General features: G+C 50.5%; 1 protein-coding gene across 13 annotated transcripts; it reads right to left on the reverse strand.

Annotated features, from left to right (window-relative positions):
• Positions 1 to 3,205: 3,205 nt before the first annotated feature.
• On the reverse strand, positions 3,206 to 60,180 carry CTNND1 (catenin delta 1). 13 transcript variants are annotated; one of them, XM_042852604.2, is made up of 22 exons: positions 60,037 to 60,177; positions 59,644 to 59,702; positions 33,207 to 33,325; positions 30,990 to 31,298; positions 29,009 to 29,080; positions 28,017 to 28,175; positions 27,195 to 27,727; positions 20,691 to 21,154; positions 20,423 to 20,606; positions 19,899 to 20,016; positions 19,099 to 19,252; positions 18,733 to 18,750; positions 18,395 to 18,463; positions 16,533 to 16,660; positions 9,316 to 9,466; positions 8,674 to 8,866; positions 8,410 to 8,524; positions 6,718 to 6,805; positions 6,223 to 6,270; positions 5,883 to 5,983; positions 5,483 to 5,545; positions 3,206 to 5,236 (listed from the first exon to the last, which is right to left on the reverse strand). In XM_042852604.2, the coding sequence occupies exons 4-22, from the start codon at positions 31,182 to 31,184 to the stop codon at positions 5,225 to 5,227; spliced, it is 2,865 nt and encodes a 954-aa protein (XP_042708538.2). In that variant the 5' UTR covers positions 31,185 to 31,298; positions 33,207 to 33,325; positions 59,644 to 59,702; positions 60,037 to 60,177; the 3' UTR covers positions 3,206 to 5,224. The 13 variants fall into 13 exon arrangements, with proteins under 13 accessions (XP_042708538.2, XP_065447363.1, XP_065447366.1 ...); XM_065591292.1 differs by having other exon boundaries at positions 5,088 to 5,233; XM_065591291.1 differs by lacking the exon at positions 33,207 to 33,325.
• Between the last annotated feature and the right edge of the window lie 10,841 nt (positions 60,181 to 71,021).

Consider the following 71,021-nt stretch of genomic DNA (forward strand, 5'->3'; position numbering starts at 1 on the left):
TTTAGAAAATTATCAAAACAATGTTTTGGTTGATTCAAACCAAGTTTGTTTGTTTGAATCCAAAACAGATTGACTCTGTCCCAGTATGGGATGAGAGGAGGAAGTTTTTCACACCCAGCTCTAATTACAAATGAACTGGAAAGTAGTTCATTATCCTCACTTGTGAAGACACTCTCTTTCCAAATACAGACCAGAAACATATAGCAATGCAGAAAAAGTAAATAGTTATTGAACATATTTGCCGTCTCCATCTGGTAAATGGACATTTAAAGGACCTCTGAGATTCCCATTGTTCCCCACCTCCAATATTTTAGACCCCTCCAAATATTAATTGTCTACCCTTTAATTTCTAGCTTGTAGCAATTGGCATCACTTTCCCCCCAGACCCCATGTGTTATGTAGAAATAAAAATTCTAATTGCAGTCTTCAGTTCTCAAAGTGGATGGCCTTTTACCAGGGTTGTTCTCTCACTATTGAGACTTTTTGGGCATCTACTAAATTCTTAACTCCCAATTTTGAGTCACATTTTTCCATCTGAATTTTTGTTCACAAAGCCGATCGCCTTCTGCTTTGGGAAGCTGGCTTTTTAGCAGCACCAAGAATGTTAGCGGTTGGGACTGTCTGCAGTTCATCCATAATGAATGTAATCAGGTCACAATCACTCCGGTCGACAACCACCACCTTCCAGGCCCGTGAGCAAGGCCCGTGTTTGAGAGTGGAGTCTGGACGTGTGCCACCACCTTTTGTGCTCCGTAACACGCTGTCAGACAAGGAGGAACCGTAACTGCTAAGGCCAAAATCTTGAGTTCTGCAGTGTTACCTTCCACACTCAGCATGTCACTGCTCTCCAAGGGATTACAATGCAGGTGCAAAGCTAGACCTGGCTTTTTGCTCCCCCACCCTATCGGTTCAATAGCAGCTTAACCATTGAAGCAGCTCTAAGTTAAATATTTTACCATGGAAGTTGATGATGGAGCCAGCTAAGAGAGACTCAGGGTCTAGCTCCTTGTCAACTCACATCACAGAAGAGGCCAGCACAGTTGCTACAGGGCACCAAGGTCAGGGACCCCCAACTGGATTTAAAATAGTGTCTTCCGTAATGCTGGTTTTCCAACAGAGGCCATTGCAGAAGCCTACTGCATATTAACAGCATTGCGACTGCAAATGACATTTTTGTAATAGCTTTGTTTAAAGAACCCACTGGGGCAGTTGCCTGCTATTCAGAGACTTGGGGGGGATTAAGAGCAACTGAGTTTTCTGTAGGGTGACCAGATGTCCCGATTTTATAGGGACAGTCCTGATTTTTGGGTCTTTTTCTTATGTAGACTCCTATTACCCCCACCCCCTGTCCCGATTTTTCACACTTGCTGTCTGGTCACCCTAGTTTTCTGTTCAGAACTCCAGTTACTATATTGCTCCTGTGCATGGAAGTGTTCGCCCCACCTAGGGGCAACCTGTGGAAATTGAAGAGCAGAAGGGCTGTGGACAGAGAAAGAGGCATAGTGAGCCAAGAATTGGGACTGGCAGTAGAGTCACTCATGGAAAGAGCTGGACCTCACCAGTATGAGAGGGAGGGGACTGTGAGAGCAGCTTTGCTATTAGCTAGTGGTCATGCCCTTAAGAATGAGTCCAAGAGCTGTCTGGTCTAGTAGGTTATGAAGTGCAGTATCTTCTGTGATGTACAGAGCTGGCTGCACCCAGCCCTGTGTGCGTGCGGAGTAAACATTTACTTAACAGCCAGCCAACCAAACTAGCCCAGCTTCCCCACGACTGACCCAGGAGTCAGGGGCGTGATACTGGCCTAAGGAATACATCCCTGGGGAACAGCTCCACCAACCCATGCCTCACTGCCCACAGGGGGAGGATTACAAGGGCCAGCTTGTGGTCAAGACTGCTGTCACCAAAGGCCTCAGATCATGGGCACTGCCACGATTGGCAAGGGACTCGCCCCAGCCATCTAGATTACAGGGTTGAGGGTAAAACAAGGAGCAGTGGAAGGGGGATGTTCTGCTGCTATGAGAATCTGGGATAAAAACAGCCCATGCTACTGAGCTGAGCTGACAAGTGCTTCTTTTGTAGCCAAGAGGGAGTGTTCTTATGGTGCTCAATGTAGTGGCAACACCCTGGCCTATGCTGCCCTAGAGGGCTCATACGCCCTAGAACGCAACATGAATTCTCACACATACACCCCCCCTCCCCACAGAGTAGATCCTAGCTGAGAACTGCTCAATGCCGCATGGAAAGCAAGCTCAGGGGTGACTGAGCAGCAAGTGATCTGTTGTTGGGCAAACTCAACTCTTCTGCTGAGGGGGCACGACTGGAGAGGACACTAGCAATGTAGCCCCTACTACACCCAGGCTGAACAGGGGAATGGTGCAGACCCTAGAGTGAGTCAGATTCTGGTTCTGTGCTCACCTCTAATTAATGCTGCACCTTTGGGCAGGTCTGTTTGCCTCTGGGCCTCAGTTTCTCCATCTGTAACAGGAAGACATTCCTCCACCTCTGTGAAGAGCTTGAGCTCAAATGGATGTGAAATGCTAAATGTTGCTTTTAGCAAGACTCCTGCCTGGCTCACCAGCCATTTTGAACCCAGGACCTCAAGCACCAAAGCCCAGTTTTCTAGCAGCTCTCTCAGAAGTACTGAGTCCATGCTGCTGGGAGCAGTAGCAGAGAGATTTGTGAATTAGGAATGTTCCACACCCACTAGGCCTATAGCCAAAGCAGCGTTGATGTGCGCAGCAGTTCTATGTTGCCACCATTGTTAAGTGACAAGTGGTGGGGATTGGATCTAGGATCTCTGCTATAAAGGTCTCTCTTCCTTGGCATGCATTAATCCAGTAGCAGATACAAGCAAAGGATAGGCCCAGTGTTTAGGGCACTAGCCTAGGACTTGGAGACCCCCCACAGTTCAACTCCCTTACCTGCCACAGCCTCCTCGTGTGATCTTAGGCAAGTCCCTTAGTCCGTGCCTCAGTTCCTCCCACCTGTACAATAGGGATAAACAGCATGGCCCTACCTCACAGGGGTGCGTGAGGATCAAATACTGTAGCATCTGAGCTTCTCAGTCAATTTTAATTGGGAGTCATAGAATACTGGATAAACGCCTTCCGTGGCCCTATTAGAGGACCAGCCCCTCACTGGTTTGTCTTACCCTGGCACTTGCCTCCAGCCAGTTCTGAAGGAGCAACTCCACTTTCCTCAGATACACACTTTAAAAACTTTATTTATATAAAAAAATCATTTTGTTTTAAAAGCATTACAAGAGCGCGCGCAGGAATCAGACAAAGAACAGGTTCCCCGCACCCCACAACAAGGGGTGCAGAAGAGAGCAAAATAGTCAGTTATTGGTTCCCCGCTGCAGGTGCTAAAGCAGTCTGTGGGGGAAAGGAGGAGTTTTTGGTTCATCTGGAATTAAAAAAGGAATTAGTGTTTTACATACATAAGAGTTAGACCCCAGAAAGACAGCTTGGATTTGTACTTCAGTTCTTTCCAAGGGAAAGAGGCTGGAAGCAACAAAGGTGGGGTTAGAGAGGCACAGATCTCCCAGCCCAGACCTTCTCCCTTGTGTAGTGCATGCACAGTGGGGGGAAAATGAGAATCCCATTTGAGCACACTAGACTAGAGCAATCCAAGTCCAGTTTGTGGCCTTAAGGGGAGGCTTACAGTTGCCCTGTATGCAGAAGAGGGGCTAGGAACGTCTTCCATGGGGAGGCAAAGACACACCCCCTTCATCAGAGCACCCATGGTTTCCCCTTCCACCTGGCTGAATGGGGTGGGGAGGCCAAGACCACTTGAAGCTTCCCAGTCTCAGCAGGCAATCCCATTATGTGCAGGCTGACAATGCTCTCCCTTCCCCACCTCACTCCAATGAGGATTTAGGTAGGAAAGAGAAGCCCCTACTTATCCCCACAACCCAAACATTCCTGGGAATCCAGCTACCCCTTGTGTCCAGGGGAGGTATCAACACAGTAAGGCCAGAACCCCAAGTGGGGAGGAGAGCAGAAGCTAGTCTATGCCAGAGATCCCCAACTCCTTGAATCCAAAAACACGTCTCCTCCTCTACCAGGCGAGCGGGCCTATGAGTTGGAAGAAACTGTTTCACAGTGGCAAAGAAAGGCACGTGTCGAGAGATCGACAGACACTGCTACATTTACCCGATGTGTATGGGATGGGGATAGTAGTTCCAAGCCAGTTTTTGCTTCCTATCACCACCCCTCCCAATCCATCACCCCCCTCCTCCCGGCATACCCAAAGCCATGGCACCTCTCAGACTTAGGACAGTTAACGAAACAGTGCATTTCTTAAAAAACCCAACACCCTCTTCCCATCGGAGAGCCAGCCCTGCCCCTGCTACATACCACGATCTTCTCCCTCACATCCCTCGCCACTGTCTCCCAAGCTGGCTCCTCTCTCATACCTGCCCCTGAACAACCCATCCGGATGAACACTCACCCAGGCCCCCCTACAGAGTAGGAAGCAAAGTGATCCAATCCCCACCCTTGCACATCCATTTACACACGTCTCCTCCCCCAGATAAGAGGCAATAGGCCAACCAAACAGAAGTCCACTCAGGACAGACTTCCCCACAACCACCATCTGGCATCCAAATGCAATCAATCATGAGACAGGAGTATTACGATTTCCCCCTCCCCCTCCCAGCAACTGCCAGTCCCTACCCCTCCCATCACCACTGCCTGGAATGTTCCTGTATTCCCAGCATCCTTTGTTGCAAAGTGATCACACACAAAAATATATTCTATAGGCTAAGAGGCAGCGGTGGACTTGGATCCCTGCCTCCAGGAGCAGAGCTGATGTCTCTTAAAGGAAAAGCAATCCCAGTACAACAGGGCTCCACTGAGATCCACCTTGCGCTGTGAGTGCAGCAGGAGATTGTGGTGTTAGAGGAGGAGTTCCTTGAAGAGCCTGCCTTAGTCGCTCCAGTGAGATCCCTCAGAAGTATTTGGTCTGCAGGAGTTGCTCTTGGAAGGAAAGATAAAAAGGCGTCCAAGGATCGAGGGGCAGCCGTCTACAGAAGGGAGTGAGGGGGCCCTGTCCGGATGTCCCCCACCCCCAGGCAGAAGGGGTGTAGAGGGCCAATCATTTGGCTGGGTAGTTGGCACAAAGAGTCCAGCAAAAGTAAGGTAAAAATCAGTCCATTCCACCACAAAGAAAGAGTTGTATATAACATACTATAAACCCAAACTGAGCGGAGGCAGGGAGGAGACTAGATCTTCTGCTGTGGAGAGAGGGAGAGAGAGGAGAAAAGGTTAGCACCAGGGGGGAGGAGTTGTCATCAAGCAGGAGCACAATGCACACCAAGCAAAACAAATCAAGGTAGATTATGGTCACGGATCAGCAAGTGATTGGGATCTGGAATAGAGTATGATTTGACTGGCCAAGCACCACTAGATTGCCCAAGAAGGTTATCCTCCAGCTTCCTGGTGTACATGAACAGGAGACTCAAAGGGAGTCTGGAACATACCATAGGGGGATAAGCCAACAGATCGTCATCCTCCTCATGCAGGGAATCCTGCCTTTCATCCTCCTGCAGACACGCATTGTTAGTGGGGTTTGGGGAAGGATGCAAGACACAGGAAGGGGAAAAGGGACGCTGAGCTTGATGGGTTGAGGGGGAAGACAGGGACTGTCCAGGCAGCAGATAGGGCAGAGGAGTAAAGCAGAGTTATCTGACACAGCCTGGGTTCTCTCCTTGGCTCCTTCCAACACAGAGGCCAACAAGTATCCCTCTTCCAGTTTGCCTGTCCTGACCACCTAGGTCCAGAGCCCTTCCCTCCCCATCTGCCCCAGGTTTCTGGGATTCAGGAGAGCAGAGTAGAAGTAGCAGGGGACTAAGGAGACTCGAGAGGGGTAGCAGGTCTTACCATCAACGGTGCTCCCTTCAGCGGCTCCATGTCGCCCAGGTCTCCAGACCGGTCTAGGGTCCTATTGTGGTCTCTCTCCTCCAGTGTGGTGTAGTTGTTGTCTGGATTAGGAGGACACATGGCAAGTGAGACAGACCCCTCCAACTAGCAGCTGGGAGCTTAGGCTGCATGAAGCTGGTAGTGCCGGTCAAGAGCTATTGACAAGGATTTTCCTGACCCTTTACACATTCCCTCCCTCTCCAGTGTTAGCTCAGATCTAAGCAGCAGGACATGTTCTAGGCAGATCCCCACATTCTCTAGTCTGTGTGTCTGTGCCATAAGCCAGCTGCCAGTTTCTTACCTGGTCCCATGTTGCTCATCTGGATCTCCTCTCGGGAGGATTTCTTATCTAGAGGGAAAGGACGGGAGTTTCAGACACCACCCTCAAGGGTACTCACCCAGCCAGGCAAACTCTCAGGCAGCAGATAAGCTGGTTCATTGTTTGGGCTCACTCAGGCAGGCAAGAATTACCTAAACCTGCAGTGAAGTCAGCTGGTTCACAAACCCAATGCAAGATGCTATAGGGCCTTTACAAACACCAGCTACGTTCTCAGCCTAACCCATGGACTGTAAGTTCGCTCAACACCTCCGACAACGTCTGTGCTCCAAACAGCTCCCAGTGAAACCACCAAGAGTGAGGTGCAGAGTCAGCTCTTGGAACACCGAGCCCACTAACTGCACTGGACAACATGTTGGGTTTTGCAGCAAGAGCAACTGAAGCAATCTGAACATAGGGGGTCAGCAGGTCTGACTGGACTGGTGAGGGCTGCACGGCGGTCTACAGGGCGCGACATACCTGCTTTTTGGTTCCTGTCAATGAGGGGCAAGGTGCTGTCATCGAACGAGTTACCTCCCTGGCTCCGAGAGGCATTGTTTAGATTCACCTGAAACAGGAGAGGGGCCTGTAACATCCATGACCCCACACATCCCAGTTGCCAGATCACACACACACAGGTCCCTTAGCCTGCCACACCAAGATACTAGGCCTCTACAGCTGGAGCTCAGCAATAGCAGAATCTGGACTGATCCAAGTGTGCTGCCCCCTAGCGTCTGAAGGCCTGAAGAGAGGTCAAGCCCATCCCAGGGAAGGCTGGGTGCCATCAGGGGCTCGTTCACCTGCACATCTACCAATGTGATATATGCCATCATGTGCCAGCAATGCCCCTCTGCCATGTACATTGGCCAAACCGGACAGTCTCTACGCAAAAGAATTAATGGACACAAATCTGACATCAGGAATCAAAATACTCAAAAACCAGTGGGAGAACACTTTAACCTGTCTGGTCATTCAGTGACAGACCTGCGGGTGGCTATATTACAACAGAAAAACTTCAAAAACAGACTCCAACGAGAGACTGCTGAGCTAGAATTGATATGCAAACTAGACACAATCAACTCCGGTTTGAATAAGGACTGGGAATGGCTGAGCCATTACAAACATTGACTCTATCTCCCCTTGTAAGTATTCTCACACGTCTTATCAAACTGTCTGTACTCGGCTAGCTTGATTATCACTTCAAAGGTTTTTTTTCTCTTAATTAATTGGCCTCTCAGAGTTGGTAAGACAACTCCCACCTGTTTATGCTCTCTGTATGTGTGTATATATATCTCCTCAATATATGTTCCATTCTATATGCATCCGAAGAAGTGGGCTGTAGTCCACGAAAGCTTATGCTCTAATAAATTTGTTAGTCTCTAAGGTGCCACAAGTACTCCTGTTCTTCTTTTTGCTGACAGGAGAGGTTCAATATGCAGTGGAAGACAGGATTTGGCCTGGTGAATAAGCTTCTTTGCATTTTGACTCTTCTGCAAGGAGCTGTGAGAATAGCCGTCTATCAAGGGGGAAGTTTAGTGCCATCTAGGAACTTGCATGTGTATGTGGGATCCAGTATCTGAGCACCTCAGATACCGATCTCACACGAATCACGAAGCCCCATGGAAAGGCAGGACGTGCCCATCCCCATCTATCAAATGGGAACCTGACAGGGATTAAAGCCAGAATTCTAAGATCCGTTCCTAGAAGAGTAGCCAGATTGTGCGGAGTTCTCAGCACCCAGCAGTAGCTATTGAAAACAAGAACCTTCCCAGCCACACTGAGAATGGGAGCTGCTGGCTTCCAAGTTACTGGCCCCACATGACTTGCCGAAGGTCACACAAGGAGAGCTGGGAACTGAACCCAGATGTCCAGAGTCCCAGGCCAGCGCCTTAGCCACAGGATGGCCTTCCTCTTCAGGATTTTATATAAACACAGCTAGGATTTTGGCCCAGCATGAGGCAGCAGGGCTACTGGGTGCACCAGGAGGGCAGGGCTTGCTTGTGTCCAGAAGGCTGGCCACTGCTCATCAGCAACAGGGAAGGAGTCTAAACATGAAGCATTATTAGGAACATGCTAAAAGGTCCAGTGGAGTTCCAAATACGAACCTTGTCTCTCCCCACCCTCTGAAAGCCAATGACCCCTCACCAACAATCTCCCAGTCACCTCAGGTACCTGGAAATCAGATTTCTTCCATCCTTCCTTCTCCAGTGGCTTCCGCAGTTCCTTATACCCCCAAATCGTTTGCAAGACAAGGGCAGCAGCTCGGACTTCCCTCTCTGATCTGTTCCTGGAAAGAGCAAGACAAGAATGTGAAGATGCAGTACGGGGTAATATCCAGTCCCCTCTGAGTCATGCATGAAAAGACAGACGGTGAGGAGAAAGGGGGCAGGAAGTCTGACAAAATTCCAGCATATCCTTCCCCTGGGACACACCTACCCAGATTTGTTGATCAGCACCAGCTTCTCGATGCCTTGAGTCTCACGCAGTTTTTTGGCGGCCTCCAGATTGTCCACAATGACCTCATTGATGGTGTTCAGGATCGACACCACCGTGTCCTCAGACAGGTTCTTGGCTGGGGTCTGCTGCCCGCCTGGCAGGTTCTTCACTAGGTTGGGAATGGCATGTTTACCTGGAGTGGGGGCAGGTGGGAGAATCAGGTCAGTCACAACTGGATCAGAAGGCATGAGGAACACTAAGCAGCCAGATGAATTGGGAGAGCCACGCAGGACGGAAGATGAGTCAAGAGGATCATCAGGGATGGACAGAAGTGTTTGGTCATTCTTGGTTCTGATGCCTTTCCCCCTCCCTCCACAAAGCCTACTAGAGGCATTCTGGAAGATAGCACAGCACCCCCTGCCTCATGTTAGACGCGATTGGGGTCAGAGGAATGGAACAGAAGTCTGCAGTTTCCAGAGGAACGAGGGGCATCACAGTACCCTTGAGGTGGCAAGAGCAACAAGCAAGAACCATGACAACTCCTGGCTGATGCAGAGACAAGACATGCTCTCTGAGTGGAGTGCAGTGGGGGGTGGGGCAGGGGAGCAGCTACAGAGCAGACATTGCCTCAACAGCTCTTACCTATCAGTTCTTTGTTGCGGGAATCCACTGCCAGGTTACGCAAGGCGCCGGATGCTGCTTTCACCACCCGCTCACTGTCGTGGGTCAGGAGGTCTGCGACAGCAGAGAGCCCCTTTTCCTGGCGCAGCGCCGAACGGATGTACCGGCCGTACTGCGGGGGGGACGAGAGCAGGGTGCCACAGGGTTACAAGAGAAGGCAGATGACCAGTTCCCCATTGACAGCATTATGCCTTCCCCCCCTTCCATCTCTAGGGCTGCCACCCAGCCCCATACATGCTTCCACTGAGTCACTCCCTCCCTCCCCCAACACTAAGTAAGGAGGGTCCTTCCCAGGAGGCCTACAGGAATCATCCCACCCAAGCAGTCTGGTATTGAACAGCCAACACTAGATGCTACCAAGGTGGGCAATGCGCCCCAAAAGCCTAATCAATGCAATACTACAACCGAACAGAAGTGTCCATTATGGCGCTTCTCACACCTTCATCTGACACAGCTAGTCTGACCACATCAGAGACAGGATACACTGCTAGAGAGACCATTGCCGGACATTTGTATTACAGGGAGCATGGCAGAGGGCTCAACCAACTCAGGAGTCCACTGTGCTAGACATGGGGCAAGGGACAGTTCCCGTCCCAGAGAGAGTTTGAGCCAAGAATACAATCCACTATGCAGTTATGGGCAACTCAACCGTGGACTAGAGAAAGTTGCATTTAATGCTGGGTCAACAGTGTGAAAAAGGAAAGCAGAGGCTCCCCAAGAAGCTAGGCCCCATAATAATAAGCTGTTATTCAGACCGCTTGCACAGCACATGCAAGACGCTGCTTCAAAGGCACAGATAACTAGCTTAGCTGGCCTTCGGCATCTGACTCACAGCTGTGGGACTCAAGATTAAAGACACTACGCACCCCTTTGTGGGACACACAAGTAGTTGTGGATGCTCCACGGGTTGGTGCATCCCTGTGCCGCAGATCGGAGATTTTAGGTAGCAGTGCTTGGTTGGGGCATGCGCACGCAGCAGCTGTCTCGCGGTGTCATTGGCGCCTCTTGTAGCGCGCACACAACCCGACCCCCCTCCATTCCTTCACCACCGAAGAGTCAGATACCAAAAACCCCGAAGCAGAGGGGAGGAGGGTGGGCAGTGGAGTATCCACAAGGGGACGCATCTTGAAGAACTACCGTTATTGCACAAGGTGAGTAAACTACTTCTTCGAATAGTAGCCCTGTGGGTGCTCCACAGTGCCCCCCTGTGGATGGTAGGGGCTTCGGAGTTACCATGCTCTCAACCACTACACATGTAAGGCCAACTATGGTGTCTGACATAGCACCATGGGTGCTGGCATAGTGTTTAGCAAAGGTGTGCTCTGATGCCCAGGTGGCAGCTCTATATATCTATTAAGGGGACATTGTTTAGGAAGGCTATTGATGTAGCCATAGCAAGTGTAGAATGAGATCTGATGCCTGAGGGATGCTCTTTATTGTGTAGTTGGTAGCAGATTCAGATACAGGTGGAGATCCATTTAGCTAGTCTCTGGGTCGATATTGCACAACCCTTCGATTGTTCTGTTGTGGATATAAAGAGTCTAGGTGACTTCCAGAAGGGTTTGGTTCTGTCTAAATAGAATGCTACGGCTCACCTGACATCCAGTGCGTGGAGGGCAGCCTCCTGAGAATCCCTGTGTGGTTTAGGGTAGAATGAGGGTAAGTATCATTTGCTTTATGTGGAAGGATGTAGCTACTTTCGGCAATAATTTCAGGTGAGGTCGTAGCATGATTGTGTCTTTGGTGACTACAGCGTAGGGAGGTTCAACCATCAGTGCCCCTATTTTGCTGACTTTTCTGGTTGATGTGATAGCCACCAGAAACACGACCTTCACTGACATATGTAGGAGAGAGCAGGTTGCTAGTGGCTCAAAGGGCGGTCTGGTGAGACATTTGAGTACATGATTCAGGTCCCATGGTGGTGTAGGTTGTCGGACTTCTGGATACATGTTCTGTATACCCACTAGGAAGCATCTCGTAATTGGATGAGCGAAGGCCGACGTCCCCTCGGTCTTATTGTGAAAGGCTGTAACAGCTGCTAGATGTAATTTAATTGAGCTTATGGTCAAGACAGATTCTTTGAATTCTAATATAGTAGATAGAGGCGCCGTGACCAAATCGGTTTGTTTTTGTTGGCACCACATCAAGAATCTCTTCCACTTCTGGAGGCAAGTATTTCTAGTGGTAGATAGAGTGAAACAGAGATTACTAAACAGCAGACTTTCTGAACAGTCTAGTTCTCCATTTTGAAACCACGTAGGAGCAATGCTTGAGCTGGAACTTCTCTGGATTGGGATGGAGTGTTTGGCCCTTTTTCTGTGACAGAAGATCCCCCATAAGGCAAGTGTGTGTGTGGCACACACTGCCAGGCGCAGCAGGTAGGGGAAATCAAGTCTGAGCCAGGTGGGGACAATCAGGATGTGTGCTCGGTTGGTCCGTATCTTGTCAATCAGTCGCGAGATTAAAGGTATCGGCAGGAATGCATACAGGAGTGATGTGTTCCACAATATGAGGAAGGCATCCCCTAACAATTTGGGTGTTAGACCTGCTCTGGAGCAGAAGAGAGGGCACTATTGGTTAGCCCCATTTCTGGAATATCATTGAGGACATTCATGTATTTCCCATTTGTGTTCCTCTCAGAAGTGTCTGCTTAGTGTATCTGCTGTTGTGTTCCAGCACCCCGGTTGGTAAGATTGCCGTGATGTTTACGTTGTTGCGGATACACCAATTCCATAAGTTCAGGGCTTCTGTGCATAGAGAGTGGGAGCAAGCTCCTCCTTGTCAATTGATATAGAGCATGCATGTGATGTTGTCTGTTAGTATGTGAATTGATTTGTTCTGTAGGATTGGCAGGAAGTCACGGCATGCGTTGTGTACTGCTCTGAGCTCTAGGAGGAAGATGTGAAGTTCAGTTTCCATCACCGACCATAGAATATCAGTGTTGGAAGGGACCTCAGGAGGTCATCTAGTCCAACCCCCTGCTCAAAGCAGGGCCAATCCCCAGGCAGATTTTTACCCCAGTTCCCTAAATGGCCCCCTCAAGGATTGCACTCACAACCCTGGGTTTAGCAGGCCAATGCTCAAATCACTGAGCAATCCCTCCCCCCCACTTGCCCTATACGATGTGGTGGTCCAAATGAGCGCCCCAACCTATCAGGGATGCATCTATCGTGATAGTGAGTGATGGAAGGTCCTATTGAAAGGTGATGCCCATACAAACATTTTCTCGTTTCATCCACCAGTGTAAAGATGTGAGGACCTTTGGAGGCAATGTGACTCTTTTGCTTAGGTTGTGTTTGCTGGGCATATACACAGTGCTCAGCCAGCCCTAAAGACAGCGCGTGCCTTATGACAAAAGTTGTGCCCCCCATATGTCCCAGGAGCTGAAGGCAAGTCCTCACAGATTTTTGTGGACTCTGTGATCGTGGAAATGAGTGTTCATTGTCATGAACCTGTGGTTTGGTAGTATTGCCTTGGTTTGTACTGAGTCGAGGTAGGTGCCTATGAACTCCAGGTGTTGTGTCGGGGTTAGAGTAGATTTCTTTGAATTTATCTGCAACCCAGCTTGTGGAACAGCTCTATGGTTATTTGTACCATGTGTGTCGCCTCCTCCCAGGTCATACCTTTCAATAGGCAGTCATCCAAGTACGGGAAGATCAGCACCCCTCTGTGTTGTAAGTGTGCAGCTACGACCGCGAGTGTTTTTGAAAAAAAACTCGAGGGGCAGCGGAGAGGCCGAAGGGTAGGACTCTGTATTGGTAGTGGTTGGATCCTCCTGTGAACCTCAAGAATCGTCTGTGGGCCAGACGTATGGTGATATGAAAATATGCATCTTGAAGGTCAAGGGCTGAAAACCAGTCCCCCTGTGTAGTGCTGGTATGATTGTGGCTAATGTGACCATTTTGAACTGCGGTTGTGGACAAATTTGTTTACCTTCCGGAGATCTAAGATGGGTTTCCATCCACTGCTTTTCTTTTTGGTGAGGAAATAGTTTGTGTAGTAACCCTTCCCTTCGTATTGATGTGGAACTTGTTCCACAGCACCCAGATACAGGAGATACAACAGGAAGTGGACTAGGAGGTGCTCGTGAGAGGGGTCTCTGAAGAGGTACAGGGAAAGGGGGAGAGTGGGTGGTATGGAAAGGAACGGGAGAGCATAACCAGATCTTATGATCTCCAGTACCCATTGGTCCATTGTTATAGCTGTCAAAGTGGTAAAATGGGTGTAAGCAGTGGCGAGAGTGTCCGATAGCGCTTAGTCTGGGGGAGGTCATTCAGACTCTTGACCAAGACTTCAAAATTGAGGTTTGGTAATGGATGATTGAGAAGACTGGGCCTGATGTTGCGGGGCTCTGTCCGAGGATGTTGTTTATTCTGATTATGGTCAAAATGCCACTGTTGTTGGGGGTGAAAAGACGCGTCTTTTTCTTTGATATGGTGTGTATCGGCATAGTTTGTTAGGTAGGGTGTATAGGCCTAAGGTACGTAATGTGGCCTGAGCGTCCTTTATTGTATGTAAACCTCATCTGTTTTTAGAGTAGAAGAGCTTTTCGCTGTCAAAAGGAAGGTCTTCACCTTCAGCTGTAGTTCTTTCAGGATTCCCAATGCCTGCGACAAGGATGCTCTGCGCATCACTACCGCTGTGGCAGTTGTTTGTGAGGCTGTGTCTGCCACATCCATTGAGGCCTGTAGAGCTGTGCGAGCTGTTATTTGTCCCTTGGTCATGATGGCCTTGAGCGGGGGACGTTTGTCTTCAGGAAGATCCTTCAAGAATTCCTGCAGTTTGCCATAATTAGAGAAGTCATAATTTGCCAAGAGGGCAGAATAGTTCACCACCCTGAATTGGAGTGGGGCTGAGGAGTATATTTTACGACCAAAGAGGTCTAATCTTTTATGTTCCTTGTCCTGTGTGGAACAGAACTGGGGTTGCTTGCTGCGGTGATTGACAGCTTCCACCACTAGGGAGTTGGGCTGTGGGCAGGTGGAAGAGAAAGTCCATGCCTTTAGCTAGGACGAAGTACTTTTTGTCAGCCCTTTTACTGGTAGGTGGTGCTGATGCAGGTGCCTGCCATATGGCCTCCGCAGGCTCCATTATGGCTTCATTAATGGGGAGAGCAATCTTGGCTGCAAATCCTCCAACCATCCGCCTCAGCCGTTTGTGCAGTTTCTCTTGTACCTCCTCTAGTGTGATCTCCTGGCTGACTGCCACCCTGTTTCGGGAGGTTGAAGCTCCCGAAGGTTTTGGCAGGCTGAGAATTGCCTTTGTCAGAAGTTTTGCTGGTCTGTGACGGAGTTGTTGGTGTCTCCTGAGTCGGCTGCAGGGACTTTTCCATCATAATCATTTTAATGTGGAGATCTGTCTCGCCATGCCCTCACTTTTAGATTTGTACAGTGATTACATTTCTGGGGGATAGGAGTTTCCGCCAGGCAGCGGACACAAGATGCATGGCCATCAGAGACGGGCATTGCTTTGTGGTAGGAGTCGCATCTCTGAAAACCAGGTCAGCCAGGCATATTGTGTCCGATGATTTTTCCCACAACTGGGATGTGAAATGTGAAGAAAAATTTAGAAATTGGTTAAAATGAAAACTATTTCTACTGCTAATCTAAGAAACTAAATCTGAAGGAAATGAAAAAGAAAAATCTCTCTCCCCACCCCCTGCCGCCCAAATAACTGGCTAACTAAACTCTAAACTATCAAAGCTAAAACTACCATGTAAACTATTTTCTTTTCTAAAGATTTTCAAAGCCGCAGCACTGCCACTGAGGACTGTAGAAAAGGAACTGAGGGGGGTCGGGTTGTGCGCACACTACAAGAGGCGCCAACACCACAGACAGCTGCTGTGCGCGCACGCCCTAACCGAGCACTGCTACCTAAAATCTCCAATTTCCAGCACAGGGGCGCACCAACACCTAAAGCAGGGCACCCACAGGGACACTACTAGAAGAAGAAGAAGAAATAAGAGCTCCTGATTGGTCTTCCCTGCAACATCACCCTCAGTCACATCTGTCTCTCACCTCCTACAGCAGGAACTGCTTAGCATTCCTGCATGATGCTTAACCTCAGAGAGCGCCCACCACCTGCTTGTGCAACCAGTTATAGTGCACACTAATACAGAGTTGATACCAAGAGCACAGATGGCTGAAGACACTGGGCAGAAGGGGAGACGTTGGCATTTATGCTGAAGGAGCGCCCAGGCATGGCTCCGGAGGGAGGGGTATGTGCTAGAATTACCATTAGTCTCTCTGCATGAGATTACTAGTGTCTTTGATGCCGGGTTGGTCCCAGTAACGAGTCTGGGAGTGGGACATGGCTCCTACAGCAGCTTTGATGCCATGGTAATGCTGGAAATCATCAGTTACATCAATGCCCAGGGGCCCCAAGAAACCACCCCATCCCCCACCCCATGCAGTGGAAATCTGCTGCGGAAGGGGAAAACCCAGCAGCAGTGCCACCCCGTCCCCAGAAGTGTCGGGCAGCCCCCAGCACCCCCCCCCCCACACACAAGCCCCTGCACCTCCCGCCCATGCCTCATCGTGGGCAGAAGCCTTGGGATGGCAGGGGAAGCCCCTGCTTTCCCCCCCCCCCCCCCCCCGCACACCTGCTCTCCCTCCCCCCCCCCCCCCCGCACACCTGGTCTCCGGCAGAAGCCCCTGCGCTCCTCACCCCCCGCACCCCTGTCCTGGCAGAAGCCCCTGCACCTGCATCCATACCCTGTCCTAGGCAGAAACCTTGGGGGTGCCAGGGGAAGCCTGATTGACCCCCCCCCTCACACACCCCCTCCCCACAAAAGCGCAGGGGTGACAGGGAAAGCCCCGGCACCTGGACACCCCCCCCCCCCCCCCCCCGCAGCAGCCCTTGAGGAGCTCTCTCACCGCTGCAGCCCTAGGGCCAATGCACAAGGATAGAGCTTCTTGGGGCTGCAGTGGGGCAGTGGACCCTGGGTGGAACAGGAGTTGGCCCCGGGAAGGGGCAAAAGTCCCCCTCCCCCCACTTGCTCTGGCCCAGGACCCCAGGAAACCTTAATCTGCCTCTGGGTGCCTGGCCTCCCTATGCCAGTACTGGATGGATGATCCCTCCTTTCTGATGTGCCCTAGCCCCACCCAGCTCCAAGGCTTCATTCTCTCCTCATTTTTAAGATCAAGTTCCCAGTCTGTCTCTCCTTGGAAGTGACTCACCGTCCAGCGACCAGCACAGAGGTTCTGGATGGCTCCTGCTGAGGCCTCTAGGATGGCAGGGGTCTTGCTCTCCTTCAGCAGTGAGATATATATCCGGACTACTTCTGGTTGGAAGAGGAGCTCATACCCTAGAAAGTGAGACAGGGAGTAACAGGTAAGGCTTATCCGAGAGGCTCATTAAGTAGCCGAGTAAGCAATGGCCTATCCAGTAGGTTAGACAATTGACACAAGGTGTAGGTTTTGCCTCTCCCCTTCTCAAGTGACTAGAAGTATAAGAACTGGATCAAACCAGTTTAGTTTTTAAACCATTGCCCCACAGCACTGGAAACGCAGACAGCACAGCACTGTGGGTGCCACTCCTGCACTAGTCCAGACAGTTACTTCCGTCAATGAAGTGGTGTTCTGCACTTCAAGCAGCAGCGCACTCAGATAGGTGCTAGAATAATTTTTAAAACCTAAGGGGTTACTAATAAAGGGTAAGGTTTAGCCGTTTGATGCGGAGTGCCCCTTTAAGCCAGTGCTCTTACACCAGGCCAGATTTAGGTGAGGTACTGGTCACAGTAGCCAGCCACAGCAGTGTCCGAAAGCTTGGGAAAAGAGGGAGGACTCAAGCCTCATCACCAGTAGATACTCTTGGCGCCTACAGAGCTAGTTCAAGCAACTGTAATGTTTACAAAAGCCTTTCCTGCCTACACATGAGCACGGCAGGGACACTTCTGTGCAGTTGTGACTGAACACTGTTGAACAGGTCTTCAAGCCAGATCAGCTGGAAGTGCTGATGTTGCAGTGACATCCAGGTGACATTAAGCAGAGGGGTTTGGTCTCCCATCCTGCGAAGTGCTTTACTGAAAGACTCTGCACCCTTATCAGTGGGTATACAAGTCTCATGAGAATCTGTTCCTTTGTTTGGAGTAGGGCTGGTGAAGTTTAATTTGAAATTTTCTTTTTTTAAAATGGCCTTTTTGAAAGCCAAAGTTTCTGCAAAAAAGTTGTCTGAATTTTCTCATTTTGTCAAAAATGGAGTTTAAGTTTATTTCTTCTCCACACCTCATTTTCCAGTGGGGAACAGAGAGAGAAAGCCAAAAGTTCACAGATGTTTGAAGAGAGTTTTGAATTTTTCAAAGAGTTTTCATTCCATGGGTTTCAAACCCTCCACCTTTCCCAACCAGTTCTAGTTCTGAATGTCTGCAGCTCCTGGAGTTTAACACTCACTATTTGTTTTACCAAAAGGTGTAATGTGCACACAGAGTCTTCCTGGTTTCAAAAGAATCTGGGACATTTGCCAATACCACTGCTGTACTTGTTTTGCACAGCAGGGAAGTTAAAGTTAACAGTAGCTACTGGACACTTGCTATGACAAAGGTATACCTGTTATCGCCCTTACCTTACCTAAGTCATGTGTAGCTCCAGTCACCCTTGGTGTTTTTCTGCTTCCCCCACACACCCCAAATCACCACAGTATCTGAGCACCTCATACTCTTAATGTATTTATGCCCAACACCGCTGGGGAGGCAGGGTAGTGTTGTTATCCCTGTACAGATTGGGAACGGAGGCCAAGTTACTTTCTCAAGGTCACAGTATGGCATGGCAAGAAATTGACCCCAAGTCCTAGGCTAGTGCCCTGACCACTGCACCATCCTGCCTCTTATAAGACAAGTAGGAGAGGCTCTTCCCAGAACTCATGTGTGTCATGGCTTTATTATGCTAGGCAGCATATATATTCATGTCATTAGTTGTCTGTATCTCCACCTCTCGTAAAACTGGTCTTTATTTAACTGGCTTCTATTTAATGGAGTTTGAGATAAGATCAGCAGGAGCTGGGGGAGGAGAGACGGGTGGAGCAAATGCACCAGGGAGTATACCTTTTGCAGGGCTTGTTCTTTTGGGAAAGTCCACTGTATCGGCACCAGGCTCTTCTAGAGGTTTTTTGCCTTCATATGGAATGAAAGTAGTGAATACAAGGTATTAGCATAGCTTATTCCACCACCTCCCAGCCAGATTACCCATTACACTTGCCCCAATTAGTGAGAGAAACAGAATAACTCTAGAGGTGCTCTTGGGATAGAGTGGGCATCTCCTACAGAGATCATTCCTTAGCCAGAGTTGTGAACATCCACCCCACATGCACCCACTGGGAAGTGGGCAGAGGAGAACACCCAAACTAACATGTAAGAGGGGAAAAAGACAAGAGTGTACTCACCTCTGGAGAACCACTCATCTATTGGTGAAGTGGAGAGAAGGACAGGAGAGAGAGGAAGCAGGAGAGGAGAGATACCAACAGGATCACAGGGTGGTTTGGCAGGAAAGCAAAGGGGGAGGGGGGAGGAAGAGAAGAGAAGAGATGGGAAAGGCTTGAAGTTAGTGGCGATCCTTCTGTCATTTCCCTGACAACACAGCATATCAACCCACCACAGGGCCCTGAACACCAAGGGCTAGAGATACAGGCAGGGCAGTCTCACTGCTGTCACAAGAGGTCTTGAGGAAAGCAGTGATTTAGCCTTCTTGCCAAAGATTGTTAGTGCATGATAAGAAGCCTCATTTTCCTCCTCACTAAGACAGGCTTTACCTTTGCCTTTCTTGGCACCAAAGCAGCTGGCAGCATGGGGCCCAGCGTTGTTGGCGGGGTTAAGAGGCATTTCCTGGTAGCGCTCAGCGTGCGGGATCTCACGGTGGACTTGATACGATAGGTTCCGCAGCAGGCAGACACAATTCTCAACCAGCTGAAGGGGGGAAGAGAGTGTCATTTACAGTGAGAGACAGCTGGCTTACTGGTCACCTGATACTTCAGAGCCATAAGGGATGGTGTGGAGGTTCAGAGGTCACAGGGAGGAAGGGGCAACTGTTACTTGGCTTAGGGCAGTAGCTCTCCAGCACTTCCATGCTTCAGGCTACTGCTTAAGATGATAATTCCATCACCACCTCCCCAGCCTCAGATCCCCCACCCCACTGCTTGATCCTCAGATTGTGCTTTGCTCTGTGGGCACCAAGGGCTCCGTCACCTGCTGGTGATCAACCCATGGACCAGTGTTTGGATACCATTAATTCAGAGCAGCCTCTACATCCAAGCACAGAAAAATCAGTCCAGGCTTCAAACCATTCTGAAACTCAGTCCCCACCCCCACCTTCAAAACATCAGGTGGCTCCAGAATCTCTCCTCCCCTCCCGGCCCTAGAAGGAAGCTGATGCTGAAAAGGAGGAAGGAGAGTCACAGGAAGGAAAGGCAGTGACTGAAGACAGGTCAGTAGTACATCTCTTCCTAAAGGCACGGTCAGAAACAAAAACAGAGCCAGATGCCAGCACAGGCACTGCTTTGGCCCTCACAGCATGCTCCCATCTACTGGGGATGGGACCGTGTTGCTCCATTACCTTACTGTTACAGTCTTTCTGGCCAATCTCCGACTGGACAATGTATATCAAGGCATCCACCAACCCATCGCACTCACGCAGTTTCCGACGAGCCTCGCTCCGCTCAGAGCTCACGTTTCTAGAGGGGAAGAGAGCACTGGAGGGTGAGACGGCCACAGTGGCAGCACCTCAGAAGGACTAGATTGCTCTCGCGTTCCTGCTCCCCACCAAGCTGAACCACCCAAGTCTCTCCCTGACCTAGAGAAGAACTGAGCTAGACAAGTAATAAGAGGCACATCAGGGACTGATCATGCATCGGAGAGGCGATTAATACCTTCTCATCACCAGCACTACCACTGCCATGCAATTCTGCCTTTAGTCATCCAGACACCAAGTCTGGTCATCGCCCCTTCCCCAAAGAGCTATGGTGAAGAAGAAGCCACCAGCCTCCCGAAGGTGGGAGGGAAATTCCAGTTACAGCACAAGCTCAGCCTGAAGTGCCACAGGCTCAGCTGCCCCCTTCCCGTCGCCGCTCCCGCAAATACCTAAGGCAGCCAGCGGTGTTGGTGAGCACCGACCCCCACTCTATGTGGCGTGGCTTGGAGTCCTCGTTGGGCTCTTTCTCCCAACCGGAGCGCGGGATGATGACCTCGTCAGTGAGGGCATGCAGCGCGTGGTCCACAATGGCCATCTTTATAGAGTCATGAGAGGAGAGATTCCACAACGTCCCTGAGACGAAGCACATGCAGCCAGTGAGACCAAGGGACTACACAGGTCCCCTTCCCCAGCAACCACTCCCAGACCACCCATTACCTGTGATGACCTCAGTGAGGTCCATGTCACGGGCCTTGCGCAGCAGCCGCACCAGGGCAGGGACACCATCGCAGTTCTTGATGGCAATCTTGTTGTCCTGGTCTCGGCCAAAGGAGATGTTCTTGAGGGCCCCACAGGCCCCATAGTGTACCTCCTTCTTGGGGTGGTCCAGCAGCCCTACCAGCACCGGAATGCCCTTCAGCTTTCGCACCTCCGTCTTCACCTTGTCGTTGCGGTAGCACAGGTGCTGCAGGTAAGCCGCCGCGTTGGATTTGACCGCGTCCAGACGGAAATTCAGCATGGCAATCACCTCAGGCAGTTCTGGCTGGCGCCAGTTGGCTGGCAGGGGCCCTCCCTTCCGCAGGCTGTCCAGGCTCGCCAGGCTGCCACGCTCATGCTGGGCTAGGGGGGCCCAGTAGTACTGATCAGGGGCCACCTCATCCACCAGCATATCCTCATAACTCCTGCAGAGGAGAGAGGAACGGGGTTAGAAAGGGGAACAGGGAATAAGCTCCATGAAGGGGAGCGGACCTCAGTCTCCAGCCCCTAGCGCTGGGAAACAGCAGAACCAGAGAGAGGTTAACAACAGAAATTCCATTGAGACACTGGGAGTCTGAGAATGCTAGAAACCATATGCCTCTGCACAGTAGTATCAGCATCCCCTCATACAGGCCCCCAGGACCAGAGAGCTCTTTCCCTCAGTCTTCATGGTTCTTAGCTTCTACAATGAACCATTTCCACTGACATGTAGGGTGAAGGAGGCCAAATGTGGGTTTTTGTCTGCTAGGAGCTGGACTGTGGCCAGCCAGGTCCACACCCTCTTCCCTTCAGCCCTTCAACCTAAGCCATGTGATGGGAGCAGCTCCCTTGGCCTGGACAGATAAGTGTACAATAGCATGACATTGCCCAGGGCAACTGCAGCTACGCTTTCCCCTCTACCCTTTGGGGCAGCATCTTACTAGGCTTATGGTGCCTGACTCAACAGAGCCCTAATCTCAGTCAGGGCACCTGGGTGTTACATCAGTACGTCATGATTATCCTCAGAGACCCTAAAACACACAGAAGCAGCAGCTCTACGTCCTTAAGACAGGGAAGGGTCTGCTGAACAGTTCCATCCTCTGGCCACTAGAGGGCAATGTAAATCCAGATAAGTCAGAGACGGAAGCCACCTATTAGGTCATTAAGCCTGCTCTCCCCATACTAGTGAAGGATCGCTCCTATTTAGCATTCTCCAGAACCTTGGCCAGGCTGGTTCTAAATGTTTAATGCAAAGAGGACTACAGAATTACAGAGTCATTAAGGGGTACAGACTCCTGTTAGTAGCTGGGTCAGATTTCAAGGGTACCCATTCCTATGGGACACAATAAATAGTAATAGTGATGCATCAAGACAGTCAATTCCTCCTTTTCCCAGGAGTCAGTGTGTAATGACTTTGAAGCTACCAACGCGCACCGCTTAAGCGCAAAATTGCTTTTGACAAAATACTTTGAGAAGCCGAATGTGGACAGAGATGTTTCCACATAACTAATGTTGAAGTGATCACCCCATCAACTGGTGTGGGGGGGGGGGCGGGGGAGGGGAAGAGAGAGAGAGAGAGAGAGAGAGAGAGAGAGAGAGAGAGAGAGAGAGAAAGGAGAACTTAAAAAGCAAAACAAAAATATTCTCCCTGAACAGAATGTGGCTCTGATCCTGGCCTAGGTGCTAATGCAATACAGACAAAATTACAGCGTTCCTACATGGGGACCAGCAAGGGAAAAGCCTATACCAGGGGTAGGCAACCTATGGCATATGTGCCGAAGGCGGCACGTGAGCTGATTTTCAGTGGCACTCACCTGGCCACCGGTCTGGGGGGGCTCTGCATTTTAATTTAATTTTAAATGAAGCTTCTTAAACATTTTAAAAACTTTACTTTACATACAATAGTTTAGTTAGATATTATAGACTTATAGAAAGAGACCTTCTAAAAACATTAAAATGTATGACTGGCACGCAAAACCTTAAATCAGAGTGAATAAATGAAGACTCGGCACACCACTTCTGAAAGGTTGCCGATCCCTGGCCTATACGCATGTTAGCACTGGAGTGGGACTCTGGAGGAGATGTCACATCAGTTCCCAGTCCTGACACAGACACGGTCAGCCTGACCAAGTCTCTGCACATCTGGGCTACCCTTCTTCTGCAGAGTGGAGAAAACACTTTTCTCCCATACTTTGATTTGGTCTGTTTAATCACACGACAGCCCTACTTTGTTTCAATCCCTACAACGTTGAAATTAAATTGATCATCCCAGGCACAAAAATATACTCCTACTTGCCTGTCCTTTTATTATGAGAACAGGAAAGGTATTTGACAAGGAACACGCATGGACAAAAATGGATTTGCCCATTTACTTGGATTGCAGATCCAAGAAGCCTAGTTTAAAAGTAAATCCAGTTTTAAGAAAGAGGCGCTGCCGTAAGAGGCTGCTTAAAATGCCTTGCACGTGCAGTACCCATACAATACAGTGTTCACACAGGTGTCAACCAGGCCTGAAACATACCAGCACAGTTATGTCAGTATAAGCACTAGTATAGACACACCTATACTGACAAGAACGGTTATACCAGTATCGTTTGTCAGGGAACTAGCGTACGCTATGCCTGTAGAAACCACTTTCTGTCACGCTGTACAAGCTGCACCTACACTAGGAGGGCTTGCCTGCAAAACTGTTCTAGTCTAGACAAGACCCCAGCTAGGTCCTGTACCTTGGATCAGCTTTGCCTAGAGGAGTATTTGACTGATCGTGCACTTGTCTCTTTGCATCTGATCACGCCTAGGACATGCCCACTCTTACAACACAACCATGGATTATCTGAAGGGTTTCTGATTCCACTCACTGGTGAGCATGCTAGATATGTATTAGCCAGAAGGAGTAATGATCTGATCAGTGGTACAGCTTCAGGTCAGACCAGTTACTCCTGTTGGGGTGGCAATTCTGTTTGAGAGTCACCCTCGGAAGCCATTTTGATTGGCAAGTTCTGGTCAATGGAGATTTTGCTGCTTCGCCACGATCAGTGGTTACCCTGCAATCCTGTGCCCCACAGCCACGTGCCATGGTGGACAGATTGCGTGCCACGTCACCCTATGCAGTCTGTGACAAAAGGCTGAAGCTCTAGCGACAACACCTGATCTCAGTGACAAGCCACCCTGTAGACTGTTTGTTCCTATGCCACGGCTGTGGTCAGGACGGAGTACTCCTTAACGGTTACATCTGCTAACCCCAGTTCAGCTAAGTATTAAGCAGCCACCCTCAGTTGGGCTGCATCAGGACACTGGCAGTTCTGAATGCCTCTTGCTACTGTGAAAGGTCAACTTGTTTCTATTGACTCAGGACAATCCAAGTGTTTCCATGGGAAAGCGAAGGAGGAAAGAATTCATCATCTACAGCGCTTTGATCTCATTCAGTTTCGCATGCTGAGGATTTGCGTGCCCTTAACAAGTTGCAACTAGACATGCAAGATGGACCCATGTCGGTCATGGCTGATTATAGCTAGTAGAGACACTTGGGGGGGGGGAAGGAGAGGGGAGAGAAGGGAAGAGAAGAGAAGGGATTGTTAATGGACTTCCTTCAGGAGGGCAATTCGCCAAGCACACTTCAAAGTAAGTAATGTTTAGGACCTTGCTCAAAACAAACATCTTGGGGCTGTTAATCTTGCCAGGTACCATCCCCAAAAGTGGGAGATTTGAGACAAAAAGGTAATTGAGATAGTGGTGATGAGCCAACACCAACAATGCTTGGATTCCATGGATTTCTGTGATCTTTATCAGCCAGTCTGTGGATAAAACAGAGCCTGTTCCACAGCTGGGGAGCTGGAGGACAAGGGCATGGCAGCCATACAGCTTCTGCAGTTTGTGACACCAGTGATGACAGAGTACTGCTAGCTGCCAGGTGCAAGGATACGGACATGAAGCAACCTTTCAGTGAGTTCAGTCCTTCCCAGATGAGAGCCCATGGGGCTGTGCTAGGAGATTGGGGCATACTCTGGGAAGAAGAAGCAGAGTTCATCTAGTGCCCCTTCCTGTTTGGTGTCTGCATGAAGCCAACAGGGAGCTTGAGAGCCCGTTGCAGGTGCTGCAGCAACCCCAGGACACTTGTCTATATCATTCCTTTCACTGAGTATGGATTTTACAGCCTCCCACTCCTCCCAGACAGAGTGGGGGACCTGGATGGAAGAGAGGCTGCTGCTCAACCTAGATAAGGCATCAAGATGCCAGAGGCCAGAATGGCTGCAGACCAGGCTGCTCAGAAGAGGTTTCTCATTCCCAGTCCAGGCTCAGGACTAGCAAGTTGGATCCCTCTACGCCAGTGGTTCCCAAACCCCTGGGGGATCACAAAATGTTACAGGGGGTTCTCGGGAAAAAATTCCCTAATGGCAGACAGAGCTGTCCTTAGGGACCCCAGGCAGCACGGGACCGGCAGCCCGGAGCCCCTGGACTTCCAAGAGCTAAGCAGATCAAAGCAAGCATTGCTATCACACTGAGGAGATTTAAACTTCAAGACTCCTTATAAGAAATGGAAAGGAGATGGATACTTTTTTGCTGTTTTTAAAATTAAATAGGCAGCTAATCTTGTTTTTAAAATTATTATGAAGAACAAGTTTAAGCTTTGTTGTAACGTGTGTTGTTTGCCTGGTCTGCTCAAGACCTGAATGCTTGTGTAGCAAGAACTCTGAGTTGGCTTCTTAAATACCTTCATGCTGTTTCATATCTGATACTCCTTGATGAAACATAGGAGCCTTGTCTTATAACAGGCTTATTCAAAGTGATAAGCTATGAAAGTGAGATCTTGGAAGAATGTTGCCCTTTTCATAATGTAATAAAAATACTGTAATGATATAGTAATTTATAATAAATAGCGTGTAATAAGCATGTCATAAAAACAAATTTTATATTTCCAAGATCACTGCTTTTATAGTTTATACTCAGGTAAAAGAGAAAATCCCTGGAAATATTCATTTTTAAGAGGGGGTTCGCGAGACTTGACATTTTAGTGAAAGGGGTTTACAGGTTGTTAAAGTTTGGGAACCACTGCTCTACGCTGAGTGGCAGGGCTTCTAGCCTTTGGAATTCGTTCCCCTTGGCAGCCCAGAGCCAGAGCTAAGTGACCTTCAGATGCGAGTGGGGTTAACGGGATGCTGAACCAGGCCTTTATAGTTTCATTCTCTGCAATCAGAGACCAGCTCTACAGCAACATGCATGCTAGGAATTTTACTGAGCATTCAGCTTGGGGGCTCAGATCCCCTCAGACACAGCAGCCCCAAGGCAGTGAGTAAACCTAGAGCGTCTCAGCTAAAAGGAGCCAAGACACTTGCACAAAGCCAAAGCCTTTCCACAGGTTTTTTTTTTTTAATATTATATATAAACACACACACACACACACACACACACACACACGAGAGCAGGTTGGAGCATCAAATACTTAGATAATATTTAAGTGCAGGCAACAACTTCCTGTGGGGCTGTTCCTGTCTGGTTCCCTTCCTCACATTGGCTCCTCAGTTTATTCTGTGTAATAGTACATTAGCAGCCCTCCTAGGACAATACAGTGTCACAGAAGCAGCTATGCCTAACTTTTATAGGACCCCAGAGTGCAGTCATCCAGTCAAAGCAACACTTGGCTAATGAGCAAGGGAAGTGACTGATCTGCACAAGGCACAGGGGAACCAACTGCTATTGTCAGATTTGACCGCTTCTCCCCCACAGGGTGTTCCTTCAAGGGGCTGTGCAACCCACGTCAGCCACCAGACCAAGAATCAATCCTCCTCCAGCCTGAAACCTCACATCCTAGGATCCCAGCTCAGTGGTAGCTGCAAGTTTAAGCCTACTCTGCGCTGAGAAGTTCGCATCTACATCGATGCACAGCAACAATGGATTGGTGCTGTTGTGCAGTGGCATGAACCAAAATGCAGCCTTTGCTATCAAACTATTATTTTGTTCAACCCAAGCAGACTCAGGCTTGAGGGCCAGGCTCAGAGGAACAGAACCCCCTGCCAAACTGGCAGGGCGCATCTTGACAAAATGCAAAGGAGGCGGGGGGGGGGGAGAAAGAGAGGAAACCAAGGAGTCGCAGGACTCAGAATCAGTCCCTGTCTTGCTCATTAAACTTTGCCCACCAACATCAAAACCATGGGGCATGCTATCAAGAGACAGTATATCCAGAACAAAACCCTCTGGACAGTGCACAATAGCTCTGTAGAACTCATTGCTGCAGGAGGTTAAATGCTGCAACTGCGTAATTTTAGAGTCAGCTAGATGCCAATTGGGCAATCTATGACAATTAGGCTCTGACACAGGAGTAATAACCACAGCCCCAATACACACACAAGCTATTAGTAGTTGCCTCATGGAGGTACACACCTTTGTTGGAATCACCCACTGCTGGGCACTAACGGAGGGAAGGGAAGGGGCGCATAATACTCAGAGGACAAGTGGTCTGCGACAGTGCGTAAAGCCTGCTGTTCCTACCTGAGTCGCCGCCTGGGGTCTGAGGGAGTCCCCGCCCGCCTGGCAGTGCCATAGTCCGGCATCATCCCATAGTCCATGTCTTCGTAGCCAATGCTGCGCTGGTCGTCTTCCAGCCCATATGGCTCTGGGTGAAAGCGGTTCAGGTCCACGTTGCTCCCCCCTACCCGCACCTGTGGCTGGGGACCGTAGATATCCTGACGGCTCGGGGCCCGGTAGCCATCCATGGCGGGACGGTAACGTTCATCGATACGGGTCACACGGGACAGGCTGCCATAGCTGTGGTCGCTGCCAGGGTAGCCGTCCTCATAGGGGCGACCGTAGCCATCTGGGTAGTGGTAGTTACGGGGGAGTGTGGCGGTGCCAGGCTGGCCCAGGTAGCTGCCAGGCCCCCCGTTGCCATTTTTACGGAAGTTCCTGTCCACTGTCTGGATGTAGTTATTGGAGACAGGAGAACCCTCCACAGGCAACCCATCCGGCCCAACGGGGACCTGCTGTACTGTCCGCGTGGTCACAGTCTTCACCACCTTCTTCACCTGAACAGATGGGGAAAAGGAGATGCTCTCAGATTACAAATGCAAGGGCTGCTGATGTCCCCTAATCATCCCAACTCCCCTGCTATCTCAGGCCTTGACTCCCTGAGCTCTGCTTGTGCCCCACCATCTTGACCAGTAGCCCTCATCCCCAGCCTTAGTTAACAGTGCTACAAAAACATGCAGGATAGAAAGTTTAGTGCATATGCCGTCTCACCAACCCCAGGGGAGGGGGGGGCAAGATCAACACTACTGAAGACAAGACAGTCCCCTTTCTTTTACTGTCCCTCACCGTGGTCTCTGTGCGCCGGGTGGTCCCATCATCAGATGTCTCCACTGAGACAACAGACATGGCGCCCTCTGGGTCCTCCTCCATGGTATACGTCTCCTCCACAATCTGGCCTGGGTCCTGCATCCTGGGGATCGTGCTGTAGAGGAGGTGGCTGCGGTCCTGGGATGAGGGAAGAGCACACCAAGTCAGCCCAGATTGTGACCAGTGCCAGCTCCCACCCACAGGAAACATTTGTGTGACCTTAGCTCTACCTGTACTGTCTAGGCAAGGATGCACTGAGCCATCTCCTGGCTAGAGCGGCATTTCCAAAACAGTGGGTCCCAACCCATCAGTGGGTTGTGGGAAGAATCTAGGTGGGTCACCTGTCATTGCCCCCCATCCTCACAGGCCCCAGAAGCTCCCTCAACCCCATTCTAACTGTTGCTAGGCTGGCACAGTAGGCAGAAGCAATGATGGCCAGACCGGGGGTAGGGGAAAGCCAAGCAGGGTGCTCTCCTCAGCTTGATGCAGGGGGAAGATGGATTGCATGGTCCCCTTGTTGGGAGGGAGATGTGTCAGTTGGGAGGTCGTGCATAAAGGAAATAAGAGGATCTCTGAGCCTGGAGGGCTGTTCTGTGTTTCCTGTTGGATCTGGTCTTCCATTCTCATTTAAAGGAGTGATGACTGAACTACATGGCTGTAGCAGGAGCCCTTAGAGTTCTCGATCCACAACACGGTCAGGGCAGGGAGGGGGGTCCCCCCCCCCTTTAAATGGAAACCACTGGCTACAAGGAGACTGGTCCTGTGCTGCTGCTGCCCCCCACCCCCATGTACGTGATTGACTGGAGAGCCCAGCTCTCCAGCACAGAGAGGGGTGGGGAAGCCTTGCCAGCAACACCTAGAAAGATGGGTCCCTTCCACAAAGAGGAAAGACCAGCCACCGAGCCCCTGAACTCAGGCCTCGCCCCCTCACCCCCAACAAGAGGTCCCAGCTCTTCCCAGAAGTCCTTTACCGGTGGTCCGTTGAGTTTCAGATCTGGAAATTTCTGCCTCTCCGGGTCAGCATCGCCCAGGAAACGGCCGTTCTGAAACAAGCCACATCAGCTCATTATAATGCTTCCTTATCCATTGCCTCCGATGCATCATCCTGTTGCCTCCAAGCAAGAAAGGCCAGGCCCCATGCCCTTGGGGTTAGTGCCCCACTCCACCTTGTGAAGACTGTACTGACTGCCTCACACCCTAGTCTCAGCTCCAGACTCAGCAGCGGCCAATTCCAGTGCCCCAGAGGTTAGCAGCAGGTAGAGGTGGTAAGAGCAGCCAGGATGATTCCATGCCCCGAGATCTCAATGCCCCTGGTGAAGTGACAAGATCTGGGCATGGTGCTGCAAAGGTTGGTGCTACACAGCCAAGCAGGAGACTAATGCTGTTCCCCAGTGCAGTCTGGGGAGTCCCCAAGAGGAGTTAATAAGCAGCCATCTCTAGTGCTCCACCCTCCAGACATCCCAGTGCTCCACATGGCTGCCAGACTATTCAGAACTCTATGTACCTCCTACCAGAAGGGCTAACGCTCCCTTCTGAGCACGCACACCCCAACTCCACCAGGGAGAGAAGAGACAAGACATTTCACATCTTCTTTTGATGTGGAGCCACAGGCCACCAGATGACACATCCCAGGATCTCAGGGAGATTAGAGGGAACAGCGTGGGGAGTCAAAAGCAGACCACAGAGCATAATGGCTTTTCACTGCCTATGATCTTCACACACACACACTTCTCCTCCCACTTACGGCCCAGGGAACTGTTCCCCCTGCCTTTGAAGAATATAAATCCCAGCTACGTTGGAGTTAGACAAGTGGAAGTTTCTCTCAGTAGCACCAGAATCCTCAGCCAGACAACCAAACCCTCTATGCCCAACATTGCCAGTGCAGCTGTCCTCTGGCCCTTTAAAACAGGGCACAGAGGGTCTTGACTTCTACCCCTTAACAAAACCCAACAGACGATAGCCACAAGAGCAGAAAGGAGATCAAGCCAGACCCACCGCAGCAGGGAGTACAAGTTAAGAGCCCTGGTGACTCAGGCAGACTCTTCCCTCATCCCCTCCTGGCACTTGCCCTGTCCCATTTGACTACTCCATGTTTAAAGGTGGAGCCTGGGACTTCACAGTAGGGTACTGAACCCCCCGGTCTCTCCCAGCATCATGCAGGTGTGTGTTGCAAAGTCATTTGATCTCTTGGTCTCAGTCCCCCATCTGGAGCTCAGCCTGCCACACAAGGCTAGGGGGTGGATAAATACATTGAAGATTATGAGGTACCCAGATACTTAGACAGTGGGGGGCCACATAATCACAACATAGCCTCTAGATTGGTGCAGCAGCAGATTCTTGGGGGGGGGGGGGGGCGCACGCACACTTAGCTAGAGCCCAGACTGCCACTCAAAAGCCCCCTGTGAGAGTTCTTGGACTCTGCCAGCCACATCCCCAGGATGGGCACTTTGCAAAACAGGCGTCACGTCACCAGGTTAGAGAGGATACCAGGCAAGCACCCCAGGAGAGCAGAGATGCCAATACCTCCTGCCTCACAACTAGTTACAGGGCTTTTGGGGCAAGGGAGCCAGAGGCCCCTGGTTTTCTGGGCAGGGCTGCACCTGTTATGGAGTCCCGATCCACGAGTCTACAGCACTATGGAGATTGGCTCATGTATCTGTTCCCCAGCACACTAATCCTACACTCAGATGTATGGGGAACCTCCATGAATCAGTGAAGGGGTCAAGCAATGCCACCTCACACCCCCAGACCTGCAGTTCATCTGGTAAATTCTTACAGCAGTTACTCAAATCCATTAGGTGTGGAGACAGCTCCTCTGGGAGGGGGCAGGGCAACTCTGATAGGAGCCAGACTGCCAGATACTCCTCCCGCGTCCACCATAGTTCATGCAGGAGCAGCCATAAGGGCTCTGCCGAGCCCCGCGTGCCCACCTCTCCCCAAGGGGGGGTTTACCTGATGCCGGCGGGTGAGGGTGCCGTTGGCCATCGTCTGGCTGGCGTCCTGTGGGGAGACCCGGACGCGCTCCAGCTGCGCCGAGACGTGGCGCCGCTCCTCCTCCAGCGCCCGGGTCAGCTTCTCAAACTGCGCCTCCTGCTCCTTGACGGAGGCCAGGATGCTGGCAGTTGACTCCACTTCCGAGTCGTCCATGCTGATGAGGGCCCCACACGGGGGGGAGGGGGAGGGAGGGTGTAGGGCACGGGGTGTGTGAGAACACCAGGGTCAGACGGGTGAGGGGGGAGAAAGAGGGGAAGGAGCCCCTCACTTCATGGCACAGTTGAGGGAAGGAGAGAAGAGATCAGAGGAGACAGATGAAATATCAATCCCAAGGCCAGGTTCTCTCAGCACTCAAAGAAAGAGCAAATGTCAATTCTGCCACCCTCCCCAGTGGACAACAGCGGCTGGTCAGCCCAGGGCAACTGTCCTGCCATACATGGAAGAGTGTCACCTCTACTTCAGAGTGGTAGCCATGTTAATCTGTATCAGCAAAAACAACAAGGAATCCTTGTGGCCCCTTAGAGGCTAAGATTTATTTGGGCATAAGCTTTCATGGGCTAAAACCCACTTCATCAGATGCATGGAGTGGAAAATGCAGTAGGCAGGTATAAATACACAGCACATGAAAAGATGGGAGTTAGTGAGTGTGTGTGTGTGTGTGTGTGTGTGTGTGTGTGTGTGTGAGGGGGGGGGGGGCAATGCTAACAAGCTAATTCAATTAAGGTGGAAGTGGACTATTCACCCCTTCTTGTCAACTGTTGAGAATACCAAGGAAGGGGAAATCACGTTTGTAGTGCTAATGAGGCCAATCCAATCAAGGTGGCCCATTTCAAACAGTTGGCAAGAAGGTGAGCATCAGCAGAGGGAAATTAGTTTTTGTACTGACCCATCCACTCCCAGTCTTTATTCAGGCCTAATTTGATGGTGTCCAGTTTGCAAATTAATTCCAGTTCTGCAGTTTCTCGTTGGAGTCTGTTTTTGAAGTTTTTTTGTTGAAGAATTGCTATTTTTAAGTCTGTTATTGAGTGTCCAGGGAGATTGAAGTGCTCTACTGGTTTTTGAAGTTTATAATTCTTGATGTCTGATTTGTGTCCATTTATTCTTTTGCATAGAGACTGTCCGGTTTGGCTCGTTAGCAGTGACCCTCCCTGCCCCCACACACACACTTGGTAAGGCATCTCCCATCTTTTCATGTGCTGTGTATTTATACCTGCCTACTGTATTTTCCACTCCATGCATCTGATGAAGTGGGTTTTAGCCCATGAAAGCTTATGCCCAAATAAATTTGTTAAGCCTCTAAAGTGCCACAAGGACTCCTCGTTGTTTTTACCTCTACTACAGGAAACCCTGATCTGTGCTCTCCGCTGCTTCTGCCCTCAAGTCTAGGAATGAGACTTTTCAGTCTTCCTTCTTTGACGAAGGCCTCACCAGGATAGGATCTGTACGTGCAAGGCAGTTCTCTACCCCCCTGCCCCAGTCCTGCCAGAGACAGTCTTCTCTCCGAAGAGATCCCCGGGTGGATAGGAAGGGAGCCAACCCTGATCAGGAGAGAAGCCTGTGTAAGTAGCCTAGAGGGAAGTCTCCAAAGCCAGTAGTGCTTAAAACACTCCCATTTTATTTGAGGGCCATCCAACACTCCCCTCTTACGAACTGGGGGAAGGAAGGGTGAGTGACACAGTCATAAGACAGGTGGTGATAAGTCCGGCTGGAAGGGAGAGAGGAATCATAGGCCCCTCCACCAGCTCCAGGTGAGAAGAGGCCCTCTAGGGAGGTGTTTTGACTAGAGTTTTGGTGGATATCTGCTCTGGTAAGGGGAGAGGCTTCTTGCCACCCCATTCATTGATGGAGGCAGAGTGCTGCAGTTTAGAGGATTACCCACTTGCCAGTCCATGCTAATTCAGGCCAGAGTTTCACAAACCCCATTAGACACTGTTCCCCTAATGCCCCATGAGGAACATTCAGCTTCCACATTAACTTTAGACAATATGAATCTCAACCCAGTGAGACCAATGACACTAGGACAACCTGCGAGGAAGGTCTGTGACCCTAAATCCTAAAAAGGCAGGTGTCACCCTGCCCTCTGACACACCTTCTGTATTTGAGAATTACATAGTGAAAAAAGAAGAAATCAAAGATTTTAATTAAATATTAAAATAAACAGTTTTCCATACACACCTGTAAGGAAGGAAGGTCGGATTTGATTGGCTAAGGCACAGCACAGCCAGGTCTAGATGTAAAAAATCATGGGAGAAGCAGCCCAGCCACCACCAGTGAGGAAGCAGGAGGGAAGAGAGCTGTAGACAGAGTCGAGGAAAACCAGAGTGAATATAACAAAGGGAAGGAGGGAGGCAGGCAACAGAGGGCAGGCTGGAACTGAAGGGGATTTTGGGAGGGGCCATGGAATTGCTCAATGTGATCTTCAAGTACCATTTCCACCCCCTTCTGCAAGGGATTGGGATGGTCATGGGAAAAGAGAAGCCTCATTAGTCGGGGCTCCTCTGGGTCAGCTCGACACACCTTGTGCAGCATCCAACACAGCAGATCTTTACTTCCCGCTGCAAACTGGCTCTGACTAGACCTGCCCCAGTGCTGCCTACCCAATTCCAAAGGTCACCGGTCCCCACTACCTCATACCATCGTCCACATGTACTGCCACTAGCTCACCAGGGGAAGGTAGCCCTTCACTGGCACCCTCCGCACTCACTCTCCTGAGGAAACTTACATTAGAGTCGAGGGGTGGGTGCAGGGCCGGCTCTGGCTTTTTTGCCGCCCTAGGCAAAAAAGCCACCCGCCGCCCGCCCCCCCCCCAGCGCAGCAGGGGAGGGCGGCGAGCCCCCGGCGGCCAGAGCGCCGGGGGGAGGGCAGCGAGCCCCCGGCGGCCAGAGCGCCGGGGGGAGGGCAGCGAGCCCCCGGCGGCCAGAGCGCCGGGGGGAGGGCAGCGAGCCCCCGGCGGCCAGAGCGCCGGGGGGGGGGCAGCGAGCCCCCGGCGGCCAGAGCGCCGGGGGGGGGGCAGCGAGCCCCCGGCAGCTCTCTGCTCTCCCCGACCGGCCGGAGCGCCATGGGGAGGGCGGCGAGTCCAGCCGGGGCCCCGCTCTCGGGCTGGAGCGCCCTGCCACATCGCCCCAAGCACGTGCTTGGTGGGTTGGTGCCTAGAGCCGGCCCTGGGTGGGTCCCCCTCCTTCACCCATCTCAGAGCCACCACATCCCAACATATCTATTAAGATATTTCAGCAACAGATACAGCCATGGCAGGGAGGGCGGACATGCGGGGACTAGTCTGGCCTCTGCACCAGCTGCCTGGCTTGCTTTCCCACGCTCCCCAGCAAGAAACCAGTTTGTGGAGAGTGGGCCGCATATAGGCTGTGACCCAATGTTACAAGGAAGATAGTCACGGTTTGAAGAACAGACACAGGAAGTCTGTGCTGCATTTCTTCCTCCTGCTGATGTCCCCCAACCCATTGTACCCTGCTATTCCAACCCTGGGCTCCACATATGCCCCTCAAACGCAATATACAGCAAACCCAGTTACTCCAATGCACAGATCTCTAAAGCAGAGACCTTCCAGTCATTTCACTTGTGACAGTAAAACCAAACCAAGCTTGCCCCTTTTAGCAGGTCTTATTCCTTCATCCTCCAAGACCTCTTTAGACATACAATAGCTTTCTTGGCTTCAGTTCTTATCAGGCACCACAGCACAGAGAGGACTTTGAGCCCAGCAAGAGATTTTTAGTTTGCTTTGGAGACAGTCTGAATTGCATTTGAACATTTGGTGGCCTCCGCCCTGTAATCTTCCTTCACCAATAAAAAAAATCCAGTTCTACTGCTGGGCACATGCTACGCACGAGCAGATGAGACCATGATATGCATGCACACACCCATCCCTACCAGCACTGCCTCCTCTCCCAACACACAAGTCAGTTTGCTTTATCTTCCAGCACTCATCCTAGTCCAGTTGGGTTGCAATGCAACAAGAGGATAGGTACCTGCAAAACCTAACAGGCTTGCTGGGCTTTTGCAAGGGCGTGGGGGAGGGAGATCCCAGCATAAGCTAGAAACTACCTGGAGCCCAGCTGCTGGCATCATGCAATATCAAGATCTAAGCTTCAGTTAATAATAATAATAATAAGTCATTTTTCAAGCCTTCATGATTAAGAAAATCTTTGAGCTGTATCTTGATGCTGCGACACCAGTCTGAGCCCACAGAAAGCCTGACACAGCTCGGGAGCATGCAACAGTTTTATTATGGCTTGCCAGAGTGGTCTTAGTGCCCTCCCCCCGCCCACACACACCCCTCTTCTGCTCAATGGGGGAATACTCCCTCCTCCAGGATGGGCCCCTTTTCCACATGTAAACTGGGTCATGGTTTTGGGGTGAGAAAGAGGCCTCAGTCTGTCTAGAGACGAGTGCTTGCAGGCTGCCTGCTAGCCCCAAATGGTTGGTGTGAGTGACTTTCCACTGCCACTCTAAGCAAGGGTGAGGGCTGGGCCCCAGTCTGCCCATGGACTCCAGTATTTATGGGGTACTGGGGCACAGACCTGTACTTAGAGAGGCTGCAAGCCAAAGCTTTGAGACAGGGCAGTGCTGCTGACTTGACAGACAAACCTCCCCCACCCTTCGCTATCCAATGGGCGAGAACTGCCCTGAGGTGCTAGCCAATGAAAACACAGAAAACCAGCTCCGTCTCCAAGGCCTGAGCATAATCACACCCCTTGGGTCCCATAAGCCCAGGGGCTTCTCAAAGCCATTGCCAGAACCTTTGACTTATTCGTTTTGCTTTTCCAGTGTTAGTTCCTGAGCAGAATTTTGTCCTGTGCTCCATCCTGGAGAAAAAGCCACCCCCTCCCCAGAGACCATTTATTTAGGGGTCTGCCCCCCAATCCCAGCAGTGTCATTATTAGACAGCTACTCCTGTCTCTTCATAGCACATTTGTGACAACAGCTCCCCACCTTTCCTCCCTTGGCATCAGCTGCCCTGTTAGCCATGTGTAATAGGTAGTTTTCAAAGCAGAAAGAAGGACAGTCCAGTAGTCAGGGGATGAGCCTGGGACTTGGGAGCCCTGCGTTCGAGTCCCTCCTCTGCCACAGACTCCTGCCTGGACCTTGGGTGAGATTTATCTTTATTGACAGGAGGGAACTGAGGCAGAGCAGCTAATAGCGCCACCCTGTATCAGAGGAGTTGCAAGGATAAGTATTTAAAAGATTGTGAGGTGCTCAAAATACTATGGTAAGAGGTACCTAAAAGATATTGCAGCCTTCTGCCTAGCTGCCAGCTTAGGCCCAAATGGATGGGCATCTGCTGTCACTGGCATGATCTGCACAAGCGCATACTTAGCAAGCCCATGTCCTTTGGGAATCTGGTTTTAACAGATGCATTTAGCCTGTTCTTTAGTTCCTAACTTAATGCAATGAACAGAATGGTTAGGAGTATGATGTACAAGTTATGGGAATGTAGCAGTAATGAGGCAGTTTCCTTCCTGTCTCCTTCACATTAGAGCCTGCGAGAGACAGAGAAGGGGCGAAAATTCAGTTCCTTGCCCACTGTGTCCTTATTCCAGTCATGTTGGGCTTCTCCAAGACTCAGCCAGGCACCCTTCTGACCAAAATTACAATGCCAGCATTTTCCAAACAGTAGCCCACACAAGGGTCAGACCTGCCATGACACTGAGGGAAAGTTGTGATACCCTGAAATCTATGACCCCACCTCCGCTCAGGGGGAGAACCAGCACTGTAGAGAGATCAGTGTTCCCAGTCAGCCAGCCAGAGGGCACTTAACAAGATGGTGCCTTTGCTTCCCTCTACCCACGGTGGAATACATCTGTGTGAGCAGCACTCCAGACGACGCAGACACCCACATGTCAGTCTGGTTCACTTGTTCAGGCTCAGCCCTGAGGACCAGACTGCATCAAACACACAGTCCACCAGATCAGGCCTGTCAAGTATCCATGACTAATGGATATAAACAGCGCCACGCTGGCACAAGTACTCCCCAATCAGAAACCAGGTACAATCTTCCTCCGGATGAGTGTGTGTAATATGGAACCTTGGCAGACCAAGTGTTCATGGCTATTACCCCTTTATCACAGTAGCACCTTGGAGCCCTGTTGTGCTAGCTCAGGGGTGGGCAAACTTTTTAGCCTGAGGGCCACATCTCGGTATGGACATTGTATGGCGGGCCATGAATGCTCATGAAATTGGGTGTTGGGGTGTGGGAGGGGCTGAAGGCTGTGGGGTGGGGCTAGAAATGAGGAGTTCAGGGTGCAGGAGGGGGCTCCAGGCTGGGACTGGGATGCGGGAGGGGGTGAGGGCTCCAGCTGGAGCCAGTAATGAGGGATTTGGGGTGTAGGAGGGTGCTCCAGGCTGGGACTGAGGGGTTCGGAGAGCAGGGGGAGAGATCAGGGCTGGGGCAGAGGGTTGGGGTGCAGGCTTCAGCTGGGGGTGCAGGCTCTGGGGTTGGGGGTGTAGAAGGGTGCTCCAGGCTGGGATCAAAGGGTTCAGAGGGCAGGAGGGGGGCTCAGGGCTGGGGCATGGGGGGGCTCAGGGGTGCAGACTCCAGGTGGTACTTACCTCAAGCAGTTCCCGGAAGCAGCAGCATGTCCCCCATCCGGCTCCTACGCAGAGGCACGGCCAGGTGGCTCTGCGTGCTGACCCGTCTGCAGACACTGTCCCCGCAGCTCCTGCTTCCAGAGACCCCCGGAGCCACAGCACGCACGGAACGGGTAAAGCCCCTAATGCCACCCCTCGGCTCGAGTGCTGGAGTGGGGCAAGCCCCCGATCCCACTCCCCAGCGGGAGCTTGAGTGCTGGAGTAAAAGGTCTGACAGGCCAGATGCGGCCTGTAGTTTGCCAACCCCTGTGCTAGAATGTGGTTTAGGGTAGAATACCAGGAGAAAGAGGTCATGGTTGATGTGAAATTGCAAAACAACCTTCGGGAGGAAAGCAGGAATGGGGCCTGAGCTTAACTTTGTCCTTCTAGAAGACGGCGTAAGGCGGCTCTGATGTTAGGTCCCTGAGCTCAGACACCCTCCTGGCTGAGGTTATTGCTACCGGGAGCACCACCGTGTAAGAGAGGTAGATCAGGAAGCATGTCACTAACGGTTCAAAGTGGGGGGTCCATGAGTCTAGAGAGGACCAGGTTGAGGTCCCAGGCAGGGACAGGCTGATTGACGTTAGGGTAGACCCTGTCGAGTCCTTTTAAGAACCAGCTGACCATCTGGTTAGCAAACACAGAGCGGCCCTCCTCGCCTGGGTAAAAGGCCGAGATGGCGGCTAAGTGCACCCTTATTGAGGATAACTAAAGCCCCTGCTGCTTCAGATGGAGGAGGTAGTCCTGAATAAGCGGCACTGAGGCTAGCGTCGGGGGCAAATGGTGCTGCACTGACCAGATTGAAAATCTCTTCCACTTGGCAAGGTACGGGTCTCTCGTAGAGGGTTTTCTGCTGCCAAGAAGTACTTGCCTAACCTGAACAGGAAAGCTCCATCAGGTTTAAACCATGGAGCTTCCACACCATGAGGTGAAGCGACTTGAGGTTTGGTTGTTGAAGACAACCACGATCTTGTGACAGAAGGTCTGGGCAGAGTGATTGGGGCATCTATAGACAACATGTCTAGGAGAGATGTGTACCAGTGCTGATGGGCCAGGCTGGCGCTATCAATATGACCTGAGCTCGTTCCCTTTGGATTTTGAGTACCCTGTGAACGAGCAGTATGGGCAGAAAGGCGTATAGGAGGCAACCTCCCCAATGGAGAAGGAACGCATCTGCACTGGAGCCCAAGCCGCAATTTTGGAAGGAGACGACCTGCTGGCACTTCCTGTGGTATCAAGTGGCGAATAGGTCTATCTGGGGAAAGCCCCACCTCTGGAAGATTGAAATCTCAACGTCCAGGCGAAGGGACCACTTGTGGCTGTGAAAGGACCTGCTGGGGTGGTCTGCCAGCTCGTTCTGTACCCTGGGGAGGTACAACGCCTGCAGGTATATTGAATGTTCTACCCAAGTCCCATAGCTTGAGGGCTTCCTGGCATAGGGGAAAGGACCATGCACCCCACCCCCGTTTGTTGATATAGAACATTGCTGTAGCGTTCTCCATCATGACCAATACACATGGTTCCATTAAGTATGCTCGGAAGGTCTGGCACACCAGGCACACCGCTCTTTGTGGAGAGCCAGATCCGCCCGAGGCCTTGAGTCCTGCAGTCTCCCAGATGTGCACCCCAGCCCAAGTCTGATGCATCCGTCACTAGCAACAGAGATGGCTATGGACTGGTGAAGGAGATGCCTGAGCATACCTCCTGAGGCTCAAGCCACCAGAGGAGGGAGTCAAGGACCAGGCGAGGCAGGGTCACTGTCCTGTCCAGGCAGTACACTGACGCAAGCCACGACTGGAGTGGTCGAAGCCTGAGCTTGGCATGCTGCACTACACAGGTATAGGCAGCCATAGGACTGAGAAACCTCAGGCAGTTTCTTGCTGTGGTAGTGGGAAACCATCTGAGGTCTCGAATTATATCGGTCAGGGCCTGAAATCTTGCTTGCAGTAGGTATGTCCTGGCCTGGGTCGAGTCCAATATTACCCCAATAAATTCTATCCTCTGGACCGGGAACAGAGTCGATTTGGCTTTACTTAGAAAACCCAGGTTGTTGAAGGTGGCTCAGATTCATCAGACTTGAGTTTCCACTTGGGTCTTGGAGCGGCCCTTGATCAGCCAGTCGTCGAGGTAAGGATACACCTGTACCCAGTGCCTGTGCAGAAACGCCATGCATTTGGTGAAGACACAAGATGCTGCTGACAAGCCAAACGGAAGGACTGTAAATTGGTAGTGGGTATTGTTCACCACAAACCTGAGGTACTTTCTGTGGGGTTGGGGGATCGCGATATGAAAGTATGCGATACGAAAGTACACGTCCAAGTCGAGGGTGGCATACCAGTCTGCTGGATCCAATGAGGGAATGATGGAGGCCAGAGAGACCATGAGGAACTTGAGTTTCTTCACAAACTTGTTGAGTTCTTGCAGGTCCAGGATGGGTCTGAGGCCGCCTTTAGCTTTCGGTATTAGGAAATACTGGGAATAGAAGCCCTCGCCCCTGTGCTCCTGAGGAACCTCCTCCACTGCCCTTAAAGATAAGAGCCACTGCACCTCCTCAATAAAGGAACTGCTCGTGGGAAGGGTCCCTGAAGAGGGATGGTGAAAGGGCAGAAGGGCACAGAACTGGATGGTGTATCCCCCCCCCCCCCCCCCAACCGTGCAGAGGTGATACTGGACCATGCACAGTAGAAAGGGGATTTTCGGGATGAGAAGGTAAGGCAGGATGGATCCATTGTTAGATGTGCTACACCGTCCTCAACCGTGCCTTCAAAAAGCCAGCTTGGACCTTGAAGATGGCTTGGGTTGTCCCGAGCCCTGTCCAGAAGGTTGGTGCTGCCTTCTCCCGCCGTTACGATTCCTCCTTCTGGACCTGTCTTGGCTGTTTTGCTGACTGAACTGTTGCTGGGGCTGTGGGCAGAAATGTCTCTGCTGTGTGGAGGGAGTCTAGAGGCCCAGGGACCTCAGGGCAGCTCTGGAATCTTTAAGGCTGTTCAGCCTTTTGTCAGACTTTTCTGAGAAAAGAGTCTCACCCTCAAAGGGCAGGTCTTAAATAGTTTGCTGTACTTCAGAGGAGGCCAGAAACCTGGAGCCATGAGCGCCTTCTCCTGGCCACACCAGTAGCCATAAACCTGGTTGCTGCATCTGCCCCGTTCAGTGCCGCCTGAAGGGAGGCTCTGGAGATCAGTCTCCCTTCCTCAACCAAAGCCGAAAATTCAGTGCAGGAGTCCGAGGGGAATAACTCCATAAATTTAGCCATCGCCGAGCAGGCATTGTAGGTGTATCGGCTGACAATGGCTTGTTGATTGGATATACAGGAGTTGCAGTCCCCCTGTGGAATAAACCTTTCGCCTGAAAAGGTCTAATTTTTTGGCGTCTCTATTCTCGGGCAAAGGGCCTTTAAATCCTTGTCTCTCCCACTGGTTAGCGGTGGCGTCCCCCAGGGAAATCAGGCTGGGGGCGGGAAGAGATGTTCATAGCCCTTGGAGGGCACAAAGTACTCACTGTGCTTGGCTATAGGTGGCAGTGAGGCTGGGGTGTGCCAAAGGGTCTTGTTCATGTCCGTTATTGTTTTTTAGTGGTAAAGCAATACGGGTGAGGCCAGAGGAGCCAGGATGTCCACCATAGGGTCCACATCATCCACAACTTCCTCTCCCTTAATGCCCAGACCCTGGGTGACCCGGCGCAGCAGCTCCTGCAACACTCTGGAGTCTTCCAGAGCTGGGGCAACTGATGTGCCCACTAGGGCCTCATCTGGTGAGGAGAAAGGAGACCACCAGGGTAGGTGGTTGCTCCCTACTGGACCCACCCGAGGGATCTCTTGACCCAGTGGGAAAAGCAGAAGGCTGGCCTGGTCCCGCAGGTGCAAAAGGCACGGGTGTCTGTGCTGGCATCAGGACCGCCAGCAGTGCCAGCATCTGGTGCAGCGTGAGGTTCCTGGGGGCACTGTGGCAGCTGGCGCCAATGACGGAGGTGGTATTGGTGCTGGTGTCGGGGCTGCGTCTTGCGCCGAGGCTGTGATGGAGGCTGCCCGATGCCTCCGGTGCCGAAGCCGTCGGTTGTGGTACTGCAGTCGGCGCTGGTGCCAAGAACAGTGCCGCAGGTGTCAGCGTTAATGCCCGAGGCACTAGTTCTGGTCCCAACTGTGGCAGGACGAATATTGTGGAGGCCACTGATGCTGCACCTGAGTGGGATCCCTGGCTCCGACCCTGGGCTTGATGGAAGGCCCATGGAGTTGAAAAAGGCCACTGCTGTGGATTTTGCCACGGAGAGGCCCACTGCATTGGGCAGGACCACCTATGGTGCCATGAGGAGGATCTTCTGCTCCTGCTATAGTTGTAGTGGTACGAGTCCGACTCCGACTAGGAAGACCAGGGTGGCACTGCTCCTCTTGAGGTAGAGCATCGAGAAGCAGGGGACCGACTATACTCTCTGGGTGGTGGAGCTGGCCAAGGTGATGGGGATCAGTGTGCCATTATCGCTGGCTCGCTCTTAAAGAGATCATGGGGGTGTCGAGAGGAGACCTGCGGTGCCAGGACGCGCTCCTGTCTTGTTCGCTAGAACGGCGCCGTGAGCCTCAAAAGCCTCAGGGGTGGACAGGAGCGGTAGATGCTCCGATGGGTGTGGTGAGCGAGACAGGCCTGGACTAGACTGCCTCGCTTGGGCAGGAGTCATGAGTCCCCGAGTCATAGCCCGACTGAGGTGTCACTGGGGGCTGGTCCCTGGGTTTTGCCGAGGAAGATCAACCTCTCTCCGAACTCTTTCTTCTGTGCCGGCGATTGGGACCGGTGCCAAAGACTCAAATGACCCCGAGAGGTTGCATGACTGTGCCTAGCTTCCCTGCTGGCATCTCTTCAGCGCCGGTTCTTTTGAAGATGGCGCTGGAGCGCTCTGCTCCAAAAGACAACTTGCTGGGAGCAGGATCCACGGTGCCTGGGTCCGACTGAGGTCGGACAGCTGCCTCCATAAGGAAGATTTTGAGATGCTGCTCCCTCTCCTTGATGGTTCTCAGTCGGAACTCCTGACAGATCTTGCAATGGTCTTTCTGGTGACCCTCACCAAGGCACCTTAAGCAGGAGGTGTGGGGGTCATTTTTCAGCATGCGCTTAGCGCAGATCTGGGCAAGTCTTAAAGCCCAGGCATTGTGGCATTCCCCGACAACAAATGTGGGAGGAGGGGTGTAACCCCCAGGAACTAAAACTTCTAAGGAAACTACTAAACTAACTAGTGGAAACTAACTATGCACAGCGTACAGAGTACTGCTAATCCACTTGCCGAAGCAAGAGAAGAGCAAGGAGAAGTTCCAGCTACTGTCATTGGTGGCAAGAAGGAACTGGGGGGGGCAGCGTTGGCAGGGCTCTATATTGGACGTCATGAAGACGTGACTCCAGGCGGTGCCCAGCCTAACCCTATGTTGTTGCTGGGGAGGGGAGGAGAGAGAATCTTCCAGCTACTGTGTACACACCTGATTGGAACTGACATGAACAAGCACTCGAAGAACCACCCGTGTTTTAGAGGAATAACTAAAAAGATAAGCCTCGTCACTCAGACTCCAGGGCACATTGCTGGAAGGAGTGAGTTCCAGAACTCAGGCCCTCCAGAGAATGCTTCACTACCAACAGTGGAGAGTCTAAACCCAAGAATTTACAGATTAACCTAGCAGATTGCGGTTTACACAACAAGCCAGGAGAAGGGTGAATTAGAGAGATCTGTCAGATAACCAGGTCCCAGAGCACACAAAAGGCTCTACATGTGAAAACCAGCCCGTGCTCTAAAGCAGATCTGCAGTGCCCCCGCCACTTGTGCGCTCAGACCAGTTCATCCAACTCAAGTTGGGGTGTTCATTGTGTTCTAGAGATGAAGCTTCTAGGTTCCCTGAGGGTAGGGCCCCCAAGCCTTGAAGCCCCAAAGGCAGCGATCTCTCCGACAAGGTCTGACTCAGAGGAAAATAGTCTAAAGCTGACCTGAAAGCTGCAAGATGAGAACTACTGCACAACTGCTACCTGAGAACTGAGATGCAGCAATGGAGTCAGTGACCAAGAACCATAGTGGCAAGATGTTGGTCATACACAGCAGTGGGAGATGACCTCACCAACTCCCCTCCATGAACATCAACTTCCCCACTTCAGTACTCCGAGAGCACAGAAACAGCTCCACCCCAACTAAAGGAGACTGACATCTGGACAAGATGTTCTGTCATCCAAGGACCAGGACAGACACCTCTACAAAACCTCATGTCACAACCCTGGGGGTTTCTCCAAACGAAGAAGAAACTCTCCTTCAAAGACCCCCAGGCAAGTTAGAAGAGCTTATGCTATCAGTGGCCTCCAACACCATAAGTAAGAATGGACGAACACACACACACACACACACACACACACACACACACATCAAGAATCCTTTATGTTACACCCCAACACCTGAAGCCAGGCTGGTGAGGCAGGAGACACCCATGATATCAGCTTGGGACTGAACTACTCCAAGAGCTCTTTCCAAATAACCTCCTCCAGTGATTTGAGACATGGTGTTTACAGGTTGAGTGTTATCAAGCAATAGTTTTTAAAAAACAGCTGGTACAAGGTCAATTGCCATCCCATCTTCCCAAAAGAGATAACTCTCAGATCAGTGATAATGGAGCCCAGACCTTCCCTTTAATAGCAGAAGCATCATGTTACCAAGATTCAAATCATATACTATGGTGCATTTTGTAAAAATTAAGCATAAATAAATTAAAAACGGCATTTGTCAGTAAATTGAGTATGTGGTAGCGCATTACTCTTGCTTACTTTGCACTGGTTCACCTCTGCTAATCCAGCGGCGCTCCTAGTCATCAGTAGGATTTGGCTGGGATTTTTTTTTTCGTCTTTTAAAACTACACACAGAACCCCTTGGGACTTCTACCCATTTCCAAACAGGCTCTGAAGAGGGTTTTTTTTTTTTATATATAAACACACAGACATGAATCAACCATCACTCCCCTATGAAGGAAGTATTAACCCTAGCATACCACTGGGACACTAGTACCAAGAGGCAAACTGACTTGTGCAAGTCACACTGAGTCAGTAAGAGAGCCTAGGAGTCCTGACCCAGTTCCAGTCTAGAGTAACAGTAGATGGAGGGGAAAAAATTAACCTAATTTCCACACACTCAGTTCACAATAGCACATGAAGTCAGTTTGTTTTGCCCCAACCCTCCTGAAAGATCTAGAGACCCTCAATTCTGGTCCCCATTGATCTGGTCAAGGGCGGGGCACACAACAAAATGACTGACAAAACTCAAATTATCACAAAAAATGTTTAACACAAAATTTCAGGTTAAGAAAAGTTTGTCAATTTCATAAGGGGAGGGGGACCAACTAGCAGCATAGCCCCACCCCAAAAAGCAGAACAGACAGCAAGCACCACCAGATCAGAAGCTTTGATTCACCAACATACTCTCAAAGTCTGGAGATAGCCAAGTTGCTAGAATAGGAACATTTTTGGCTTGAAATCTGACTGTTCAATCTAGAAGTGACTCGGCACCCAGAGACCAAGTGCCCATGAGGGAGTACATATCTCAGAACACTATTTGGCCTTTAGCTTTTTCCCTCCTAAAGGAGATTCTGGAATAGCCTGGAGGAAGAGAGCAGTCAGCACAAAACTATTACCACATTACACCATGGCTGTTTGGCGCTGAGTGAAGTGTGCTGGGGCTCCGAGCTCAGTTCTCAGTGGACAGATGCTGCCACCAACACCTTCTTGTTTGCACTATCAGGAGACATGCCAGGGAGAGCCTGGGCCATGGAGAGGTCAAGAATTTTGGTCTCCATGGCTGCTGCTTTGACAGCTTTCAGATTCTCCAAGTGAACTTTGGTGCTTCTGAAACTCATCTTTGCTTTCTGTTTCATTCACTTGTTTCTCTGCTTCCCACTGTTGTGGCCTCACACCCTCCCCTAGGAAAGTAAAAGGGACTTTCTTAGGAAAGTTGTTATAAAAAAACACAAGCAGTTTTTTAAACACAACATGGGCTTTGCACTCCCTGATGCCCCCCAGTCAGCTGCTTCCCCACTGGGAGGGCTGGATCCTCCACACGCAGGCGTTTTAGACACCACATACTCATGCAAACGCCACAGAGGCCTGCCTCCTTGGAATGAGCCTCACTTCAGCAATGAGGCTCTGGCTAGATTCAGGGCGTATCTCATGCTGAGCAGAGCACTGGCCTAGGACTGAAAGAGAAAGCTGCTCCCTAGCGTGTGTCACACACACAGGACTGGTCTGACTAGTCACACTGATATCAGAACGGTCTGGCTACCTCCCTCTCCCACACTCCCCGTCCCCTCCCAGCAATGAGGATTCCTCCTATGAGAGAATTACCTGCATCCTTGCTTACACCCACACCACAGCCTCACCTTGCCTTATATGGGGAAGGCTCAGGACTAGGAGAAGCTGATAAGGAGGGAGAGATAAGAAGGGCAGGGCACTTACAAACCACATGGGGGGGGGCGCTGAAGAAAAAGGGAGGAGGAGGAGGAGGAAATAGATGCAACCCCTCCTCCCCCAAGCAAGAGAGAGACTCAAGAATGGGACTTTACTCTCCTAAAGTAGTCAGGTCTAGAGGATAAGTTTCTACACGCAGGGGACTGAGCAGTCAGGCAAGGAATTGGAAGTAGAGGTCTCAGGAGAGAGGGAACAAATGACTAGACCAGTGGAGATCTCTGCTTCTCAGGGGAGGTTGTGGGAAGTGGAATGGGAGAGTTTGAGCCAGTTTGCTGCAGGTCCCTAAAGCCATCTCTCTTGCAGAGAGGAAATCCCTTTCAGTAGTTCCCAAACTTTTGTACTGGTGACCCCTTTCACATAGGAAGCCTCTGAGTGTGACCCACCCCCCCTTATAAATTAAAAAACACTTTATATATTTAACACCATTATAAATGCTGGAGGCAAAGCAGGGTTAGGGGTGGAGACTGACAGCTCACGACCCCCCCCCCCATGTAATACCCTTGCAACCCCCTGAGGGGGTCCTGACCCCCAGTTTGAGAACCCCTGCTTTAGACACACAAGAGACCCACCGAGTAACAGCAGAAATTCCCCCACACTTATTGGGGTGCCCAGGAAATTCAACCTCTGCATTCATTCCATGTGAAGCTTCTTCTAACCTCTCCTCCGCCCCCATTTCCCTATCCCTCCAGGCCAAGGCAGTTCAGTCACCTTACTCACAAGCACCATTGCAACAGGAGCACAACCAGAGCGCTGACCTGTCCAGGCTGTAACTCAGTTACACCTCCTCTCGACTTGCAGGGGGGAAGAGAAAACCAAGTGGAGCTGGCAGAAGGGAAGGAAGCCAGGCGGGTCGGCAGCAGAACAGAGGGAAAAGATTGTTCCACTGGTATGTCAGCAATCTGGCTCCAGGGCAGCTGTCCTCTCCAGCAGTCAAAGGCGGATTTGTATGCGTGTGTTCAAGGGCTGCCCTCCTTGGCAAGAGGCTATGGGCTCAGCTACACAAAACGCCTGAGATGCCCCCCATTCCCTGCACAGCTGGGGACCCATACAGAGTGGGAGGGGGGGAAAATGCAGAATTAAAAAAAAAGTGATTTATTCCATTTCTGTCTAGACAGAGATGAATTATCCCTTTGCAGGCACTTCCTGACTCCCCTCAGAGATCGGAGAGCGAACTCCTCTCCACATTCGGATTTGAGAGTAGGTATGTCGCAGAGAACTGGAGCAGGGGCCTGACTGGCCATGGCAGGGAAGCCTGTCACAGGTTTCATGTTAACTGCTACTTGTTTCTCCCTGTACCCTCCTCCCGAAGGGCTCAATGCAGCTAGGAACAGACCTTAAGAGCTCCCCACTTTGAGAGGAAAGAGCAGTACCATGCTGAAAGTGGCTCTGAGTAGCCAAACCACTGCATTCTAGATCTTACAGCCACAGGAACTAGCCTCAGCTCCCCACTTCCTGCAGTTCAGCCAGATCCATCCCCAGCCCCCAGAGGGCATGTGGGTCTCATTGCACAATATCCACCCAGCCAGCTCCTCCTCCACTTAAAATGCCCCAGTGGAATTCATCTTCCAACCTGAGCCATGTACCAGGACACGAATGCCAGGGTCCATGTCCCAGCAGGAGCCATGCACTAGAGTGCTGGATTGATACCCCAGAGCTGCCTGCCCGCCCCACACCAGCAACCATGCACCCCAGCCTCCCTTCCAGGCATAGCAGGATCCACATAGCAGGCCATGGGCACCCAAGTCAAGATTCACACTCCCAGCCCCCACCCAGCACAAGAGTTTCACATGTTGGAAACCCTTTAGCAGCACAAAGGCAGCTCTCTCCTCTGTGGGAATTTGCAGCTGAGGCGGAGTTGCTCTCTGGGGACAAAGGGATTTCACAGGCACACACTCAGACGTCTCCTCTCCCCCCCTCCCTCCCAGCTTTTCCACTTCCTGTCACAGTAGCACCAGACCTATGGCTCAGAAACAAACACAAAGTGCTGGATTCTGGGAAGTGGGCCAGAGCATTCCAGAGTGGCCCATCCGCCAATCACCAGCCAGAACTCCCACTTCGCCCAGTGCAGCTCCCTGTCAGTGAAAACAGCCCTTCCCTCCCCACTGCACTGCCCCCCACCCACACCCCTCGGGCCAGCCTGAGATGAGGCCATTTCACAACAGGCATAGCAGGTGAAGAATCAGGGACTCTGGGGTTGGGGGCGGGGAGGAGGTTACAGATTTACAGTTCAGCTCAACAGCTCCTGCCACTGTGCCTACAGGGACTCCTTATGAGACAGCAAAGAAGCTAAGCTAGTTAAAACCCCAGATCCCATACTCCAACCCCTCCTCCCACCATGGCTCTGGGTCAGAACCCTGTCCCATAGCAGCCTCAAAGCTCCTCACCCCTTTTCCTCCTACAGCCTTGAAAAAAACATTTCCATCTCCCTACAGGTTAGGATGTCCCTTGCCTTCATTCCCTGCTCTCCCCACTCCTCAAAAGATGCTCAATGGAAAAGTCCACACAGCCTCTCTAGCACAGCTTTACAGCAAACAGAGGCCCCACAAGTTCCTAGAGATAAGGCCTCTCCTATCAGCTGCATGGGAGCAAAGTCCCTCAGGGTGAGGAGGGCTGATCCCTGGTGACAACATAACACCGTGCCAGTCAGGAGTGTGGTCTTTTCACACTGAGAGGAAGGGTGCAGCAGATGGGGAGGGCTAGCAGAGCCACAGCATCTAAGAGGGGATTTAGAGCAGACTCTTCTGCAGAGGACTCACATCTGTACCCACAACAGATGCTGCAATACTAGCAGCATCTCACACTGGGAATACCAGTTAATGAGGGCTGTCTAGTTTAAGGGACTGCGCCTGGACAAGCAGTGCCACCGGACAGCACGCACCAAGATGTCCCCATGGCACCAGCATCCCAAGACTATAGCTCTGCCAGTCACAACTGCCACCTAGCACTGCACCATGGGGACAATATGAGAAGTCTGAACAAAGCAGCCAGAAGGGAAAGCGATTGAGCTGGTGGGCAGATGCCAAAGTTACATGGACTTCACTCCTGCCCCATTCACCTGCCATCACTGGTCTTCAGCCCTCCGTGCGCCCCACATCTCACCGACTGGGTTCAGGCCATTTCCTCTTGGACAGCATGACACAGGGGAAACCACACAGCTAGGGGGCAGAATAAGGTGCTACAGCACAGGAGCGCTAATCTGACCAACTGTTGTAGCCTGTATGCTGAGGGCTACCCTGCATCTGGTATATTGAGGGATCAGAGAACGCATGAAGGCACACAGGGAAATAGGATGAACCAGGAGTCGATTTGCAGGGGGCACTGCACAGCTTGCAATGCACTGGCAAACTCCCTCAGAGTAAAGCTTCCAAAGCTCCTGCCCACCTTTAAGGTCCATATCAGACACCCAGAAGAGGGGTTTTGAATTACTGACCATCCTAACCTAATTCAAAGAGATCCCAGAAGAACAGCAGTTGCAGGAATTGGAGCACATGTTTCTGCCACCATCCCACTGACTGAAGAATGACTGATCCTCTCAGAAAGCCCTGCAGTTTTACTTTCCATTTACAAACTTCAGTCATGGAGGGACACCCTCCACTGCTGAACAGCTAGAAAAATACGACATTTTCATAATTGATTTCTAGCCATTCCCTCACCCAGACATGCACCTCCTCCTCTGAGCCCATCCCTCATCTCCCTCAAATGAAACCCTGCCAGTTAATTCACAGAGCTCCTGTTTCACCACTCTGAACAAACAGGCAGGTGGTTTAGAGAGGCTGAAGTCATGTTTTGTGTGGGAGTAGTGGGCAGGGAGTTGCTGAAGTCAGTCTTATACAGCATTTCCAGGAAGGGGGAATCTGCACAGTGAGGTGGGAATCACCTTCCATACAAACCATGCTGCTCTGCTTGATACAAGCAAGGATGCTCTGTGGGTTGCCAAATCTCCACCTCTCCTTCCCCCACCCCTCATATTCAGGTATGCTCAGAAGCTGACTCACAGCTCCAGTCACACAGGGTATCAGAAGATGGTACAAGAAACCTAGCTCAATTCAGCATGACCTCATCGGATGCCCCTTGTTCCAACTGTGTATGCACGCATGCTCGGAGTCGGATTTAGAAATCCTGATGAAAGAAATGATTGGGTAAGGAAAGCAATCGGAGGAGCAGGATATGAGAGCCAAAGACTGAATCACCACTAAAGGGGAAGATTCACTTCACCACTTGGAACAGTAACCACCTTCCCCTGGGGGTGTGGAGCTGTCGTGGGCACTCACAGCTCCTCACACCATGGATGTACCACCAGATAACACACCACCCCAGGGTCCTGCTGAGATCCATAACCGCACACACACACACACACACACACACACAGGAGAAGAAAAATAAAACGGTCTTGGTGAATATATCATCTGGCACAGTATTTGAGACCAGAGCTCACAATTACATGCAACTGACTGTGAGCAAGGAGGAGGACTGGAACAACAGGATGCCATAGGTCAGGATTAAAGTGCATCAGCAAACTGAGATGAGGGCAGAGGGAAGGAGACCTGCACAGCACCTATCTATCCTATTCAAATAAAGACTGAATGGCATCATTATGGATGTTAGAGAACAAAAATACAAAGCAAACAGGGTAGAGAGCTTCCCATCCCTTCAATAGCACTGGCACTGCCCCACCTCTACCTGCCCCAGGGCACACAGCAAAGCTGGAGGACTTCCATCATCCATGGGCCGTTGCTCTAGCACCTTTCCCCAGCATTGCATCTGTATATCCCCTCCCCCATCCATCCCCTCCTCCTCTTCTCCCCCCCCCCCCCCCCCCCCCGCCCAACAGCTTTCCCTGCCCACTGTGGAGGCAGAAGGGAAGGAAACCAGTATTTCCTGATCAGACAGGAAGTGACATTGTGTCTTTCCTTTCCCGCAAGGTTCTAAACACAACGTCCTGCCAAGCGCTGTTCCCTGCATCCCCCGAAGTGCAGAGAGGAGACTCCCTGGAACCAATGGAAGAGAATGCCAGGCTTACCCACCCATTGCCCAGGCAGGCTATGCCCTCCCTTCCATAGGGCTGGAGACAGACATTGAACTATAAACCAAGGCTGCAACACAGACAGTGCCATCTCTGCCACAAGGTATCTGCACAAGGGGAGAAGGAGCAAGAGTGAACCCTTAATTCACCTACTATATCAGGTGCCAACAAAAAGATTCATCTCCTCACTAAACTTACCCAACTCTCCACCCGTCCCCTCAGAACAATGGGCAGCCAGCCCAGGCCACCTCCCCCTGCCGGAGAATGTCCCCTCTCCAAAGGGCATGCTAAATAGCCACCTTGCATTGCTAGAGCAGTGCACTCACACCTGAAACAGGAGTATCCGCTCTGGCACCATGCTCCCACATGGTTTTAGTGCCAGGGTATGAGTCAATGGAGTTACACTCCCCACTTGTGGATAGGTCCCACTTCCACCCACCACTGGCCTCCTTAAACCTCTCACTTTATTGAAGCTAAAAGAATCTTTCAGGTGTGCAGCCCCTCATGTCTATCCATCATTGGTGGATGTCCCCAAAATCGGGGTCATCTCCCCCTTAACCTCACAAGCACCCCTTGGGGGGAGGTAGGAGAATTCCCACACTAGGCATTGAAGCACTAGTAGTTGTAACCTGGGATGCTGATCAGCTGCCAGAAGTGAATGCCTATGCTGGTTCCCAACAGCGTAAATCTGGGGAGCAAGAATACAATGGAGACCCTCCTCCTTCCACCCTCTCCGCACCTGGCTTGTAGCCACATCTCCTGTTTTGCACACAGAGGTGAGCCCTTCTCAGACTGGCCACAGAGCAGGTGTTTGTGGACCAGCAGAGTGGCCTTCCAAGCAGGCCATTTACGGGAGACAGAAACAGGGCGAGGCTTCAGGGGAGGGAGAGAAGGTTTCCTGTTGGTCACTCTCTGATGTAATCTCCCAAGGACCACATCCAGTAACAGGACACTGGTAATTAAAGGGACAAGAGGGAGCATTCAAAGGAGGTGGGGCTTGGGGTCCAAGACTGTTTCCACATCACAGAGGATCCCTCCAGGGAGTGGGCCCCTGATATGGGATTTTAGTTCATAAAAGGAAAAGTGTCACTCACTTCACCCTCCCCCTTTCCCCCTAGACAAAAATCAACCTGCCTGACATCACATAGCTAGGTAGTAGCAGCAGCTTTGCATGCAGTAACACGCTCTGAGGAATGCACTCCTCCTACAGTGCAGGGGCATGCCAGAAACATGCAAACGAGATCAGCGAACTACTGATCTAGTGAAGGAAAGAGGCCTTTGCGGTTATGTATTTTCTCAGGTTGACGTGACTCACCCACCTGCAGAAGTTATCCATACAGTGTTGTTTTGGCTGAGAGAACCTACTTTTCTCTTAGACAGAGAGCCTGTCCAAGTAAGGAAAGGAGTCGGGATGGTGGTGGAGGAGGACAGGACAGAGTGCAAGGGTTCCCCACTTAAGGGTTCAATAGGAGACAAGAGTCTCATCAAGGAGCACCACGATTTGTTTTGCCACCTGCATTGATTAGAGAGGCCCAAGGATTAGATGGAAAGCAGTGTGAGATGAGGTTGGTGAAGAATCCTCCCCAGGTTCTGGGGTTAGAGGCACTTTCCTGCTCCTATTCAGGATGGGAATTCAGCCTCCATGTTGTTAGTGTACTCCTGGGCCACACACAGCTCCTCTACTAGAGGGCACCTAAGCTCTTGGGGGTGGGGAAGGACACCACATGCTTCAGGAGCTGGTATGTATCTGTTCACAATAACCCGTCTGCAGTTGCAAAGCCACAAGAAGCAGAAGAGAAATCTGAAGGGAAGGAAGTGGGCAGAGAAGTGGTGTCCAGGCCATTTTCCCCCAACCCCCACTTTTATGAAAGAGCTGCCTGCTGAAAGAGCACACTAGGGAATGATATATGCCAGTAGGCTTCAGTCAGCATCTCATTCAGTTTCCAGATTCCTACAGCCAGGATTTGCTGGTGGAGGGAAGCCAGTGAACTTTGAGCAGGGTTTGCCACAATGGGCATTGCTTCTATTAAGGGTAGAGCAGCCAGGGCTGGGAAAGAAGAGATGGAGATAAGTCTGGTCCAAACGTGTTTAGCCAATGGACTGACACCAACATCCCCCATTTCCCATCCCAATCTGTGGCCTACCAAGTTAAGTCCACTGGATACAGATAAGCATGAAGCCAGAAGTGGTTTTTAACTGTCCTGGAACATTAACAGCCATTTTAAAAGAGGTGCAAAAAACAGTCTCACTGCAGCTTTGGCAAATGCTGCTTGGTTTCCTAGTGTGCTACCTTTTCAAGGAAACCCCAGATATCGCTCCAATTCCCAAATTTTGCCAGACTGCTCTAGTTACTGGAGGAGAGGCTATTCTTTCCCTCCACTGGTATGTCCACCGCATTATCTTCGAGGCTGTGCTACATCACCACTCCAGTCTTTGCTACACAAGCAGCAATAGTTTCTGCACCACACAGGACACATCTACATCAGCCATCATGGTGGAAGATATGGTTAATAGCTGTTTTTAAACAGCATGACAGTGTTGGAGCCAGATCTGCCTACACTACGAAGACAACTGTAAGAGCAGGGAAAGGATACCTCCCATCATTCTTGCTCAGACAGAGATACCCTTAGTTTGTAGGTCTACATACAAGTGCTTACAACAGCGCCGCGCTTACAATAGCGCGTGTGCTATATTATATATATATATATATATATATATATACACACACACACACACACACCCCCCAACTTAAGTTGTAGATTGAGACCAGGCCTAAGACGTCAATGACCACGGTCACATTTGGCTTCCAGGGTTCACAGCTGGAATTTCCACTGTGAGCATCAGGGTACAGACACCTGTCCTTATTCCTTGTTCACAAGCAAGGGCAGGGGCAGGAGCACAGATGGCACCCCATTAAAAGCTCAAGTGTCTCTTCCTCTCCCCTGGCACACTGCCTGATAATTAAGCAGCAGAAAAAAATAACCATTCTCTTCCTCTATAGCCACCCCCTCAGTTCCCTCCCTCTTTGTTGTGTGGTTTGATACAGACCACTAAATAAGAAGTGATATCACCAATGGGGAAATTCATCTCTTCCTTTAAGAGGAACAGAAGATTTGATGACCATTTGGTGTCAATAACCACATCTAACCCCAGGCCTTGTCCCCACCCAAGACCCAAGGGAACAAGAAACTTAGTAAATTCTTTGGTTAACAAGATCAGCAATTCTACTCAGGACAAGTCCCCCTGGCAGCAAAATCCAATAGAAACATCAACCATCTTCACTAAATCACTACTTGCAAGTGAATCACTGGAGGAAGAGGTCTGTTGGAGCCCTGGTTCCAATCTGGCTACAGGTTGGTAGTGGCTGGAAGTAGATACCATTGGTGGCCTATGTGAAAACAGGTGGGAGTCAGCCCATTTCCCAGTGAGAGGAGTCCACACAAACTGGTGACCATTGCCCCAGGTGCTGTGGGTCTTCTAACCCAGGACCAGCTGGGCCAAGAGCTCCCCGTTCACATGTAGGGGGATTGTCCACGCTAGGCCCAGAATTGAGACACAAAGGCAGAAGCTTTTACTGCTATGCCAGGCCTGTGTCTGCTATGTGGATCCAGGAGACTTTGGTTATAAGGGGCTATAAATCCAGACTTTTTTCAAGAGCATTATGCTTACAGAAAACATTCTTGTCCTCCCAGCAACAGTTGATGTACCTCAGACAGTCAAGCCCTATGAAAGGCACAGAGCCGTTTCCCAGGACAACTAAGGCTACCCATTTTAGCCAACGGGTTTGAGTTTTATCATCCCATTAGCTAACATACCTGTACATTTATAAACCCAAACTGTTGGTTGATTCCACCTGTCACTGTTAGCAATAGAGGCTGTTAAAGAAATTATATGGGAAAGGAGGTCATTTTCTTCCAGGATAAAGGCTCACTGAAGCCATCGAGCTTCACATCTGCTGATGCAGCCACAAATGACACTTGTCCAAGGATCTTAACACTGAGTCAAACCTCACGACTCCTCCAAAGTAGGGAGCTACCCCTCTTTTACCGATTGTGCCTCAATTTCCCTTAGGGGAGACTGCACAAGCCAGAAATAAAACTCAAGTCTCATGACTGAGCCCCGTCCTCTAGATCAATCTTCCTGAGCTCCACAGCTACTGCACCAAGGCCTAGCATCAGAGCCAGAAGGGAGACAGCTAGTCATATAACAGAAAACCCGCATGAATTGGGCAAAGTTGTCCAGCACACACCAAGCCAGCTGTTTTCCTCTTCCTACCCTTCCAGAAAGGCTCCTTATAAGATTTCAGCAAGAATGCACCGCACAAGGAAAGCTAAGTCATCTGCATGCACAGGGTCCCAACCAAGGTCAATCAGACATTGAGAGGACAAGGTTCAAAACTGCTTTTAAGCATGTGAGCAAACAGTGTTTGTGACAGTCTCCCCTACTTTGCTATCTGCTTAGAATCAGGACTGTATGCAGGGCATACAGCATGCAGGCTTCCCCACTCTTCCCTAAAGCACTCGTCATTCCAGTCCAGCTCCTATCTCACCCACCAACAGTTCTTTCAACACACCGCAGTTCTGCCTTGCATCACCCTTTGCTATTCCAGACTTGTGCCTCTGAGCAGAAAGCCAAACCACAAAACCTGGTGTGACCAGCTAGGTTCACAACCATGTGCATTAGGGAGCAGGGGGTGAGATGAACAGGATGAGCCCCAAGTTCATCTTTGCACCCAGTTTGAATTTGAAAGTGGACCTGGAAACTGAGTCTGCATCAGTTCTAATCCCCTGCTCCACCATAAATAAGCAAGCAGCAACTTCTTTGGGGAGCTGAAGGAAAGGACAATACAGAAAATGTATAATCCTATAGTCAGAAGGGATTGGAATTCAAGACCCCCAGAACCTGTTCCCAGCTCTGCCACCACCTCACCATGTGATTTTGCTGAAATCACTGTACTTCAAGTTTCTCCACCATAAATTTGGGACAGCCATATTTTCTTGCCACTGAGGAGGGACTGAAACTAAGTTTAGTGTCTCTAAAATGCTTGGAGTGCCTCAGGTGGAAGACACTAGGGAAAGGCTAAGTATTATTACAGCCACATCTAGTCCTGTTCCAAGTGATGAATGGGAAGCACAGAAAGGATCCAAGAATCCCCTCCCCCCCCCCCCAACCAGTTCGGCTCGGTGAGGTGCCCAGTGATGCGCCATCCTATCAATAGCCAAAAACTACAAGCAAAGCAAGAGAGGGGGATGGAAGAAGCGTTCAAGGCCTCTGTCCTACTATTAAGGCACCCACAGAATTCAAGACATGATCGAGCCTGAATGCTGAATCCTGGCATCTCAGGGGACCCACAGACTCCTTCCTGGAGGGGAAGGATGGTCCTGTGGGTAGAGCACAAGCCTGGGATTTTGAAAACCAGGATTCAAGTCCCTGCTCTGCCAAAGACTTAGGAAGCTGAGGCACAGAGAGACTCTGTAAAATAGAGATAACAGCACTGCCCTACCTCACTGGGGCACTGGGAGTGTGTGTGTGTGGGGGGGGGGGGAAATACATTGAAAACTGTAAGGTGCTCAGATATATGGTGATGGGGGCCATATAAATACCTAAGACTACTCCCCCTCCCCACCCCCAAAAAAAAAAAAATGACAGCCCCAATTCTAGAAGAGAGCTTTGTAAGATAAACGGCAGCAGTCCCTCAGGACAAGAGGCACAGAAGGGGCAGGGTGAGGAGGGGAGAGAGGCACTGCTATTTGACAAAAATGCTGCCAATGAAAGCAGGAAAATAAATGAGGAGGAGTCCGGTGACACCTTAAAAACCTAACAGTTAGTCTTTAAGGTGCCACTGGACTCCCCATTGTTTTTGTGGATACAGACTAACAGGGCTACCCCTCTAACAAGGCTGCTGTGGGACTATTCCTTTACTGGAGACATTTCAATGTCACTTGTTAGCCTGAGCCAGAGAAAAAGGTTTTTTGTTTTTTTTTTTAATTATAAATAAAATAGCTGCTACATTACCAGGATTTTTTGGGGTGTTTTCTTGGGGGTTTTTTTGGGAGGGGGAGGGAGGAAGAGAATAGATGAGCTCCACCCAGCAGTTTTGACCCTCCCTAGAGGCACAGTCCCTTCCCTGCAAGAACAAAGGAGGCAGCAAATTAGATAACAGGAGAGTCTAGGAAGAGATCTTTTTAGATCTGCCCAGGCCAGTTTTAGTCTAATCTGCATAGGGTTCCTCACACACACCTAATCCCAATTCCCAACTCTTTCCCCCCTTCCATATGCCAAAATCTTAGGGAGGCATCACTAAAAAGATTTACAGTACACAACCTTGGGCCCGGATACCCCCCACCCCCCAAGAAAGGCCTGCACACCCAAAAATACTCCCTGCTTCCAACACACATAAGCAACTTCCCTTACTCCAACACAAAGGGAACTATGTTGCAGGGGGAAAAGAGCAGGATACCATTTGCAATGCCAGCCACCCCTTGCTCCAACATTAAACGCCTGTCCAAAGAGAGATGCAGTCTTGCTCCTGCTCCATGTGCCAATTGGGAGGTTGGCACAGAAAGGTAGCTTGGGAAGGGGGGGGGGGGGAGAGAAGGGGAGGGACAGGAGGTCAAGATTACATGCTTCACTCAAAGCACAGACACCCCAGAACCCAGCCAACATAACTCCTAGCATGGGAGGACAAGGATGAGGGGGTTAGACAACGCAGTAAGGCAATAAGTGAGCCCAAGGCCACACCCCAGGCCCTATGTACACTGTGCTACTGACAGACTACAAAATTGATCATAGGAACAGGGTATTGCAATCAGCTTTGGGAGTGGGAAGTACTACAACCTACAAAGTCGCAGGACTCCCGAGTCATTCTGAATCTACTTTTAGAAGTGCCTGTGTTCTTCCCCCAGCTGTCAGAGCACTTCCTCTGGGCTCCCTGGCTGCAAAAGGCTACTACAGTCAACACCATGAGTTGTTCACAGCAGCTACCCCTTTACCCCAACCTTTTATATCCAGATAGGAGGGGTACTAAATAGAACATGAGCCATCACTGAAACCCACAGACCATTTCCAAACCCTGCTCTAGCCACTCTCTAAATAGAACACCCTCTTTTCTTGCTCTGATGCACCCAAGACCAAAACCGGGGCGGGTGGAGAAGAGAGACAGGTGCTTAGATGCAGGACATGGGTCTTAACAAGTTTCCAGAAACAAGATTGCTTGCTGCTTCCCCCTCCTTCCCCCCCCCGGAAAATTCCCCCAGGATCTCTAGCCACAAGAGTCTTAAGTCTAACATAAGGCATCACAATCTGTGCACAGCAAAGTGAAGGGAAGAGAAATTATGTTTTTAAAATTACACTTAGGAGACAAATTAGACTTCTTATAATAATTTTGAACAGTAGCACTCTCTCTGCCCCAGTTTGTTGCAATTGGTGCCGTATCGAATTCCAGGCTTTTGTTTTGTTTTGAATGGAGGAGTTAAGTTTACAGATGACGACTCTCAGGACTAGAAACTAGCCCAACGTCCTGGTTCCCAATGAGCTGGCTACACAAAGTACATTCTTAGCAGCGTCTAAAAACCCCAATCCTCAACACACTTCCAAGAGACTGAACATAAGAGCTTAAGGAAAGTTACAGGGAAACAACCTTATAAAAAAAAAATTCCACACAAGTCTGTTAGACTCGGAGTTCCTAAAGAAGTTTGCTTAAAGCCTTTTTTAATTTTGCTTTCTTCCCCAGTAAGTTTTAAAATAAGCAAAGTCTCGGGCGTAGAATGTGGACCGGGTTTAGATTGCCACACTTAATAGAAGGTTTCAGAGTAGCAGCCGTGTTAGTCTGTATCCGCAAAAAGAAGAACAGGAGGACTTGTGGCACCTTAGAGACTAACAAATTTATTAGAGCATAAGCTTTCGAAGTGGGCTGTAGTCCACGAAAGCTTACACTTAATAGAGGCTTTAAGACGAAGTCATTCCTCACCCACTTCAAATCGTTGATTAGAACTTCAGATCTGTGAAAAAGAGCCCCTTCCCAACTCTTTTTAACCTCCACTCCAAATTAAGAATTAAGAAGAGGTTCTAGCTCAACATGATGGATTCTTTTTAGACGACTAAGGAGAAAGGCCCCCACCCAACTGCACCTGGGGAAAAAAATGGGATCCACCCAAGCAGAAAGTATGGATCTGGACATAAAGAACAGACCGCAACACTCCCAACCAGAATACAACTTAATACAAATACTTTATCAACTGCAAAACCTCCCTACAACTCAGTTTCCCACAAAGCTTTAAAAATAAATATCTTAAAGGGCGCAAATAAAATCAAAACCCCACTTTCCAAACCCAATCACATTCCTCCCCCAGCCTGCACAGAAGACACCACACAAAAAACAACAGCTTCCCAACAACTCAATCCAGGAGGAGTTGTTAGCTTGCAGTACAAAAGGAACAAAAATCCAAATTGAACAACAAGAGTTAAAACAAGAGAAGATGAATTTACCAACCGCCCCCCAAAACACACAAACAAACAAAAAAACCCACACGATTCTTACCCTGGCTTTCTCCCTTCTCAGGAGCTGCACTCGCGAGATCTATAAGTTTGTTTCTCCTCCTTGTGGGTTTTTTAAAGTACCGGGGGAAGAAATAAAAGCAAAAATAAATAAAAAAGTTGTCAGTGTGGCCGTTCCTCTGCCCTATAACTTCCCTTCTAATCTCTCAGGGTGACAATGTCAGTCTCCAACAAAATTTCCCTCCGTGAGATCCTTTTTATGGTCTCTTTGCAAACACACACCCAAAACTCTAATGTGGACTTTTCCAACAAATTTCTAAAGGAAATGCAAGAGGCAAAACATTTGGCAAAAGCCTGCCAATATGTGTTGGTTTTAAAAAAAATAATAATAAAAAAAAAGCAAAGCGGCCAATGTAGTGATTTTTTCCCCCTCCACCTCTTTCTCCTCTGGGATCTGCTGCCGCTTCTTCCTTTCTGGCTTTTTTTCCCCTCGCCTCCTCTTTCAGATCCAACACCTAAAATGGAAGTTGCACCCGACCCAGCCAAAGACAAGCTGGCGGGGGTGATGGTAACAAACTAAGCTTTCCAACCAAGCCCAACGCCCAACCCCTCTTTCCCTAAGTGATGTCAGCTTCTGTGGAGCTCCAATGGGAAGCAGACATGAATGAGGGACCCGGGACTATCCAATAGAAAACTTTATTGTAGAAAATAAAAAAAAAATGAAAAAAAGAAAAAAGAAAAAAAGGGGAAAAAAACAACAAAAGGAAGCGGGCAGAAATTAACTTGTTGGAGGGGGGGGAACAAAATAAATAAAAATATATTACAAAAATCAATTGCAAGAAAGAAGTTTAGAACAGGCTTAGCAGGATGAAAAATGTATTGATGTGATCTGCAATTCACAGTCCAATTTCTTTTGATCTGTATGTTTCTTTCTCCCACTCACCTCCTCTGCCTGTTTGCAAATGAGAATAAATATCTTCATTTTTATTTGTCTCCTGTGCTTTTTATTTATGTTTTCTCCATCTTTGCAAGTATCATGAAATGAAGGAAGGACAATGGTACAAAAGATGTGTGGGGAAATACTTGGATCTGGGGAGAATTTCGGATTTGAAAATCAACCTTGCTTCTACAAAAACAACAAGGAGTCTGGTGGCACCTTAAAGACTAACAGATTTATTTGGGCATAAGATTCCGTGGGTAAAAACCTCACTTCTTCAGATGCATAGAGTGAAAGTTACAGATGCAGGCATTATATACTGACACATGGAGAGCAGGGAATTACTTCGCAAGTGGAGAACCAGTGTTGACAGGGCCAATTCAATCAGGGTGGATGTAGTCCACTCCCAATAATAGATGAGGAAGTGTCAATTCCAGGAGAGGAAAAGTTGCTTCTGTAATGAGCCAGCCACTCCCAGTCCCTATTCAAGCCCAGATTAATGGTGTTAAATTTGCAAATGAATTTTAGTTCTGCTGTTTCTCTTTGAAGTCTGTTTCTGAAGTTTTTTTGTTTAATGATAGTGACTTTTAACTCTGTAATAGAATGACCAGGGAGATTGAAGCGTTCACTTACTGGCTTTTGTATGTTACCATTCCTGATGTCCGATTTGTGTCCATTTATTATTTTGCGGAGGGACTGTCCGGTTTGGCCAATGTACATGGCAGAAGGGCATTGCTGGCACATGATGGCATATATAACGTTAGTAGATGTGCAGGTGAATGAGCCCTTGATGGTGTGACTGATGTGGTTGGGTCCTCTGATGGTGTCGCCAGAGTAGATATGGGGACAGAGTAGGCAACGAGGTTTGCTACAGGGATTGGTTCCTGGGTTGGTGTTTCTGTGTGGTGTGTAGTTGCTGGTGAGTATCTGCTTCAGGTTGGGGGGTTGTCTGTAAGTGAGGACTGGCCTGCCTCCCAAGGTCTGTGAGAGTGAGGGATCATTTTTAGCTGGGGGCTGTATGTGATGGCCAGTGGTGTTCTATTATTGTCCTTGTTGGGCCTGTCCTGTAGTAGGCGATTTCTGGGTACCCATCTTGCTCTGTCAATCTGTTTCCTCACTTCTCCAGGTGGGTATTGTAGTTTTAAGAATGCTTGATAAAGATCTTGTAGGTGTTTGTCTCTGTCTGAGGGGTTGGAGCAAATTCGGTTGTATCTTAGGGCTTGGCTGTAGACAATGGATGGTGTGATGTGTCTTGGATGGAAGCTGGAGGCATGTAGGTACGTATAGCGGTCAGTAGGTTTCCGGTATAGGGTGGTGTTTATGTGACCATCACTTATTTGCACTGTAGTGTCCAGGAAGTGGATCTCTTGTGTGGACTGGTCCAGGCTGAGGTTGATGGTGGGGTGGAAATTGTTGAAGTCCAGGTGGAATTCTTCAAGGGCCTCCTTTCCGAGGGTCCATATGATGAAGATGTCATCAATGTAGCGCAAGTAGAGGAGGGGCACTAGGGGACGAGAGCTGAGGAAGCATTGTTCTAAGTCAGCCATAAAAATGTTGGCATACTGTGGGGCCATGCGGGTACCCATAGCAGTGCCACTGACTTGAAGGTATAAGTTGTCCCCAAATCTGAAGTGGTTGTAGGTGAGGATTCTGCTGTTTTTGTTTTAATTATATGAGCCCAGATTGGGGAGTTGCAATCAGCTCTTGTTTTATTTCAGTCAATGACTTTTGCTGGCAATTAAGCAAGTGAATTTAAAAGTCTAGAGTGGATAAGGAATTTACTTCCCTCCTTTTCTTCTCAAATCACTGAAGGAAATAGCTCTTTTGCTTTGTATTACTAATTTAATCCAATTCACAGTTTGTAAATGCCAAACCACCAATCAAGAGAGAGAAAGACAAAAGCTTCAACAAGTTTTCTTTCATCAAGGTCCTAAAGGATGTTTACTCTGATTATGTTTGCAAAAGAGTGATAACCTGGAAGATATCTAGTGCTATTTGCTGCACCAGGTTAAGTGGGGGAGTTGCTGGGAGGGTGGTATTATCTGGATATTTCTATAAAAATAAGTTTTAAACAGAGTTTTTTTCTTTATTAGGCACTCAGTTTTCATTTGAGCAGGTACAAAGTTGGGGTGTGATGCTGGTCTCACGGAAGTCAATGACAAAACTCTTATTGACTTCCACTGGAGCAGCATCGGGCCTTGATATGCATGTTGTTGTTGATTCAAAATGTATGCCTGATGTGGAGGTGTTTGATACTCCAAAAGTTCCACATGCTAGAGGCCACGTTGGCCCAGACCCTCACAAGAATTTAGGTGTCTAACTTCCATTGATTTAAATGAAAGTTAGGTGCCTAAATACTTTTGAGAAAGATCAGGCCATATATCTGAATCAGTGGGCAGATTGTACATATTTGTCATTTTAGAGCAAATTCTTTCATCCTGTTTTTTAAACCAAGGGAGTTCTCCACGTTCCCTTCTGAGCCCTGTGGCACTGCTTTCTGGCAGAAATCCCCCATCAGTGCCAGCTGGGATTCCAGAAGCAAGTGCTTCCTTGCAGTAGTGCCATATCAACACCCAGGGACCTGATACTCCTCTCGTTTTACCTCATCTTCACTGCAGTAGTGGTATAAAATTGGTATTAGTCAGAGGAGAGACAGGCCCCAGCAATAGGAGCTTCCCCATAGCAGCGCCCTGTCCGTACCAGCTACCACTCCTGCAGTGTGATCTTTTTCCTGTTAGCCTGGCTAAGGAACACCAACCTCATGGGCTGTCTTTACACAGAGGATTTCCTGAAATTCTCCCGCCAAGCCTAGCAACAGTGGGTGCAGAACAATGAATGGAAATGGAGAAAGAGGGTCAGGTTTCAGGAGTAACTTAGTTTGGTGTAAACAGAACAAGGGGTCCTTGTGGCACCTTAAAAACTAACAAATGTATTTGGTGTGACACAGGGGCTCAGGCATGCAAGCTGGGCCAATCTGCTGCCAGACAAACATAGGCCTTTTAGCACCTAACCCTGGCCACTGTGCATGCTCAATAAAAAACTCTTTCCTACAGCTCTGGCTGCCTGCTGCAATATATATCAGTGATTCTCAACCAGGAGTCCGAAGGGGCCGCAAGCAGGTTTCAGGGGGCGCCCAGTGGGGCCAGCATTAGATTTTCTGGGGCCCAGGGCAGAAAGATGAAGCCCCACCGCCTGGGGCTGAAGCCCGGGGCCCTGAGCCCTGCCACTCAGGGCTGAAGCTGAAACCTGAGCAATGTAGCTTTGTGGGTTCCCCAGTGGCCTGGGGCCCGGGCAGTTGCCCTGCTTGCTATCCCCTAATGCCAGCCTTGGGTTTTATATGCAGAAAAACAGTTGTTGTGGCAGAGATGGGCCATGGAGTTTTTACAGTATGTTGGGGGGGGCACCAGAGAGAAAAAGGTTGAGAACCCCTGACATATATTGCTTATGAAACATCAAAGCTCCTGTGTAGACTGGCCATCTGCTACATTTTCATCACTGTTCTGTCTAATGTTGCTCAGAGCAGGTCTAGAAGACACAGTAGTAAAATCACTGGTGGTTGGCCTACACTGGCACGCCCACCCTGCCTAGCAGAGATCACCAGTACTAGGCACAATGGTGGAAGGATTTCAGAAAATCCCCACTGTGGCAAGGCCGTGTACATTGAAGGACTGTAAGCAAAGGAAATGATAAACAATTGAGTATCAATTTGTGGGGAGGCATCTAATGGGATGCTGCAGGGATCTCTGTTATGTCCTGTGCGAATTATATCTTTCATGCAGATCTGGAAGGGGTCAGATGTAAACAGTATGCCAATTAAATCAACAGATGACCACAAAGGGGTCTGATCCTGCTCCCATTGACTTCAAGGGAAGTAGGACTTGGCACTAAATGGAGAGTGTTTAAAACAGCATTGAGTGTAGAGAAATACTACAAAGGGATCTAGAGAGACAAGAGACACTGACAGGAAAAAAAACCAGGTTGGTTTGGAAAACTACAGCTAATCCATCTGAAGACACCTCTTTCCAAAAAGACGGTTACTCACCTTCTTGTAACTGTTGTTCTTCAAGATGTGTTGTTCACCGCCATTCCAATCAGGTGTGTGAGCGCCGCATGCACGGTCGTCAGAAACTTTTTCCCTCAGCAGCCCCTGTTGCTTCAGCTAGGGAGCCCTCTGGAGTGGCGCCCTCATGGTGCTCAATATATAACCTGGCCCGACCCAACCTTCCTTCAGTTCCTTCCTGCCGGCTACTCCAACAGAGGGGAAGCAGGCTGGGTATTGGCATGGACGTGAACAACACATCTCGAAGAACAACAGTTACAAGAAGGTGAGTAACCGTCTTTCCTTCTTTGAGTGCTTGTTCACGTCAATTCCAATCAGGTGATTCCCAAGCTCTCCCATCGGGGTGGGGTTGGACTTTAAGGAATCACTGACTGGAGAACCGCTCTGCTGAAAGCTGCGTCCTCTCTAGCATGCTGGGTGATGGCATAGTGGGTGGTAAAGGTGTGCACCAAGGACCAGGTTGCCTGTTTGCAGATCTCCTGAATGGGCACCTGGGCCAGGAAAGCAGAGGACGAGGCTTGAGCTTGTGTCAAGTGAGCTGTAATAGCTGGGTCTGGGACCTTGGCAAGGTCATAACAGGTACGGATGCTGTCCGTGATTCAGGAAGAAATGCATTGTGAGGAGACCGGAATCCCCTTCAACCACCACTACAAACAATTGGTTCAACTTCCTGAAAGGCTTTGTGCGCTAAATGTAGAATGCTAGCACTCTCCGGACATCTAGTGAGTGAAGCCTCTGGTCCTGGGCATTAGCCTGTAGCTTGGGATAGAAAACTGGTATAAAAATGTCTTGGCCAATGTGGAATTGGGATACCACCTTGGGCAGGGAGGCCGGGTGCGACTTGAGCTGTACTTTGTCCTTGTGGAAGACTCTGTGTGTGTGTGGGGTGGGGGTGTCGGAGGTTAATGGTTTCAACTCTGACACCCTCTTGGCCAATGTGATGGCAACTAGAATGCCACCTTCCAAGAGAGGAGGGAGCATGTAGCCAGTGGCTTGAATGGGGCCCCCATTAGCCTAGCTAGGACCAGATTGAGGTCCCAAGCAGGTACCGGTGGTTGAGACTGGGATATAGTCATTCCATGCCTTTAAGGAAATGGCCCACCATAGGGTTGGCGAATACCAAGCACCCCAACTCTCCTGGGTGGAATGCTGAGATGGCGCGAGGTGTACTTTGATGGATGATCCGGCCATACCTTGCTGCTTCAGATGCAGTAGACACTCCAGGATGAATGGTATAGATGCCTGAAGTAGAGGTACGCGACTGCGCTCACACCAGCATGAGAACCTTTTCCACTTAGCTAGGTAAGTGGCCCTGGTGGAAGGTTTCCTGCTGCCAAGCAGCACCTCCGTCAACGATTCCATGCATTGGAGCTCCATCGGGTTTAACCATGAAGCTTCCAAGCCATGAGATGGAGGGACTGGAGGTCCAGGTGAAGGAGGCAGCCGTGGTCCTGTGTGATCAGATTGGGGAGGAGCGGCAGCGCGATCGGGGTGTCCACTGGCAGCTCCAGAAGCATGGTGTACCAATGCTGGCGTGGCCATGCAGGGGCCAGCAAAATTACCTCTGCCTTGTCTCTGTGGATCTTGAGCAGTACCTTGTGGACAAGTGGTATCAGTGGGAAGGCATACAGTCAATGGTCCCCCCAGGGTAGCATGAACGCGTCTGATAGAGCCCGACTGTGCTTTTAGAAAGAGAAAAACATTGGACACTTCCTGTTGCTCCTGGTGGTGAATAGGCCTACCTGGGGAAACCCCACCTTTGGAAGATGGAATGTATGACATCTGGCTGGATGGAACATTCGTGGTTGTGGAACGACCTGCTGAAGTGGTCCGCAAGCTCGTTCCGTACTCCCAGGAGATAAGACACCTCCAAGTGAATGGAGTGGGCTATAAAAAAATCCCACAGCTGGACAGCCTCCCAACAGAGAGGGGAGGAGTGGGCTCCGCCCTGCTTGTTTACGTAAAACATGGTGGTGTCGGCCAGCGCCACCACGCACTGATCCTGTAATCTGGTATGGAAGGTCTGGCAGGCTGGTCTCATTGCTCTGAGCTCCTTTATATTGATGTGGAGCGGGACTTCAGACTGCAACCACCTGTCCTGTGTCTTTAGATCTCCTAGGTGGGCCCCACAACCCAGGTCTGACGTATCCGTTACTAAGGTCATGGACGGTTGAGGGGTGTTGAATGGGACTCCTTTGCAGACCATGCGAGGGTCCAACTACCAGCCTAGGGTATCTAAGACTCACACCGGTACTGTTACTACTGAGTCCAAAGTGTCTCGACCTGGGTGATAAGCTGAGGCGAGCCATGCCTGGAGTGGTCTGAGTCTCAGCCTGGCATGCCTGACCACATAGGTGCATGCTGCCATGTGTCCACGGAGACTGAGGCATGTCCTCATGGTTGCGGTGGGGTATCATCTGAGAGTCTGAATGATGCCTGACAGTGTTTGGAATCTGGACTCTGGTAGTATGGTTCTTGCCTGAACTGAGTCCAGCACCGCCCCAATTAATTCTATTAGTTGGGTCGGTGACAACTTCAACTTGTCCACATTGAGGAGACCTAGTCTCTGGCAGGGTCTCTCTGACTAACCAGACCCTGGGACTCCATCTGCTCCCTGGAGTGCCCCCGCAGTAGCCAGTCATCAGGCAGGGATACACCTGTACCTGCCTCTTGCGGAGAAAGGCCGTGACCACGGACATGCACTTGGTGAACACCCGGGGGCTGTTGATAAACCAAATGGGAGCACCGTGAACTGATAGTGTATGCAGTTGACAACAAACCTCAGGAAACGTCTGTGGGCCAGCCAAATGGCTATATGAAAGTATGCGTCTTTCATGTCGAGGGCGGCATACCAGTCCCCCGGATCCAGGGAAGGAATAATTGGGCTCAGGGAGACCATGCGGAACTTCAACCGTACCATGAACTGGTTGAGTCCTCGCAGATCTCAGATTGGTCTGAGACCCCCCTTTGCCTTGGGGATTTGGAAATAATGGGAGTAGAATCCCTTGCCCCTTAGCTCCTGAGGAACCTCCTCCACTGCCCCTATGGTGAGGAGCGATTGCACCTCCTGGATAAGGAGTTGCTTGTGCCAGGGGTCCCTGAAGAGGGACGGGCGAGGGAGTTGGGAGGGAGGGGAGGAGCAGAATTGGAGAGAATATCCCACTTCTACCATGCGAAGAACCCAGCAATCCGATGCTATATAGGACCATGCATGGTAGAAGTGAGATAGACAGTTCAGAAAGTGGGGGGAAGGATCCGGGATAGTGGCTGGTATGCTGTCTTTGGGCATCCCTTCAAAATCCTTGCTTGGATCCCAACGATGGCTTGGTCGGGCCCTGCCCTTGGCCTGACGGAGGGTTAGAAGGTCTACCCGTATTGTTCCTGCCCCTACGGCGGTATGTATCCTGCCTCGGGCGGGGCTGGTATTGCATCTGCTGCTGTTGGGGTTGAGGCTTGAAGGGCTTTCTCTGGGTAGCAGGAGTGTGCATCCTCAGAGATTTCATAGTTGCCCTCAAGTCTTTGTGAAGTTGTGAAGCCTTGAGTTTGTCTGGTCCAAAAACAGCCCTGAGCCTTCAAAGGGAAGGTCCTGCAGGGTCTGTTGAACTTCCGGGGGAAGCCCAGAGGCTTGGAGACAGGCAGTTCTCCTCATGACCACCCCAGAGGAGATGGTATGTGCTGCAGAGACAGCCGAGTCAAAGCAGGCCTGCAGGGATGTCCTGGCCACTGCCTTCCTCTCCTCGACTAGAGCTGAGAACTCTGCCTTTGACTCAGTGGGGAGCAACTCCTTGTATTGGACATAGAGTCCCAAGAGTTAAAGTTATACCTGCTGAGGATAGCTTGTTGGTTGGCTATCCTCAGTTGTAGCCCCCCTGCAGCATACACGTTCCTGCCAAAGAGGTCCATACATTTGACCTCTTTTGCCTTGGGTGCTGGCGCCTGCTGCCCCTTGTGCTCCTTCTCATTCACCACTGGGACCACCAGGGAACAAGGGTGTGGGTGGGAGAATAAAAACGCATATCCCTTGGAGGGAACAAAGTACTTTCTCTCTATACCTCTGGCGGTGGGCAGAATGGAGGCTGGAGTCTGCCACAGGGTATTATAATTGTTGTGAATAGTTTTAATGACCGACAACGCCACTCTGGAAGGACCTTCTGGGGTGAGAATGTCCACCATCGGGTCCTCTGACTCGATGACTTCCTGCGCCTGTAGGCCTATGTTATGGGCAATGTGGCGGAGCAGGTCCTGGAGCGCCCTGTGGTCAATGGGCAGAGGACTGAAGCTGATGCTCCTGCCGCCGCCTCATCAGGCAAGGATGACAAGGAAGCAAGTGGGGGTACAGGGTCCTCGTGGCCCTCTATCTGCTCGGGTTGCTCCTGGATTGCATTGGACTTGTCCAGTGGTTCGACACAGTCGGATGTGACCTGGGCTACAGATGGGTCTGGAGCCGGTTCCGCTGTCTCCTCAGTAGTATGAGGGGGCAATCTGGAGAGGGTTGCTTCTGTAACCCGAGGGGCAGGTCTATCCATTGGTGACTGGGAAAGGTGACGTCCCAATCCCACTGACCTAGAAACCCTCGAAGGGGTACTCTGGGCCTGATGGTAAGCCTAAGGGGTCCAAAAGGGCCATTGCATGGCAGGCAGCCACTGTGGCTGCCAGGGCAACTGTACGTGTCTCCGGCGCTTATTTGACCTATGTCTACTGCACCTCGAGTAATAGGAGTCGACCTCAGAGTCCGAGGATCCCAGTGCCAACAACCCCTGAGCTGGCGGTCGGTGCTGTGAAGAGGAAGTCAGGGATCGGTGCTGCGATGATCGTGTTGAGGATCGGCGCTGGCTGTCCCACGACCGAGACCGGTGCCAGACAATGGCTGCTGTGCTCCGGTGCTGTGTCTCAGTGCCAGCCCAGCAAGGGTGTTCGCAATCAGTGCCGACCCCTCGGTGCCAGACCCATAGATCATTGCGCTCCTGGCCCCGGGCAATCTGGTACCGAGGCTGGTGCCAGGGAGTGTTGCGGTGATGGAGACTGGGAACAGTGCCAGGAACGGTGCTGGTCTGGCAACGAGGAGTCTCATCATTGCGGGCTTGCCTCTAGACAGCACCGGTCTAGGCGGTGCCGGAGGCTTCTCTCTAACAGTAAGGGGCTGAGGCGCAGTAACTTCTATAAGCTCCTTGGCAGCCTCTAAAGTGTCCTGGGTGGAGGGGGCCTCCAATGCCTCCACCAGGCACTGCCCTGCCAGACAGTCACTGAGTGCCGAGCTCAACAGTGCCAACTGGGGCGACAGAGTTGACGGCACGAGCTCTTGCTGCTTGGAAGCTGAGTCCTTCCTCTGGAGCCGTAAAGCCTCCCCTGATGGTCTCGCTCTCTGAGAAGAGCACCCTCTGTCCGCCTTCTGTGGTGCCGGGGATCTTCGGTACCGAGGGTCTCTCGCACCAGAGTCCTTCCTCGGTACCGATTCGTGGACCGACACGGGGGCGCTCCACACTGAGCTCAGGCCCAGGCTTTGGCAGTCAGGTGCTGCTGGACGGAGTGTGGTTTCCATTAACAACTGCTTTAAACAGAAGTCGCGTTCCTTTCTAGTTCTGGGCTTGAAAGCCTTACAATCTTGCAGCACTCACACTGATGCACCTCCCTAGACACCTCAGGCTCGAGTCGTGGGGATCACTATGGGGCATAGGCTTTCTGCATACACCGCAAGATTTAAATACTTGGGCTTGAGGCATGCGCCGAAGCCCAAGGCAGGGTGAGGGGAGAAACGATCCCACTCACCAAGTCTATACTAACTACAGGTAACAATAAACTAACTACTAGAACAAAAACTGGGTAGGACTAGGTAATAGCCTAACTTGCAGCAAGCAAAACACAGTTCCAATGCTGCCACAGACGGTAAAAAGGAACTGAAGGGGGGTCAGATTGGCAGGGTCATATATTGAGCACCATGAGGGTGCCACTCCAGGGGGCTCCCTAGCTGACCCGACGGGGGCTGCTAAGGGAAAAAGTTTCCGACGACCATGCATGCGACGCCCACACACCTGATTGGAATCGACATGAACAAGCACTCAAAGAAGAAGTCTAATACGCAATGAAGGGGACACATGAGCTGGAAGGAAAAGAAGCTGGAGTGATTTGGGGCTGAGTACATCACCTCACAAGACAGGAAGGTGACAGCCTTATCTGTGGCGGTGGGTGTAACCACATCTGGAATATTGGAGCTGATTCTTGGGTCCACAGCTCAAAGGGGTTGTAATACTGGATTAAATAGCTGCCTAGGAATTCCCTAAGCCTAGGGGAATCCCAAGTGATGTAGAGTCTACATAGCTCAATGCCACACCCTGCCCCTCTTCCCAGCTGGCCTCAGAATCTAGACATAAAGGTGACATAAAGCCCCTTTGTCCCCCACCCTCTGGTTCCAAGTCTGCGGGATTCC

This window comes from Chrysemys picta, chromosome 4, assembly GCF_011386835.1.
Source record: "Chrysemys picta bellii isolate R12L10 chromosome 4, ASM1138683v2, whole genome shotgun sequence".
Taxonomy (NCBI): domain Eukaryota; kingdom Metazoa; phylum Chordata; order Testudines; family Emydidae; genus Chrysemys; species Chrysemys picta.

Bases quoted from the DNA above. Each gene is read 5' to 3' on its own strand.
- CTNND1 (XM_065591291.1), bottom strand. From the start codon at position 31,184: ATGGACGACTCGGAAGTGGAGTCAACTGCCAGCATCCTGGCCTCCGTC. The intron at 29,081-30,989 runs GTAAACCCCCCC...GGCTTGTTTCAG, and splicing joins CCCTCACCCGCCGGCATCAG to AACGGCCGTTTCCTGGGCGA. The intron at 9,467-16,532 runs GTGAGTCACTTC...TCCCCCCCGCAG, and splicing joins TCTGTGCTGGTCGCTGGACG to TACGGCCGGTACATCCGTTC.